Raw genomic sequence first — 72,089 nt, 5'->3', positions numbered from 1 at the left:
GCTGAAACCATTTTTCCTATTACTAATAGTTGAATCCATGCACGTCTCAGCAGTTTTCTTATCATTTGACCAAACTGTTTGCTACTGCGTATTGGCCGTTTCTTTCCTGTTATGGTCTTCCGTTTGTCATGTTTTATATTTGTTTTGAGGTTGGCTGAAATAATAATTAAAAAAAAGCTTACTAATTTGCCATAATAATCTTATTTTCATAAAAGGCCTAACTAGGAAAATAAAAGGAGACTTATTTAGTCAGAAGAGGTTATAGATAAGAGTAGGAGTTACTGGGAAGATCTTCATTTTCTTAAGAGACTGTTAAATTATTTGACACCATCTCCCACAGCATCCTTGCAGCTAAACTGAGGAAGTTTGGTCAGGATGATCAGGGAGTGAGCTGGGTTATGACCTGATTGAAGGAAAGAAGTCAGAGAGTTGTAGCCAGTGGGACAGAATCTAGTTAGAGGTCTGTACCTAGTGGAGTCCCTCAGGGGTCAGTGGAACCAGTACTATTCAATATATTCATCAACGACCTGGACGAGGGAACAGAGTGCACTGTCAGCAAGGCTGCTGATGACACAAAACTGGGAGGAGTGGCTGGCACACCTGAAGGTTGTGCTGCTATTCAACAAGACCTGGGGAGTAATTTAACTAAATACAACAAGGTCAAGTGTGTAGGGTCTTGCATTTGGGAAAGAACAACCACGTGCACCACTTTGGGTTGGGGACTGACCTACTGGAGAGCAGCATAGGGGAGAGGGACCTGGGGGTCCTGGTGGACAGATGGATGACTATGAGCCAGCAATGTGCTCTTCTGGTTAAGAAGACCAATGATATATTAGAAGGGTTGTGGTTAGTAGGTCACAAGAGGGTTTCCTCCCCCTCTACTCTGCCCTTATGAGGCTGCATCTGGAATATTGTGTCCAGTTCTGGGCCTCTCAGTTCAAGGACAGGAAACTGCTTAAGAGTCCAGCCCAGAGCTACAAAGATGATTAAGGATGGAGCCAGGCTCTTCTTAGTGATGTTAATGATAGGACAAGGGGCAAGCTGAAGCATAGGAAGTTCCACATGAACAGAAGGAAAAACTTTGTGAGTGTGACAGAACGCTGGAACAGGCTTGCCAGGGAGGCTGTGGAGTCACCTTCTCTCGAGACATTCAAAACCTCCCTGCATGTGTTCCTGTGTAACCTACTCTAGGTGATTGTGCTCTGTCAGGTTGGTTGGACTAGATGATCCTTTGAGGTCCTTTCCAACCCCTAACACTCTGTGATTCTGTGATTGATGCATTGTGAAGAGGGAGGCACCAGGCTTCAAGTAGCTGCGGTCTGTTATGGTACAAGAACTGCTTTCCCACTAGATCTTTAAAGAGTGTAGCACATGGGTATTGAGCAATGACTTGCTGAAGTAACAGTTTCCACACTACAAATGGAGTGTGTGGCCCCTTGTGCACAGCTTCACTATTCGTTCTTCCACAAAGAGAACAATTTTGTAGTCATATCACTTTTGTTCAAATCAAGTTCTTATCAAAAAGACTTCCTCCTATGTATTAAATCACTAATGGAGATGTACCAAGAAATACTGCTGGGATCTAAATGGTGAAGCTGTGTTTTTTTCGTGATTCATTGGTATGATTCATTCTATGATATTATTGATGCCAATGTTACAAAATTATTTTCTGACAAAGATATATTGTTTCTGGCAATTTTCTGGCAGTTATTTGCTTCCTCCCAAAAATCCATGGCTCTGTGCTTACGGGTAGCAGAGAGCTGAATCAGTGAGTACAATCTGATACCACCAGGGAGGGCTGTAGTTTGTAATTGCTGTAAAATTGCTTGCATCAGTTTATTATTCCCCTCTTCCAAGCTCCACCCTGCATTCTTGTTTAGTTCACCTGTTATAGCTTACTTTTTGTACTGTAAGCTCTTGGTGAACACTTTGTCATTCACCTGTATTAGTAACATTTGTAGCACTTCAGCATCTTGTCTGGTTTGGCTTCTGGTCTCTATAGAAATAAGTAATAAATACTAGCCTTCGTTTTAGGCAGTTTTGTCTGAACATTTACTGCATTTCTAGCAAAGAAAAAACAGGAAAAAAAATCTGCTTTTGTTCAAAACCCAGCACTGCAAGTGAAATACAATTTCAAATATGCAACACTATGAATGAAAGAGAATAACAAATTTAAATTCACATTTTTGTGAGTTGTGTGACACTTGGAAGACCATGGATACCACCAAGAGCAAAATTAAGCCTTAAGAAATATAAGGCTTCAGTTTTGTTTCAGTATAGCTCAACAGGAAAAATGTCATGAGAATTCTCAAGTGTGGTAAACTTCTGTGAGGGACATAGTACCTTCTAGTCCTTGTGATTTTCTTGTGTAGCTGAAACACCCTGTAGTGCCTGGAGCAGAAGTTTGTTCGCTGTGGACTTTGGAATCACACAATTGTTTTTACACTAGAGCTATGGTGGTGCCCTTTACAGAAATAGATTTGGAGTTAAGAGGCTGCTTACACTGACTATAGACAAATGAAATTGCTACAATTGAATTTGTCCATGAGGCATCAAATGCTGTAACTACAGCTTGTAATTACAAGGGTGTTTTACCATTGTCACTATGTCAAAGTACAGGACATATGTAGATTTTCTATATAGAGTTACCTGGTATATTAATTTATCTTTGCAGTAGTATTCTAAAATACTGATGTTCATGGATTACTTTTTCAGGACATGTAGCAATGTCAGTCAGTACTAATTAATTCCATTTTACCAAACAAAACAGGGAAATCCCAACAGTTTGCAACAACATTGAACTAGCAGTTGTTTGGTCATAGAGGTGATTTTATGACTTTATGAGACAGTAATATATATTTCCCACTGGCTGCAGCTGACAAACTAATTTGCAGAAGTGGAATATCTGAGATTTCTCTTTAGAACTACAAAATGCAATAACTTAAAGAGTTTCTACCATCAGATAAGAAACCCAAGTATTTTAATGTATTCATAGAGATACTGTGGATGTATGAGAACACACTTGGATTAATTCTTATGTTTTTTTCTACTTATAGATGTTTAATTCTTTGGTTTAGTAATCTTTAAATGGGGATCGTTTATGTAAAGAAGAGCTTTTTTAAAAAAACATCCTAATACAAGACAAGAACATAGACTGTAACATGTATTCTGCCCCAGTTGTTTTGTAGCTTTCACTGAGCATCCTAACCTATGAAAAAGTTCCTCTCAAGGCACAGTCTCAATTTCCAGTCTTGGCATTCTTCTAATCGCTGCATTTTTCATAGTCTGTAAATTTGTGATGCAGAAAAGAAGTGCCTACAGGTTGAATTTACTTTTATGATCATAATTCCTATTTTAACTTTATCAGAACAGTGATAGCACTTGCTGGTCTTGATCAGTACCAGGACTTGATTCATAAAAGTAGCTCTCTAAGACTTAACGCTATGTCTCTTTAGCAATTGCTGACATAATAATACAATGTAAACCTGATGACATGACCTCTAACAAGATACTAATTCCCTTAACCTGAAATTTTATGTAGAAGAAAGAAAAAGCACTGTATTTCTGCTCAATAGCAGAAGACGTAACTTGCTTCATAGTCTTAGTTCTTTTTGGTGATACTGGTAAAATATTATTGCCTTAATAATTTAATTTGGATTGGAAAGTTTGTTCCTTGGATTATTTCAGTGTGTGTTCAAAGTCCCTGAAAGAGAAATTTTCACTTTTCTTTGGGATATAAAGTGTGCCAGGATTATCTCTTTAAATTAGTTCCTTAGAATTTTCCAGATGACATTTTGCATCGTGTTACATCTGTTACAGTCTTTATGTACTAACAAAGCTCTGTAATAGAACTCAAAAATTAAATATTCTGAAGATAGATTTTAGTGCTAGTTACTACTGATAAGATCTGACAGACAGATAAATCCTCTCTGCCACAAAAAAAAAGAAGTAGTTGGTCTTGTGATAAAAATCTTGAGGATTCTTAGAGAAGTATCACCATTAACTGAAGCAAGTATAATTATATTTATTTTCTCCCTCAATGAGAAGAATGGAATATGCAAGAAACCAGACTCTTGATTATTTTCCTAATGAAAAAGTTCTCTTTTCAGATGGAAGATCAGATCTTAAATAGCCAGTGTGTGTACTGAATGAAGTTAAAGATGTTTCTTTCATGATTTTATAAAATTATTATTTACTTTTTTGAAGAATCATCAGTACTAGCTGCAGAGACAAAAGATCCTTTATATCACATAAATGATATTTTGACTTAAGCACTCTTGGTTGATTCTAGCTGTAGAATTTCTCTGCATACAAAGTGATTATGAAGAGCTGCTTAATGAAACCACTACTTTTCAGCTTTCCATCTTAACTCTTTGGCCACATTGTAGATAAGTAAATTTTCATGCTTTCATCCTACATACATATTTACCAAAATTCGCTAAGTGTTTTCTGTGGACAGTGGTCACAGAATACAGATGGAAATAATGGCGACAGTTAGAGCCTCACCCAGGGAAGTGTTTAAAATCTAATAGTGATTTGTAACTTTTATGTATTCCTTGCTGAAAACCTAGAACGTGAATTTACATGGGGCTAGTCTGCAATCCCAAATTTCTATTAATGGCGGAGTAGCTTTTCCAGTTAATTCAGTGTGAAGTTGGATGAAACCAGTGACAAACTTGTAACAGAGGAGCTCCTCTATAACGTTTGCTAGCTCTTATTACATCAACTAATACAACAGGGAAATAACACAAAATATTGGACATTCATGTCTCGAACAATAGCAGGAAAACCTGAACCAAAGGTGTGGTTTCAGAAGACGTTTACAAGCACTGCTCTAGACTGAAGGAAATGCTGCCACTGTCTCTTATGCTACCTGATGCCTGGCAGTCATTGAACCCCTAAATAGATTAACTAACCCAGCAAGAAACTAATAATGAGTTTTCTGCTGATCTAGTGTGTTAAATGGACTTCCAGATGGATCAACATGCTCCAGAGTGGTGCTTCCTTTTTTTTAGTATAACTGGTCAATTAGATCAGCTGTGCTGTTCAGTTAACTGTAGATTTTTGACATGTTAAGAATAGTCACTTTGAGTTTATTGCAGTTGCGGTAATCAGATAGCTAATTTGAGGGAGAAGTGTGATTATCACCTGTAAAACAAAAGGGATAGTAGTACAGGGAGAAATTGTATGACAGTGCTCCATCATGGGCAGAAAGAAAATGGGTCATTGCCACCAGAACAGTGAAGACTTTATCTGGAGTGTCATCATGTGGTAGTGGCCATATCTCCACTAAGCCTATCATTTTTGATATCTAGGAGATCTATGAATCCTCTTTTTCAGGTTTAACTTTGTAATCAGTACTGAGAAGTGAAAAATGGAATTTTCTGATGAAAAACATTCTCATGGAATTCATTCTGGCACTTAGAGATCTTGCTGATATGTGTGTACTTATATTGACAGAACAGCATAAATAGAAGCATAAAAAAAAAAAGTAGTTCTTGAGTATTTTTTTAAAGTAGTCACTAGTCTTTAGTTCTTGGATACTTACTAGGCTGCTGCACTAGAAGTATGTTTGGGTGACATGGACATGAGTTGCTGGAGCGAGTTTGATATTCTCTGGTTTGGAACTACTAAGTGCAAAATCTACATCTGACTTCCTTCATGCCAGTGAAGGCCCTCACTACTTCCCACATCTAGCTGTCCTATACCTAGATTTCTCAAACACCTTTGTTATATAAAGAATATTTGCAACATTGGGCCTTTGGATTTCCGTCTTTTTTTTGGATGTGTAATATGTGATAACATTGACAAGTAATGTGCCAACTGAAAAGAAATTTCCAGTATTTCTGACCAGTGATAGTTGTTTACCATGTAATTTTTACTGTATGCTTTCAGAGGAAGTTTCTTGGGTCTCATGAATCCAAGGTAGAATCCATACTACCACAAGTAATTTAGAACTTTAGCCTCAGCTGATGAAAAGTGATGTAACTAAAGCTTCAGATGATCCTTTTCACTTTTTGCCGATACTGAATATGCCTGTAGATAGAGGTAAGCCTAACCACAAGTGCTGTCTGTACTTACCATAGCTAAGTTACCACATTGCTTTTAAAATTGCCAGTTATTAAATAATTCCAAGAACAAGATTAAGGAAAAGTTGTTATTTTGCCCAGTTAAACAAGTTTTTGTACCCTTTTTGTTAAATTAGGGCTTAAGATTTGCCTTAATTATGCCCTTGTATTGTGAATGTATTTTTCCTGTTCTTGTGAAAATAGAGCAGTGTTCAATCTAACTACAAGCCTTTGGAAAAAAACCCTAAATTTGTATATGTTCTTAGAAGAGACTGATGAGGGTTTGCCAGTGACATTTTGTAAAGACAGCATCTGCTGCCAAGTAGTTGAGCAGAACTTTCCCTGTCATTGTTCCTTCTTGATTCCCAGTGTGGACTGTTGTACAAGTATTACAAAGGAGGACATTAGCTCTGCTTTGACTGTTAGAGGAGCAGACATCATGAAGGAGAAAGAAGTGACTGCTCTGCAGAGGAGTGAGAATTGCAAATGGCTTCTGTTTTGCAAGTATCAGAGGGTGAAGGAAGTCAGGAAAACATTAGGATGGTATACGCCCAAGGACATGTGGAGATGGAAGTTGAGTGATCTGGAAGGGACCCCTGCTCAGAGGATGGTAGGGTGTCTAGAACCAATACAGACCATACTTCCCAAGCTGTCTCTTTTCTCTGCTATCAGCTCTGCTAGAGAGCGCAACAGGTGAAGAACTTCCCTTCAGTGCTTTCGGGTTTGGTATTGATTTAGTTTATTCATACGTGTGAGGCCTGTTTAGCAGGTGCAGAAGTCAAGCTGCTTACAAAATCACAGAATTATTGAAGCTGGAAAAGACCTCTGAGATCATGAATTCCAGCCTATGACCTAACACCACAACATCAGCTAAACCATGCCACCAAGTTCCATGTTCAATCTTTTTTTACAGACCTTCAGTGATGGCAACTCCACCACCTCCCTGGGCAGTCCATTCCAGTGCCTAATCAGCCTTTCTGTGAGAAAGTGCTTCCTAATATCTAACCTAAACCTCCCCTGGCGCAGCTTCATACCATGCCCTCTTGTCCCATCACTAGCTGCCTGGAGAAGAGCCTGACCCCGACCTGACTACAACTTCCTTTTAGGTAGTTGTAGAGAGTGATAAAGTCTCCTCTCAGTCTCCTCTTCTCTAGGCTGAACAACCCCAGCTCTCTCAGCCTTTCCTTATACGACATTCCCCCCAGCCCGCTCACCAGTCTCATCGCTCTCCTCTGGACCCGCTCCAGCACCTCAATATAACTCGGAGTGCATGGCAGTCATACTGATGCTGCAGTAGAATTGCTGTATTGTGGCCATGGTTAAGTATAAAAATTAGACTGATCTAATAATGCTATTTTAAGGCCAAAGGGCTAAAATGTTAGGACATTTCTTATTTTAGGCTGTTGCTGTGATGGTAATTTATGCATTGTAGTGCTCTTCGATTGTGTTCTTAGAAGGCTTTCCCTCCAGCACCCCTTTTATTCACTCCACAGTTGTAAAGTGTTAGGGGATTTATCAGTAGGAGCTGTCTGCAGTAGAGTCTAGAATGGATGCAGAGGAATGCAAGAAGACAAAGAATGGCCTTAGCTTAGGGAAGTTGAGTGCTGCCTTGGAGGACCTAGTTTCTGTCCACTTTGGATGCTAAATGACTGTTTTATGCTGGGCAGGTAATACAAGTCAGGGGTTTACAGTTGGTCATTTGTTTTTTAACATTTGTGCAACACATGTAGCCAAATTTGCCAGTCTTCTGACATCACCAGTACAGCTAAATTCATGTAAAACTGAGCTATATACTGTTAAGAGTCAAGAGTGTCCTGAAAAATTGAATCTTGAAACTTATCTTGGGTGTATGGAACTGAAGAGTACTTGGGACAGTTTGGACCTAGAATTCTATGCCACCTGTTTCTCTCTGTAAATTATGGCTAACAGTCTTGTCCTGTTGGGGTGTATTGAAATACTAGTGAGTAGATGAGTGTGATATCAAACACCTGGGCATAAAATTTAAAAAGTTCGTAACTGTCTTTTATATTAGGCTGTTTGTTTGGTAGGAAATATTTGTTCAGAGTATTAAAAATGGTGTTAACAGCTCACATATGCAAAGACACAGATCTTTTTCTTCAGCTCTTTTGCAGTCTGTAATTTTTACTGAACTGCTGCTAAACTATAATAACTTTTCTATGTATCTTGTGGGCTGCACGGATTTAAATAGTGGCTTTAAAAGTCTGATAGTCCATCACTGCTCGTTTTATCATGAGCAACACTTGCTTGGAAGTCAACAGCTCTTCATGCATCAGTCCCTGGACCTATACTGACTATAGGAAAGCAATGATTCCATAGAGGCTTTATAGTTAAACAGGGCAGGGAAATCTGACCACTGACTGTGCAGTTGCTGCACTTGTCTCACCACGTACCAAAACTAATTAGTGGAGCATACCCAGAAACAGTATAGAGTAGAAGATCCAGAACTTTTTAAAGTGCTACTAACATAGAAAACTCTATGATGGAATAGTTGCTTTAGAAGCTTGTAATTTTGTTTTACTTTTATTTTCTTGATTATCCATAGGTGCAGGAGGAGACATTTAGGCTGTATTCCTTCTCTAGAGGAAAGGCACTAGATCAGATCTTTGTGAGATACCAGTTTGAAGTACATTCTTAGTTAGGACGTCCCTGCAGGAATGAACTGTATTGCAATAACCAGCCCAAGAGACTATTTGACTTAATGACTAAGAGTCTTTTCCAAAGTTGTCCTGTGAGAAAGTAGATGCCAAATATTTTCAGTTGTGATTTCCCTACAGTAGATATTTGATTCAGATTTTAGACTAGAATACAGCTTAACTGTGAATCAAAACAGCATCACAAAGGAGATGGAAGCCAAAGAATACGTATAGGGGGGCTAGACATTCATGTTCTACCAATTCTTTCCTCACTTGAAATAGCCAAGCTGAATATGCAATGTTTAGGTGTTCATGAGCGAAACAGCAGAAGATGACCCATGGGGCAATTCTAAAATTGATATATTCCATATGCATGTACTTAAAGTCTCTAACATCAGGTGAGTTCAAATAGAAATTGCATACACTCCTGTGGGCATATTCCAGATCTCTCAAAGATCTGAGATAATAAAAAGGAATAGGGTAAATAGCAAAAGAAATCACTATGTAGAGACTATTTGTAGGTTCTATTTACAGAGTGCCTTAGTCTTCCCTCACAAAACACAAACTTCTAAAAGAGTTTTGAAGTGTCATGGTATAATCAGCTGGCAGTGTCAAAGGGAGACAAAAGAATGAAGGTAGTCTTGGATGAATGGGCAAGGTGAATATCAAGCAGCTGTTAGATTACTTTGCTTCTGTGGTTGTTAATGCTGTGATCACTACTTAAATACTGAACTTGGTTCTGGCCACTGCACTTCAAGGAGAATTAAAAAAAAATGGAAAGGGTACATAGAAAACCTAAAAGACCAATATGAACTTGGGACACATGGTTTATCATGAAAGACTGGAGGTGCAGTTTAGGAAAAATTAAGATGGCACTTCTAGCCAGTAATCAAGCCATCCCTTAATATTGTCTTTGGGAAACTAAATTGAAACATTTCAGATAAAGTAACTGGTATTCAAAACCAGATTGTTCAGTCTTGCAGATTAAAAGAAAATCAAATAACTGTATCTTAATAAACTGATTCAGACTACAATTAAGGATTTTTTATTTTTTTTTTAACTTTTTTCGTACTAACTGGAACTGCTAATGAGTGCTGTAGATTCTTCAGTGCTGGTAGTTTTGCAAATTTAAAAGGATGATTCAGTCAAAGTAATCTGTTGAACTTCAGATGGGAATTAATACAAGTAAATCCTATGGCTTGTGTGGATTTTTAATGCAGCTCAGACTAGATCATCACAGTGGTCTTTTTTTGACTCAAATATGTCTTACAATAAAGATTGTGCAGTCAGTCTTTACTGTAACATTTGGATGTTTCATTATACACAAGCATTCTCTGGCAGACAATGTTCTGCATGCAATCGTGAAATTCTCAAGAGTTCAGATTGCTATTTCAGTTAAAGCAGAATAGGGGGACATGTATATTGAGAAGGCAGTAGGATGCTGTTAGACAGATGAGACATTTTCAAGAACAGCATATCTAGTGAAGCTTGGCATTACTCTATAAAGGCATTACAGGGTCTCTTGTGAACTACTTGGCTATTTAAATGACCTTTAATCTTCCTTTGTGGTGGGTTGTATGCAAAAAAGTATAGATAGCCCTATAGGTCTGCAAAGGTAGTTCTTGTATACAAGACAGAGCTAGGTACTGTATGTACATGGTGATCTCAAAGTGGGTTAGATACCTGCTTGGTCATTTGGTTTTCTGTAAAAATACTGTTCCCTATTTGTTGTCTATTAAGCCCTTATCAATTTATAAATAAAGGTATAAAAGACATTATTTTAACAATTGATAAAAGCAAACTAGCTAAGGTGTAGAACAGTCATAGAACCACAGAATGTTAAGGCTTGGAAGGGACCTCAAAAGATCATTTAGTCTTACCCCCCTGACAGAGCAGGATCACCTAGAGTGGGTCACACAGGAATGCATCCATGTGAGTTTTGAATGCTGCCAGAGACTCTGCAACCTCTTGGAGCAGCCTATTACAATGTTCTGTCACACTCACACTGAAAAAGTTTTTCCTTATGTTCACAAGGAACCTCCTGTGCTCCACCTTGCACCCATTGCTCCTTCTCCTATCATTGGACATTACTGAGAAAACCCTGGCTCTGTCTTCCACTCACCCTTCACATATTCATAAACATGAATGAGGTCACCCCTCATTCTCCTCCAAGCTAAAGAGACCCAACTCCCTCAGCCTTTCCTCAGAAGGTAGATGTTCCACTTCCTTAATCAAGAAAACTTGAGGCTCAAAATAAAACATTGTTTAGCAAGTGAAGGATAAGTGGAAGATGAGAGAAAGGAAAGAAAATCAAAACAAGTGAGGCAAAGGCAATCGCTCTACACCTCCCACAGGCATAATAATGCCTTGTGAGTTCCTAAGCAAAAGACAGCTAACTTCCCTAAACTCCCCTGTTTTCCCTTTTTATGATTGAGCATGATATTATGGCATGGAATGTCAATTTGGTTAGTTGAGGTTATCTGCCTGGTTGTGTCCTCTTCTAATCTGTTGTGCATCCCCTGATCTTACTGCAATGGGTAGTGAGGAAGAAAGAGGGCTTGATGCTTTGCAAAGACTTTTCAGCAATAACTGGAACTTTAGTGTATTATCAGCATCGTTCTGGTCACAAATCTAAATCACAGCACCATATGAGCTGCTACGAAAAAGTTAACTCTATCCTAGCCAGGCTCAGTACAGTTACTTGGCAGAACAACCTAGGAAGCCTTTGAGGCTCAAACTATGAAAAGCTATAGATAGCATCTGAATAACAAAATGTTTGTCAGGAAGGAAGATGATAGTCTTTTATAGATGTCCTTAGTGCTTTTTAACACATTTTATAGTTCTGGTGGGAGAGATGATGACTATTTCGAACTCAGACTGGAATCCACACATCAAAGATATTCAAGGTGCGTATTTAAGCAGTGTGTCCACTGACGTTGCTCAAGACTTCAATGAAAAACAAGAATTAAGGTTTGTCTCAGACACAAATTTGTATTTAATTAGCAAGTGTTCTGTTTCATACCATTTACTGCAGAAAACAGACTATACAGTTGTGTGCTGTTGTATAATGCTTGAGCTTCTCAAACTAGAGTATTTATTTTCTTGTGCAGGAGTCTTTTGGATGTTTTGCCTAAATGTCTTATGTTTCCACCTACTCCTGTCTAACATAATGCATTCCTTTTATAGGGAGATGAGAACTGTAAGATCATACTTGGCATTAGTCTCCACTGAAACTGAAATTTTTGCTGGAGAGTTTTGCAGGTTTACTAGCAGTGCTGTTTTGGGAACAGGGCAAAAAGGTTGCTGTTATTTTTGTTGACATGGAGTCTGTAGGGAAGCAAGTAGTCTAGCATTCTTCATGTGAGCAGTTTCCTTTTCATAAAAATGTTTAAATACTGCCTGAAAAACCTTATTTTTCTTCATCTCTGCTCACATATGATATGTGAAATGAGTCACTGACTCCACTCTGAAGTAGCATTCACTCCAAAACTTATCAAGTATGGAAGTACTTTAGACAGAGTAGAAGGTAGTTATGCCATCCTGGGTTTGGGAAGCATGAGGAAGGGACTAGAAAAAAGACTGAAAATCATGCATTTTCATAGAAGCAGTTTCTGCCTGTGCAGTGGTTCTCAGAACCTAACCAAAGATAACAAAATATTCATGGGATTATAATGCGATCTTTGTGGCTTTAAGACTATGAGGTGTAATAGAATAGTGGACCTCTTTAGTTCTTTAAGTGTCCACATGCTTCCAGCACTTTTTTTACTAAATGATGTAGTTCTGGAATTTTCTCACACAGGAATGCTTACAGGAGTTAGAAGAAGTGACACTTTGTTCTTCCAGAGTTACCAATGCACCATGGACAGCAGTGGTATCCTCTATTTGACATCTTTGTTCCTAGTTTTTGGGAGATTGTGGTAGTTTTACATGTGTGGAATAAGAGAAGTTTACAAGTACCTTTCTAACCATGCTACAAAGAGTGCAATGTCTGAGATGTTATCTTTAATCCTCTTGCAGATTATAATGTGTGTGTACACTTGAATCTGTAATAACATTCTTTTATTTGCAACCAAAAATACTTTCAGTTAATTGCAAATGTGAAGTGAGACAGTATTTCTCTTTTAGCAATTGTTAATATTAACTGCTGCTTTGGAAATGAGAATAACTGTGCATTTTTATTTCATTTTGAATAATGAATGTGTAGCTGTAGAACTCTCCATCAGTATTAGATGTGTATTAACCAACAACCTCTTCACAGCAGAGGCAAAAATACATTTAATTACATCATAGAGACATAAAAATAACTTGTTTCATGGAAGTATTGCATGGGATTAGGCTGTGTAAATGGTGATATTTACATTCACAAAATGTTTCTTAATATGAAAAACAAAAATGAGTTGATGGATCTGATTCTTTGTCTTCTGAAGTGGTCATTTACTCTCACTTAAAACTGAATGAAAAAAATGCAATTAAAAAACAATGTTCTGTTTTGCTCTCATTTTGAAATTGTATAAAATTGTATATCTATAAATATACACATACTATATAAGGTATGAACTTCTGAAGAATCCAGCTTTTTATCAAATATTGCAGCTTGCAAAATGTTATACTTGCCTCCATATGCTGAAAATTGGGGACCTTTTAATTCTTTACCAATCCTGTTCTAAAACTAACTGCAGATATCTTATTTGTAGGAGGTAGTATCAATAGCAATATGAGGCAATATGTAGATTGTGTTCAATATGGCTATTTTTTTTTCAAATCAAAATGTCTCACCTCAGGTGTCTGGTTTACATGGATATCAAATGAACATTCAGAGGAAGAATGTTGTGATTAACACAGCATACTGGAATTTGAGAGTTGGAAGTTTAATTCCTAGGTAGTTATGTCTCTCTTTGTGGCTGACATCAGAGATTTATTAGAAAACCAACTAAAAAAAATTTACTCCTTTTCTTCACACAGTTTAGACTGGAGACTCTTTAGACCAGATGGGACTCTCAAAGTGTGTTTCCACTGCAGGTGAAGATGTATTAGCTGAATGGATATTTTTTGCATTAAGTGTAATCTAGCCAGCTTTGTTAAATGGCAATAAAAATAGTGTCAAGTGTTTCAGTGAATGGGATCCAGGTTGCCCTGAACCCTTGCGTGGCTAGGTTATGCTGATATACATTCTATATGTTCATTTTTCTCATTACTGGAGTTAGATAAATTAAAGAGTAGACTGCTCTTCCCTTTCAAAAAAAGTGTGTTTTATTTTGATAAGTTTTTTGCTTACTCCTTTACAGAATTCTACAGTCAACCTTTAGATTTTCTTCTGATCTACTGTCTGTCTTCCCTTGGCCCTCCCTGTCCCATAACGCACAGATTCTTCCCTTACCCACAGAACACCAGAAGGCATGCTTCTGTGGCTGCTTTGCTCAACAAGGCTGTTTTGCTGCTGAATAGTAGTTAACAGTTGCCCCAGCATTCCCAAGACATATGATTGCGTTGGTACTTAAAAAAAAGGCCAGAAATAAACATCATTAAAGCTTGAGTCAATACAGATTTGCACAGATTTCCCTAGGGCTGGATAATGGTAATACACAGACCACACCTTAAATGTAGTTACTCTCATTCTCATCCTGAACCACCTCTAAGAGAGACCCCATTTCCCGAATGAATTGCCCACTTTTGAAATGATATTCTCTGTGACAACTGAGCTATAGGTGTTACATAGCATAGGACTGCAACTAGTGAGCATATTCAAATCCTATTGAGAAATTTGGGTTAGTGTTTCACAGAATCACAGTCACTGAGGTCATTTGATCTCTGGAGGTTATTTTTTCCACTACTTCTGCTTAAAGCAGGGGCAGCTAGAGCAGGTTGCTCAGGACCTCATCCAGTTTCCAAGGATGAAGACTTAACCTCTTTGGGTTAAACAGTTCCAGTGTTCAACCAACCTCACAGTAAAAATTAATTTTTTAAATTTTTGTTTTCTGATGCTTAAATACGATTTCCCATGTTTAAATATGCGTCCATTGACGTTCCTCCTTTCACTGGATACTACTGAGAAGACTCCTGCTCAGTGTTCTTTACTCTTCCCTCCATCCTCCACCAAGGATTTATAGACATTGACAAAATCTTCCCATAGCCTTCTTTCCTGCAGGCTAAACACTCACAGCTCTCAAACTGACCTTACATGATAGATGTCAATCCCCCAATCATCTCTGTAGCCCTTCACTAAACTCACTCCAACATGTCCATGCGTGGACACAACATTCCAAAAGTGTCTCACCACCTCTTGATCTGCTGGTACTACTCTTCATAATGCAGCCCATGTGGCTGTTGGCCTTTTTTACTGTACAACAGATTTAAAATATATCACATGAAAGTGTAAATTGGCAGCCTATGTTTGACGGTAGCCCTTTTTGATGTATTTTGTTACAATTGTTTCATGATTTTGCTAAGTTGCTGCTTAGTGGAAGACATAGCCCTGACATAGATATTTTAGGTCCTGACTGATTGGGGGTTATGATGGTACTAGTGTTTCTGAGAAGTTTTAAAGACATAAGGATAAAAAAACATAGACAGCATTCCACATTTCTCAGCAGGGAAATGTAAATCTTCTTAATTTTATTCCTACTGAGCTGTGGCACCTAAGGTCTTGTATTTAAATGTGAATTATTAAACAGACAGCACAATGATGATTAGAGCAGGCTATGTGTTATATGTATCAACAAGTTCTCATAAGCCTCAAATACCTTGTCAAAAATCATATTCCGATCTAAGCATTGGTCATGAAGACAAGTAATTTTAAAATATCATGCAGTTTATTCTTAAAAGCCTAACATGGATATTAGATTAGGGAACGGAGTGAGATTTGCCATGTACATTGATAGGTGAAACCTTCTAGCTTTAAGTCTCTAAAACCTTATCAGAGCACTGAAGGAAATAGACATATCTGAAAAAACTGAGCAAAGTGTCTACAGGTTGTAGTAATAGAGAAAGGTCAGATATTGTATAGTATCTTTAGCACAGAGAAAGGTCAGGTGTTGTATCTTTAGCACAGTTGTATCATTTACTTTTTGAAATTTACTTAACAGACAGCTCAGTTCATTACCAATTGTGAAATGTTTTGAAAGTGGAAGGGTTTGGAGTTTGGGTTGGTTGATTTTTTTGGTGGTGGTGGTGGCAGTTGGTTGTTTTGAGTTTGATTTGTGTGTGTGTGTTTTCTTGTTTGTTTGTGGGGTTTTGTTTGGGATTTTTTTAATGTGTTTATCCTGTAATGAAAAAAAGGCAGCTGGCAACCTCAAGTTGAAGTATTGTATCTGAGATAAATCTCATCTCTTAGAATTGCTTAGTCTTTGATCGTGGTGATAGGATTTGGAACTCCTGTGATACAGATTAGAAAGAGCAGCAAGGTATGAAACAATAGTAAAGAAAGATGCATGCTCTCTGCTAATTTTATACACCTTTATAAAATACAGGAAGGTGACGTGTACACTGCTGCATGGACTTACAAATTAGGCTTGTGCAAGTGAGTAGTCACCCAGTGTAATAAGCTGGACTGTACACTTGCATAGAATAAGGGCTGCACAGAAAAGCATGAATATGAAATAGAAACAAAGTTCACTTGCCATTTCAAAATAGATAGCCTTGCAGGAGAATGTAGTGGCCAACTTTTGTAGAGGAAATGAGAGATCTGTTTTTCTAAATACAAAGCTATCAGGCAGAGGCACCACTTATGCAGACTTTTCTAATTTACTGCAGCCATGGGACTAAAGATGGGAAACCACCACTGTCAACTTTCTAAGCGAATGTAACTGCAGAACTGGCATATGATGCCAAGTTATGGGCTGAGGAATGATTGTTCACTTGAGAATAGCTTCTGGCTAGAATCCTGAGCTTGCCTATCCCTAAAACTGGTGTATTATTCAAATGAATCAATTAAAAGTAGCAATTTTGCTTAATCTTTTTCCATTAGTATATTGGATAAAAATATTAATAATTTCAAGATAATACTTTCAGTAAAATGTTGTTTGGAGTGACTCTTGTTTTTTAATGTGAACTGTTACAAATGTCCAAAATATGTAAAGAACTTCTTTTTTATTTTTGCTTACTCTTTGGGAAAGAGTGGGATCTCTTATCTAACTCAGTAGGCCAAATTCTGCTGTGACTATGGTCATATGACTGGATGGAGATGATCACATGGAATGTGTTGCTGCACAGACTTTGACTATGTATGTTAAATTGCTGTCAAAAAATATCATATGAGGATGCGAAGCTGACTGGAGTATCTTGTTATCCAGAAAAAAACCCAAAACGTTTACAAGTTTGAAATTAAATTCACAAGTATTATAAGGTCTCCATCAATGAAGCCTACTGTTTTAATTGGAAGACAAAGTAACAGTTCCCATGAATAAATTTTCCCATGCAGTTCAAATGAAATGGAGTCCATCCAACATTGTGTGCTTAAGTTAAAGATTTTATTCTTGAGAGAGCTGGAAAGAGAACTCTTGATGAAAATCTTTTGAAGGAGGGTAGTTAACTCCCTAAGACACTGTGAAAGTCTTTAATTTGTTTTGAAAAGATGAGGCAATTTAGTTGCTACTTTTCTATTTCTTTTCAAGCCTTTTTTGTGTGCTGGGTCTGCAGTCATAATGGGCATCAGTAGATTTCTTGAGGACTGCTTTTACTGAGTTTATTGGAGTTTTAAGTTTGTTTTCACTTAAGGTCTAGTAGCAAGTCTTGGTTTTAATTTGCAGTGCAAGTTGATTGCATAATTGTGAAGCTGTTGACATGTGTGATACAATTTGATTTGCAGTCTTGCCAGTTTTCAACTGTAAGAAACAAAATCTGTTAGTAACAATTTTAGTGGGAGTCATTGAAGGGTTCTTACACTTTTGTTTTCCATTTCCCAGAGACTGAAAGATGAAACTCATAAAACTGTTTGAACACTTCACGTTATTATTTAGCTGAGCTGTATATGTTGACAAAATGGCTTTGATATTTTCAAAGAAAATTAAAAAAAAAAGTGAACTGCAGTATAGAAGGGGAAAAGCAATATAATGCTCACAGAAACAAAGATTTTTTTATAAAAACTAGGAGTAAGTATTTAAAGATCTTTGTTGCACTCCTTTCTTCTGATAAGGAAATGAGAGCTGCCTCTATGCTGCTTCTCCTTTTTACATTATCTTTATGCTGTGGTCCTAAAAGGTACTGCATGCCTCAACTTTCATCATGTTCAGTGAGAGTTACGGGCACTCAACATCTCCTAAATACAATTCCCTACCAGCAGGACTGAGTTTCTACATTGTGGAAAGTTGAGGCAAGAATTTGTCATGTGCTTGGCATTGGACTGGTAGTTCTTACAAGAAAGACTTCAGTATGGATTCTAGGAATCTGTACCAGTTGTATATGTTTTGCAAGTATTACAACTGCTGTGCAATTACTCCTGTGTGGGATACACAGTATAATAAATGATGTAACTCTGTGTCTTAAATGTGCTCAAATAGAACATTGTGTATCCATTATTGTGTAAACAGGAGCCTAGCTGATAAATTTGTTTGGAAAATGTTTTGTTGTGGTTTTTGTTTTCCAATAGGGACACTTGATAAATTATGCCTTAAAACCTCACATAGAATCCAGTTTATTTTAAAGACAAATTTACCAGACAGAGTAATTTTGAAACAGCCAGGAGAACATTAGCAGTTGCTTGTTTTAAATGCTTGTATATACATTCAAATTCAAAGATATGTATACTCTATGTTGTCTACTTTTTCTGTTAAGAGTTTAGCATTCTTTAACTCAACAGTGTCTATAATGGTATGTGGTATAATTATGCAACAATAGTTACCAATAGAAGGCCAAAACCATTAGAACACAATTTTTTCTTAAATTGAAAGATTCTTAGTGTTAGAAAGTTTTGTTCCTATCATGGAGAAACAATCTCATATAAGATGAACATTTTATCAGGAAAAAACTATGCATATTCTATTGAAATACTGCATACGAGGTTTATGATGCATTTACCACTGCACTGTAATTTTAAGTTTTTAATGCACTGGACTCAGCCTGGCAATTGAATTGCTGTAAGTGGAGATCTACTGTAAGGTGAACATTGCAGAACTAGAAATAGATGGCAGAAGCAGGCCTAAGATATTAAAGCCTTCTGCTGCTTCTTGCAGCTATGGCCAAGGATGAAAGGGAGGCAGCATTTCAAATGCAGAATGGAAAAGCAGAGACATAGCAGTCAGTCACAAGTATTGTGATGGTACTGCAGCTGATCTAGGAAATACCTCCTTTTATTTGTGATATTACCGTTAAGAGTGTAGAAGAAGTTTTCTAGAAAGAGTGCGATTGAAAAATACCATTAAGGCAGCTTAGTTCGTGGATCAGTTCCTGGCAGTATGGTGCGTTTCTGTGAATGAGGAGTAACCCAGATGCGTGGAACCACGGAGACAGCTTTCACTGGAGCTTAGTTTTCTCCGGCTAGCTGGTGCTGGTTAGAGAAAGCACATGTATAACATGTCTAACTGTTAATAGGATTTGGGCCTAACTTAGTCCAGTGGTTTAGGATCTCCCAGGAAGGATGGAAAAAAATCAGTTTAAGTCTCACCTTTCCACGAGCAGAAGCTGAAGTTATTTTCAGAGCATCGTTGATAAGGGCCGAACCGGCCGTTCCTGCGCTTACCTGTGGCCAGAGGCACCTCTGCTCCGCTCTCCTCCCGCTCCCACCCGCCTTTAGTCCCCTACGCCTGCCCCGGTGCCCGGGCGGCGGGGCCGCAGAAGGGGCTCCCCGTGGCTCCCGCCCCGGAGCGGCGCTGCGGGCGGTGGCGCAGCAGGGCTCGACCAGGGAGCAGCGCCTGCGCGCCCGTCCCGCCCGCCTGGGACCGGCCGCGGCAGCCTGGCGGGGAGGGAACGAGGGAGGGTTCGGAGGGGGTGGGAGGCGCACGCCGTTTCCCTTTCTCTTTCGCTGGGCGGTTGCCCGCCCGTCCGAGGCCGCTGTGCTACGCCAGGTACGGTGGGGGGCCGAGGTGGGGGCGGGAGGCGCCGCAGGTGCGGGGGGAAGGGACTGCAGTCGGGCGAGTGTGAGGGAGAGAGAACCTCCCGCCCGCTGCCCTCTCCTGCCGGCGGGCTTCCGCGGCGCTGGGGCGGGCGGGGAGGACTCCTCCCCACGGGGCCCTCCGAGGCCTGCGGACAGCTGCGCGCGTCGGCGGACGTTGTACCAGGCGGGCCGAGGACCCCGCCGGAGCCGGCCAGCGGCCCCTGCACCTGTCACCCCTGCTCCGCGGCGCCCGACAACTTGTCCCGCTGACGGCGGCAGCATGGTGGGGGCAGGGGCGCGGCCTTGGACCGCGGCTGCCGAGCACACAGCTGCTGTTATGTAAATAAGAACTCGAGTGCCCCGACCAAGTTCATGGCGACACTTGCCCTCCGGGGCGTCTTCACTGTGCTGCCAGCCTTACATACCTCTCTCTTTCTACATGCGTTACAGGTAGGAAAATGACTTACTTGGTACAGGCGCAGGAGTTATGAGCTATGATGTCCCTGTAAGACCTCTGGGATTAAGAGCAAATGCCTGGAGAAGTCCAGCTGCACAGAGCAGCGCTGCAGCTCTTGTGAACCGTGGGCATCGTCACCTCTCAGACTTGCTCGTCTGGCCCCAAGCACTCTGTCAGCATTTCCTACCCCACGAATGGCTACTCAGAGGAAGCACTTGGTGAAAGATTTCAATCCTCATATCACCTGCTATATCTGTAAAGGCTATCTCATCAAGCCAACTACAGTAACTGAGTGCCTCCATACCTGTAAGTAGTACTTCGCAAAATGTTCCCTCCTTCACAAGTGATATTTCCTTCAAGTGTTGTTATATGTTTAATATGATCTCTATGCCAATTTTTGTTAACTTCTGAAGCACTGGAGATTTCTGTCCAGCCACCTGGATGATCTTGACGACTTGTCTGCTCTGCTGATCACCTTGCAGTGTGAAGATACACCTTTTCTTCCCCTTAGACTAGTGGTGGTTGTGCTGGCTCTGGCACCAAGCATATATTGCTGTGTCCTGGCAGATCACATGTAAGATCATTAGGTTGGCTGTGGTATTTTTATAATACAGCTATGCTTTTGAAAGTTAAGCCAGTGTACCTGTTGGCAGCATGCACAACAGATGCACCAGTTTGGTCAGTACTGGCCCACATCTCTGTAATGTGTACCATGCCATGATGCATAGGAGTTCTTGAAAGTCAGCAAAAACATTTATTTAAGAACTAAACCTCTTTGAATGAAACTGTCTCCAAAAAAAAAAAAAAATTGAGGTTTTATGCTCCTAATACTTCTAAAACACTAGTGTGTATGAATTACATTGGATGTGTGAATGGTAGTATCAAACTTGGGTCATCTTACTTTCACAAGCTAAATTACTTAGATGCTTGATTTCTTTACATTTGTTGCTGAATAGAGGAGTTTGCTTGGACCTTCTTGAGAATTTGGGATCTTTCCAAATAAAATCTGAATTATTCTAAAAGAAGAGTAAGAGAACCTATATGTTTTCTAGTAGATTTCCCATTTTAAAACTCTTAATAAGTATAAGTTAAAAGTCTTGTCTGAGCATTTCTTGTCATTTCTGTGCACTGTTCTTGTAGCTGTTAAATGGTTTCACTGTTAATTTTTACATTGTAGTGTTCCTTCTCTAGTATTTCAGGTGAATAGGGAATTAAAACATAATTCTAACACGTTCATAGTAGAAAGATATTGTTTACCATTATTACAATGTGATTTTTAGTTTAGTTTTGGAGAAAAAAGTAATGTTGAACTGACTCCTTGCAAGTCTAATGTCAGGTAAAGATTATGATGTGTTTTGGGATATTAGTCTTCTCATTTGTATTACTTGGTAAAGGAATTTAAGTTCAGGAGGAACAAAGTTAAGCAAAATGTCCTTATAAGAATTTGGAATTAAACTGGAGGGAGAAAAAGATATATTAGCCATTATTAAGTTATCTTTCCCTTTAAAACAAATGGAAGGTTTCCAGTATTAGCTACGTTTTTTAATGGTTGAAGTTTTGTGAACAGTAGTTACTTTCAAAAGGTTGTGGTGAGGGGAGCAAAGTTGCATCAGAAATCAGCTCAGAAAAAGAATATTGTTTTTGTTATGGTATCTTTCTGTTTAGATAATTTATTTATTTACTTTTGCTCTCGTTACAAAACAATAATGGCAGAAGGAGCACTGTCTTTCTCTGCGGCATCTGTTTCTTTTGTTCACTTGTAAATTCTTTTGTTCACTTGTAAATTGTGAGCTCTTCTAGTGACTATTACTGCCTAGTCACTGTAGTCCTATAGTCACACAGGTCTCCTCTCAAAAAAGCTGCCATGTGTTTGGGTCATGAACTAAAACTGCAGGGAAGAAGGTGGTATTTCTTTAAAGCAAAGTTTAGTTGCCAGAATATAAAGCTTACAGCGATGAGTTAAAACCTTCAATTGGTGATATGGAAGTCTTATGTCTCTAAAGGAAAAGATGATCTGTGGCACAATTCGGGAAGATGCTGTAAGAAATGATTTTGCATTTTGGCTATTAGAAAATATTTAAACTTTTTAATGGTTTGGGTTGGGTTTTTTTTGGTGTGTGTGGGGTTTGTTTTGGTTTGGTTTTGTTTTGGTTTTGTTAGGTTTTTAAGTATAGGTGTTGTTCTTCAGTCCTATTCCAATAGTTACCAATGATTTTAACTATCCTTTCATATTTGTCCTGTAGTACTAGTTGCCATGATTAAAAACAGTCTTGCAGAAATGATCAAAATCTGCAGATATTAATGTCTTAAGAAACAGCATAAATTCGTTAGATACCGAGAGTACCATGTATTACTCTGGAGAAAGTAAGAAACATGTATTGACAAAGATGTTCTCCTGTGATCATATGTTGTGGAAAAAAAAGTAGTAAAGTTCTGCTCTGAGACCTTTTTAATGGTCTCTTACACAGCTGTCCTGAGTGCTGAAGAACTTCTGGTTGAAGCAAGCTTAGATGTGAGCTCAAAGGTGTATCCCATCATCTGTCTCCTGAGTAGTACAGTATGCACTTACAAAAGTTGGAAAATAAACTTTCCTTGGGAACATTCTTTAGAGTCATAAAAATTAATAGGCTGTTTACACAATCATAGAAATGTTGGTTAGAAGGGACCTCTGGAGTTGTCCTGACCATCTTCAGATCAGTTAGTTGCCAACCAGGCCAGCCATGGCTCTTCATATTTGAGTTATGAATTTCCAAGCATGAAAGTCTCCATAGCCTCTCTAATTAGCCATTTCCAGTGCTATACTACTTACTTAATGAAGAAATTTTCATGAATGTCCTACCAAAACAACAACCTGTGACCATTGCTCCTTGTGATACTATTTACCACTACTGAGAAGAGCTAGGCTCTGCACCTCTGTAACTGCTATTCAAAGGGTATAGAATGTTTTTATATCGCCTACTAGCTTCAACCATGATTCTCTTTTGGTAAATTTGTATTGCCTATTCCTCATTGCAGTTTGTCCCGCATGCAGCTGGAAATCTAGTTCAAAGGATAGGATTTGATCTAGTATTTTTTCAGGGAGCTAGGGGAGACTCTGTAGCTACAGTTAGTTACCTGGCTTATCCTTCCTTTCTTAAACATGAGCATAACACACTGCTCTTTTCCAGTCATCAGGAACCTCCCAATAGTCACCATGATGGTGGTGATAAGCGTTCAGCTGGCCTGTGAATTTGAATACATCTGTACATTTCTCAGTGGACCATAACCTGTTGCTTCCTGGCTGCTGGTTGTCCATCTCCTTCCCAAGTCATGCTGATGTGCGTGGAGATCTGGGATCAGGCTTTGCCTGTGAAGACCAAGGCAAAAGAGGAATTGTGGGCTTCAGACCTTTCTACAGGATCTATTTATAAGGTGTTTCCCTCATTCATTTACAGACCCACATTTCGTCTGAATTTCCTTCAGCCTACTAGCCTATTTGCAGAATTCTCAGCAGTTTTAGCTATGGCTGGGCTTTGGTCTTCCTAATTTTGTTTCCCATTCTTGTTTCCACTTCTAATATGCTCTATTTTTTGATATTAATTAGGAAGCTCGTGCACCAAGCAGGTTTTGTGTACTAAGCAATTCTTCTGACAAAATTCCCTTTACAATGGGCTGGTTAGCTCTTGAGGGCTAAATACGTTTTCTGGGAAAAACAAAAAACCAAAATGAAACAAAACAAGCCAGCTCTCCTAAGTACCTTACTTTCTAATGATAGCCTCCTTGGGACTAGCAATTGCTTAAATAAGCTAAAATCCCATCTGCTAAAATTTAGAATTCCTAACTCTGCCATTTAATTTTGTATCCTTCCTCAAGATCTGGAACTTGGTCATCCGGTGGTCACTGCAGGGCAGGTTGCCATCTGTGGCTGTGTTCATCACCAGATTTTCCCTGTTTATGGACAGCAGATCAAGTGGTTGTTACTCCTAGTTGGCCTCTGTAGTATTTGCCTTAAGAAATTGTCAAGCAGTGCAGTCTAGGAATTTTCAGAAATGTCCTTGCATGCAGAAAAAATAACCAGAGATGTAATTTTTCAGTATCAAACCAATAATCTTGCAAACAGTGTTTTTCAGATTTTGCTGAAAACTTATGCCATCACCAGAAGATACCAAAAGAACTTTACTGCAGCAAAATTTCTCACCTTCAGACATATGAGCTGAGCTGCTTTTGTACTCCTGATGCAGTCCTTCAGTCAATGGCATGTAGCAGGTCTTAAAGGCTAGTAGATCTGACTTCTGAAATAGGAGATTTCAACCCAAAAAGTCTTTCTTGATTGTCAAGTACTGAAATTCTCTCTCCCTTTTAACTGAAGTGAATCCAGTCTGATTGTGCCTGGTAATTGTAGTTTACAGTGGAGCAGTCTCACATGTGCAGTTTCTGAGAAGGGTGGTTAGGTATACTAAAGTTTTTTGTCTTGTTTTATGCACCATCCCTAAAAGTAAGTGGTTTTACAGCAGTTTTAAGATAGCTAATTAAATACTTCATTAAACACACTAAATGACTTGTTACATCTGTGTGCTATCCCTGAGATGGGCTTGATGTTCCCATAGCTGTGCATATCCTATGCCTCCTCTTTGCTCACTGGATCAAAGAATGATTGACTTTGAGAGGAGATCCTTGGAAAAAACCAAAATGATGAGTTCTAACAAAGAATTTGTCCTGCAAGTAATTAATTAAACTTTCTATTGTAGAATATTTATTTAAAAAATGCAGTATGGAGTTTTATTTAGGTACCTTGTTAGCATTTAAAAAAAATGTAGGAAGAGTCTCCTCATTGCACAGTGTGTGTATGGATATGCATAAAACATGTACTTCTGCTGTTGGCATAAGGTGCCATTCAGCACAGTCCTGACACTTGTATTTGTATACTTCAGATGATTACAAAGATCTGAAAGCATGTGAACCAGGTATCTTTGTACTGGCATTGTGTAGTATGTTATGGTTGCCAGCCAATTAGCATATGTCACACAAGTACTTTTATTTGCTGTAGTAAATCATCTTATGTGAGTTGAACTTTTATTGTGTCTCATCTAAAGTGTCATAATGCAACCATGAAACTTAGGTCCTTGTTTCAATGGTCTGTGTAGCACATGCTTCAAAATCTTGCAAACTGTGTACATTTTGGTTAAGCTGTTTTTTGGTTTGGGTTTGTTTTTTCCCATTTGCTGCCACACCATGACCTACAGTAAAGCAAGCTGACCTATGTTGTTTTGTTAATTTATACCACTGGTAGCATTGACAGTTTTTGGGGTTTTGTTTTGGTGGGTTTTTACCCTGAAGTGGTGAATTAAATAGATCTGTAATATAATTGTTTTTAAAGATTCCCCTTTTACCTATCCTTTTTACCCAGTACTTAAGACTTAATCCCTAATCCCATTCTCTGAAATTCAGTGATAGCCTTTAAAAAATGTTCAGTGTTTTATGTGGAGAATAACAAAAAATTATTATATCTGTCATATCTGAAAATGCTGGTTGATGATCCTACTCCTACTAGGAATATCATGTATCAGTTCATTATTCTTGAGTGCTAGAATTTATGTGTGTTTTTTTACTTTTACATTGCTATAAATAAATCACATTTTGTTCTGATAGGCAAATCCCCATAGCACCATAGCTTTACAGGAGAAAAAGCAAAAGCTGTTTTAGATTCCTACAGTACTGCTTTACAGTTTCAAGGGGTTTTTAATGGTATGAGATGAGCTTGTGATTTGAACTGGCTGCACAAAGACTTGATCCCAGATCTATATGTTCGTTGGAGTAGGGAATATAGGGCATATAGGACTGGCTTAATACTCTTGGTTCCTGATGGTTTGTCTGTATACTTCTCAAAGACCTCTTTCACCCTGGAGATTAAGCTCTTCATTAATTATTAGTCCCTTTCTTGGACCATTCATGGCTTCCAAGGGTGCCATCTGTCCAAAAAATGTTTCAATAGAGTGCATAAATATATTCAGACTGAGGAGTTTATATTATAAATATCTCTTCAAGTTATGTTAATGAGTATTTGGGAGGTTTTGGGGAGTTAGCCATCTGACTTTGAATAAATTTTGGGTCCTTCACTACAAGAAGGATATTGAATTGCTGGAACATTTCCAGAGAAGGGCCACAAAGCTGGTGAAAGGTCTGGAGAACAAGTCTTAAAAAGAGCAGCTGAGGGAACTGGGATTGTTTGGTCTGGAGAAGAGGAGGCTGAGAGGAGGCCTTATTGTTCTATTCAACTACCTAAAAGGAGGTTGTAGTAAGGTGATGTTGGTCTCCTCTTCCTAGCAGCAAGTGATAGGATGAGGGGAAACGGCCTCAAGTTGCACCAGGGGAGGTTTAGATTGGATATTAGGAAAAATTTCTTAACTGTAAGAATGGTCAGGTATTGGAGCAGGCTGCTCAGGGAGATGGTGGAGTCACCATCCCTGGAAGTATTCAAAAAATGTACAGGGATGGCACTTTGGGACATGTTTTAGTGGGTGGTGTTATGTTGATCGTTGAACTTGATAATCTTAAAGGTGTTTTCCAACCAAAACAATTCTATGATTCTAAGTGTGTTAGTTATCTATCCTGTGGAACAGATTTCTCTAAACAGTAGTAATCTCAAATTTCTTCTACGTGTAAGTGAAAGCTATAGCTCAGATAGGTTCTATTTGTCTTTAGTTTGGAAAGCAAACAAAAATCCTAGCAATGCCAAGTTTAAAATACCTTTACAAGACAAATCAACGAATCTTTTTAAAGCAGTCAGATCAGTGTAATCTCATCACAGGCTTCAAGAACTCCTCTTGAGTGCAGATCCCGAGAACAAGAGGAAATTCAGTTCTCTTCAAAGAATTTCAGTCATGTCTTTTTAAAACGCAAGGAAGTGCTTTCTGGAGGGGGATAGTACTAATTGTTTGCAGGGGAAAAAAAGAAACCACTCTGGTATTGATATGAAGCCACTGGCAGTCTTTTTTGAAGAACTGTGTTAATCTTAGAGTCTTCATTGATAAAACTTTCCCAAATAAGGGAAGGTTAGGCTTATCAGTTCCAAAATTAATATTTATCAATACCCAGTACACATTTTTTTTTTTATTCTTTATCAATCATTTAAAGTTGATGTCACTTTAGAAAGATTGACTCCATTGAGATGCTGCTGTTTCTACTGTTTCAAGAGGCTTACAACAAAAACATCAAAGACCATCCTATTCCTTTATTATAGCAGTTAGGAGAAGAGCAACTCCATCTGACAGTTCTCCACTGAAAAAGAATTCCCTAAGCTCAGATTCTGTCAAGTCAGGTTAGAAAAGGTCTAGAGTAAACCAAACCCTTACAACACTTACCTCAGTGACTTTCAGGTGAATTTCCACATGGATATTATTCACAACTGTTGGGCTTTTCCATGTCATCATTTTGTCAAATTGAGGTTCTCCAACAAATGGAGTTTCTGAGACAGCAGATGATTCCTAACTTCACAACTCTGGTTGGTATTGTCATCATCACACTTTCTTTGGGTAGAAATAGTGTGTCATCTCCACTTTCAGCACAATATAGATACCAAGATTATGAGGTACCAGGTACTGCAGTTGGAAAGCTCAATTGACAGTAGCATGTTTCACGGATTCCTTTGGAATCTTGGGCAGAATATGTTTATTTTCATTTTCATTGAAGTCATCCAAGAAGTGCTTGCTCTACAACTCTCATTTTAGACTTTTACTATAGATCACATCATATTTAATAGGTTAGTCCTATTTAGTCCTTCCTTTGGTTTACTTCATGCAGACCTAGTATCTCTACATTTGATTGCTTTTATGCTCTCTGAGACAATGATACAGAAAAACCATGCTCAAAAATTGTCCTTTTAAAATTTATTTATTTTTAAAAAATAAATAGAAGACATTTCCTTCGTTAATAAATGGGGAAGATAAGATTTTCTAAGATGTTAACCATTTCCATTTATGGCAGTTTTTCCTTTTCTAGGCTACTCTTTCTAAAAATCTCTGGCTTACTTAAATAAAGTTAAATGCAGTTTAGCTACTATGTCTCCAAATGATCTTCTGTTTGAAATATTTTTAATTTTTTACAGTTATTCCAATACATATTGCTGTCAGTTAAAGAGCCTTCTACCTCATGGGTTTGTGTTACATTGTTTCCTGTTTTGATTTTCCTGTGATGTTTGGAATAGGACCACCTTATGATTGGCTCGTTTTTCACTTCTCAGGAGGAGCAAGATAAATGAATGATGCAATATAAGGGTGGCCTATTTCAAATAGCAAATCTCACTTCATTGGGGCCTTCTCATGGACATTGTATCAAAATTTCAAATTGGTTTTTATTTGCTGTTAGTTTTTTTTCAATTCAAATGTCATGGCATGCTTGTGATTTAGCCAGCACAATTTGGTACAATATTCAGGACTATTGGTAGTATCAAAAAAAAGTAAAGATACAGTAATTAGAGTTTGAAGATAACCGGGAGTATGTTTGGACAATATTACATGCTGCTGTTTGGCCAGCTAATCAGATTCTACCTGTGCATTTGCATGACATTGGTGGGTGCTTGCAAGTAATTCAGGTCTGGACACCTGGGAGGTTTCTGTCCCTTAGTACATCTTTTTATAGAGCATTATGTCTTATAGCAACACCTGTTCAAAAAAGTTGGGAAAGTGATGCTGCTGCTTCTTTTGTGGAAGCCCTGTTGTTACTATACAACAACCCTTCACCTCCAGGCTGGTGTGCCTGAAATGAGAGTACACTCTGTTACCTTTGAAGGTGCTGATAGTTGTGCTTAGAATAAGGATATTTGTTTAAAGGGAGCACTGCAGAGCAGGTTCGTTACACGTTTGGTGAGCAGTCATGTTCTTTCCTTTTTATTCTTAAAGCTTAAAAAATTAAACCATTTTAAGCTGAAGTGGAAAACATGTGAAATAAATTGTGATATCTAAAGCAAACAACACAGTTTAAAATGTCTGTAATAGATGTAGGGGAAGAAATTAAAAAATCCCACACCTATTTAATCTTGGCATAGCTAGTTGAATTCAGGAAGCTCTAGCTCTCATCCATCAAGTGTTTTAATAAAAGAGAACAGAGATTTATATTCTTGGAAAGGTGCTTTTAAAATATATTTTACTGTCTGTACCTCTTCCCTGTTACATGATTGTGTATGTGTGGCTGGGTTTTGATTAGTGAAGAAACTGAACTATGCTTTCAGTTGCTCCCTGTGCTTCTTTGTATTTCAGCTGGGTGACAGAAGGAAACATAGTTGAGATAGTTGCAGGAGCTGGAATGGCTGAAGAACTACTGATCAGCTAAAGAATTCCACCTTCTGTTGATTGTCCCTGGGTTGAACACAAACAGACACTAAATCTTAAGGAAAAACCTTTGAGCTCAGATCTTTCCAGTTTCAAGGATAACTTCGGTTATTTCCAGTCATAGAGGAGATTCTGAGTCTTATTAAAGACTCACAGGTTTCCTGACCTCATTTTACCAGATCAATAGAAACCCACCCTGCATCTGGCACTGCTGTAGCTATTTAGCTTGAGGAGAGTGTCAAGAGACAGCCAGAGCTCTGAAGTCTGTCCATCAGACTTAAAGGGGAAAGTTCATTGTAATTTCAACCAAAGTTATAAAGTTAATGTCCTTAAGTTAGTGTTTTAAATCAACTGGGTAAAACATGGTGCTTTAAATGGGTGTACATTATCAGCATCAGTTGATTTGTAGTAACTCTTTTATGCGTGGTAAGGCAAAGATAAATGTAGGCTTTTCTTTTTGGCATTTGTTAATGTTTGACATTTGTTAAAGGAATTTCAAGATTCCTTAAAGATTTTCATATAATTTGGATTTACCCAGCTTGTTTTAGAGGTACTCAGTTGTTTAGGTAATTGATGAAAGAAATTAGTGTTTCAGCAGAAAGCATATTGCAATTGCAACAGTCCATTATTTTTTCAGTCCATTTAGTGATGGATTTGCAGTTCTCCTTTCAGTTTAGGTGAAGTAATAATAAACAGAGGATAGAGTTTATCTCCATCCAGAATGTTGTAACAGGGTAATAATAGCAAAGATATTTATTCTCATCAGCATGGCTTCCATTTTCTTATTAATAGCAGTGAGATCTACAGTCTGCAATTAATCACTGGGAAGTAACAGTAGTGTAGCACCTCGTTTAGTTTAATTTCAGTTTATTGGATTTTAAATTTACGCTGTTGTTTTTGTGCTTGTTTACACCTGCCATGGTCGTGATCCCAATTTTTCATTTTAAGATTCAAGTATTCAATGTTTTCTCTTATGTTCTGTCATTGCTTTTGAAGGCACTATGTCAAAAAGGAAATGTAGTCTCTTTGAACCTGTGTACAGTTTCTGGGAACTTTGCTCTTGCAGTAAGTATTTTGGACAGTATTTTCAGTTGCCAGCAACACTGTTAGAAATAAATTAATATGTATAAATCATTTTCAGATCATCTAAAGTGATGATTGACTCTGCTGGGCTAGAGCTTTCCAGTATGCACATTCTCAGAACCTACTCTTTACATGTGCTACATGGTATGAATTTTGCATTTTATGTTGCTGGGAGAATTCTAAGTAGTAGGAATGTTGCATACTTTAAAGCAATGCTTGGCTAACCTGTGCTGCTGAACTCAGTGTCTTTGCAGAACAGAACTAGCTATGGCTTTGAGGAATAGTAAGTGGATAAGATCCATTATAATTATTTGCTTTAAAAAAATACTCTTTTATCTTTGATGCATGAAGTAGTTAGCTGGTTCATTAGGTCATGTTCAGGCAATATTATTTAGATACTAGTCTAAGTTGGGTTTTTGTTTTTTGTTTCTGTTTTTGTTTTTTTCCTTGTCTCTCAGTTTGTAAGACTTGTATTGTTCAACACTTTGAAGACAGCAATGACTGTCCCAGGTGTGGCAACCAAGTGCATGAGACCAATCCACTAGAAATGTTAAGGTAAGGTGACGGATGCACAACATTTGCTGAAATGGAAGAACAAAAAATAATTTTATCCTGAAAGCGAACTAACTTTATGGCTTATTTGTGTAATACCTATGTTGACTGTTCTAGGCCATAGATTCTTTCAGTTTCTCATCTCCCAATAAATTGTAAATTTAGTTTCTTCAGATATAACAAAAGGAGGAAAAATAAGGGAAAGATGCAGAAAGACTGGGTGTAGTGTACTAATTAAAATAAATAATTTATTAAATAAATGAGCCAGATACATGTTATTGTTTACATGAAATTAAATTCTAGAGTTCCTTTTCTCAAAGCCTCTTTTTTTCAGATGATTTAGGGCAATCCAAACTGCATGCAACTTTTCTTTTCTTCTTAGAGGAATGTAGACAATGAATCATGCAAATAACTGAATGTTTTCCAGAGTGTAGATCTACCAATGTGAAATGAAATCTGCGGTCAGATTCATGAAAAGACACTCATGAAAGAAAGTTTTGACTCTAAAAATACCCTTTCTTGTGAGTTTGCATTTTTTTTATATCACAATAAGACATCCTTTTTTTTAAAACAAATATTTTTCTTGAAATTCTGGATTCTCTTGTAGTGATATTATATTGAAACACAGGTGCTAGCCGTCCGACAAGCATAGTACAGAGAAAGCAAGAAATGTCATCATAGGTGGAAGAAGCTCATGTTTTCCTAAAGTGATGGAGCCACAATCTGCCCTCACGCCTAAGACTCCATCTACCCCTGATACTAGTAGTTTATAATACTGTTGTAAACTTAGGAAGAAATATTTTCACATCAATGTTAAAATAAATATTTACATCTGAAATTTACTAGGCTTGGTGCTGTTTCCTAAGATCATTCTGTTTCCTACGATTTGTCATACTGTGCTGTGACTTTTGATTGATATGTGCATGTACATGTAGCAATCCCCATGCTTCAGTTTTATACCAAGATAGGGGAGAGCAACTTGAAATGGACTTAACAGCTTGTCTTAATAACCTGAATTTTTGGAAGAATAGAGCTAAAAGGGTTTATGTAGATATTTACTGCAAGTATTTTTCTGATTTCCTGTCGATGTCTGAGGCCCTCTTAGCCATAACAGGCAATGCTATACACAATGCATAAGGCTACTATTAAGATGAAAACAAAAGCATTTTAAAAATACTTTTTACTCTGACAGGACCATTCCATAGGAGCTGAAAAATGCATTTTTTTGAAACCTCTATTATATGTTTAGTAATTTAATATTGTGTTTTAGGCAGGAAACGGTAGAAGGGTGAAAAAAGTTGAGACCACATACCAGAAATGTGTGAAGAGCTATTGTCCTCAAACTCATTTTAGAGATGTTGGATTTATTTGCCAACAAACTTCATATAGCTAGCAGTTTCCTTCTTCTATTTTATGAAACAGTTTTAAACCTTTGCTAAACTGCTACATCAGAAGAGCACGTGAGCAGTATAATGGAGTAAATTTTTGGATGTTGCCTGCATAACTCAATGCCTGTCTTATACTCTGATTGTAGAGACCAGCTATATCATTGCTCATCTGACAAATGACATCAAACGCTTTAGATAGAATTTTTAATTGAGGTATTTAATATATACTTCATAAACTACTTTATAAGCTCAGTTCCTAATAACTTCCCAGCTATGCAAGTTTTTTAGATGTATCATTTAGTTGGTAGCCCCTAGGGTCTGTTGAAACTATAAGCCTGAGTCTGAAATTCAACACTGAGTGTTAAGTTGTAGAAGTCATTTTCTTGATTTAGCAGAATTCTGCATCATCAGTATTCAATAGTGGGAATTTTCAAGAATAAATATAGAAAAACCAGCATGTATTGTACCATCCTAAGTAATGGTCAGTGGGATTTTGAATTAAGATAGTGATACTTTCTTTTGAACTCATTATTTCTTTTCTGTTAATGAATAAGTTATGAAGATTGGAGCTTTCTTACAACATGAAATGAATTCCATTTCCAAGATAGATTCTCAAGTTCCCAGTGCTCAGTGGTGGGAACTTCATAGCAAGGAGTACCATCTAGTTGCATTAGATATTTATAAGAGAGGCTAGAAGAAATAACATACCATTTGGAAAGGTAGACCTATGTTGTCATCTATCAGAAGCAAAGTACTCGCACTTGGTATCCTTCTTATCTATGAGAAAGTACTCTCTATGCTGCTTTGGCTCAGGGGAAGTCTCTTTCACTTGCTGAAGATTTAATTGGGTTTTTTTTCTCCTCATAAGAAGAGGCAATTAAAAAATGGGTTGTAGTTGTACCTTAAACATGAATTTCCTTAGAGTATGACTGTCTACACGAACTTATGGATAACACAGGAAATGACTCTCAGAACAAGATGACTGGGTAATAGATCTAATTATAAACTTTCTATTACAAATTCTGTAAAGAAGAGAACTTGAAATGCTCTTGTATTGATTATAAGAAGATAATCATTATATATTAAAATGGCTTTTAGACATTATTCAACAATAAATCATTCAGTCTTCCTACTTTGCCACTGCTAGTGAATACAAGATAGAGAACAGTCATGTTTTATAAGAGGTCTATAGTGTGTTATTAGTAGCATGTACACATACTTGTGTGTATATGCAAATACATGTACATAGCTAGATACGTATCACTATTTAGATGCAAATTTAAAGCAATTAAAAATACAACGAAGACAATGGCTTCTGACTGAATCACAAGTTACTTAATTTCTCTGGCCCTATTACTTACTACTTTATGTGATGAGTTTTTGTTCAGGTTGTGGGCAGTGCGAGTTACTGTTCACAAAAGATGTAGAGGGCAGAGAAGAGAGGAAAAAGAGAGGTAGCTGAAAGGGATATGAAACAGTGAGAGGAAGTGGAACTAGAGAGTGGAGGATAGATAGGAGAGTAGGTAATATTCAGAGAAATGGGAAAAAATATTTTTACTTCAGGAACAAAGCCCTCTGGAAAGGACTGTAATAGCCATTTCTGGTTTTAATGTCTGAATGTCAGAGGACATGCCTGTGCTGCATACTGTCATCTGGTAGACAAACTCATGGCTGATTTAAATAGTTTAAATGAATTATGTTGGGTGCTGAGAATTGTCTAGCCAGAGCAGCATGGATGCTCTGTGGTCTTCCTTATCCTGCCAAGACTGGTTTGTCTGTGTTGTAATGGGTAGAGAATAGTCTGTTCAGTTTTTTTTAACCATATTACTAAAGCACTCGAACGCTTATTATGATAATGGAATTTATAACTTTTATGCTTGCTACTCATGACATAGACCTTAAAAATGGATAGCACTTCTGAAGTTCATTCCTTTTAGTACTACAGTTGTTTGTATGTAACACAAACTAAAACAATGAACGTTTCAGAATATTGCTGGTTTTTCTGCTTTGCTTCCCTTTTGTCTTTATACAGTAAAAAATTCCTTGATTATTTATAAAAGAAATTCATTCAAGAGGTGGCTGAGATAAGCTTTAATGCATGTTGTCTCTCAAGCTAAAATAGTTTCTTTACCAGAAATGTGGAATTCATTTTGTTATTTAAAAGTATTTGTTAAAGAAAGGCTAAAAAAAATATAAAATGCTAGTTTCTACTTAACATGAAATATATTTTTTCCATTTGAAAGGCTGGATAACACCTTAGAGGAAATTATATTTAAGCTGGTGCCTGGACTTCGAGAACGTAAGTTTCTTATTTGGTTTTGGGTACCTGTTTGAGTGGATGGAGGGAATGTGGCTCTTTCTAACGCTACAGCTGTGGTATTGATTTGAAAATTCACATTACTTTTTTTTGATGTTAACTAGAGGAACTGCAGCGAGAGATTGAATTTTGGAAGAAAAACAAACCTCAAGAAAATGGACAAGGTGATGATTTTTTTTCCTCTCTCATTAGGCCCTGTTTCTTCAAAGACTTAGGCATATACATTGTTTTTACTGAGTTTAATGATACTACAGAAACTTGTAACACATCTGGAGACCTTCGCATACTGCTGCTGTTAACCAGTTGTTTTACAGACACTGTTTTACCATTGTTTATATCTTCACTTCCCTAAGCTCTCATTTGTAACGCTCATGCTATTTTCTACCTGAATTCTTAGTTTTCTTAACACAGCAAGATGCAGAACTATGAGAGCTTTTATAGATTATTATCTGTTACTGAATTTGACCAGTTGTTAAACAGGAGGTTGTCAAGAATTAGGCAGACAAGTAGTAAAACAGTTTTCCAGGCATGCTAAACAATTGGTTTATATAGATTCCAAAATGTTGTTTGGTTTGGTTTTTTTTTTTTCTTTCTCTCACTTTTTTTTTTTTTTTGGTAGGTTTTTTGGGGGTTTGTGGTGGTGGGTTTTCTTTTGTTTTTAATTTTTATAGTTGACCTATGGACTTTGAGAGCTCAGTATAGAGGTGTTAAGCAAGGACTACATCCAGCTGTTTTTATGCCCTTTTAGTCTGACATCAAGGTTTTGCATCCATAACTTGGTTGATTTGGGCAGTCCTAAGAAGTTTTTAAGGTTCTGCTAAGCTAAAGAAATAGGATCACTGTCAAGGAATCCTCTTGCAATACTCTCCTGAACTCAATTGTTAATAATATATCCATTTCAACTTCAAACTATTTAATTTTCTTTCTCACTAGTTTGGTTGATTTGTATTTGGCATCCATTATAAAGGACAGGATTCTTTTCTCTCTTATATAATTAAATGAAGAACTGCTAGGAGAGCTTAAATGAAATTATATTCGTTTACTGCAACATGTTGTATAGTGTTGTAGTAAAAACCTATTTAAAACCTATTCACTTTTAAAAGTACCTAGGAAATAATTGTAATGAAATACAGACATTTGCTAGCTATTTAGAAAATAATTTTCTGCTACATACAGAGATAGAAAAGAGTAACATATAATTTGCAAAACGTAGAATGTGACTTACTTTTAACCAATTTATTCTTCTGGTTCTTACCTTCATCCTGAATTCACTAGCAGATCTAATGGAGATCAGTTACTAAGTGTAAAGAGTGCCTGCATTGTTTTGTGAATCAGAGGAAGACTCTAACTCTCAAAATAAACTTTTAAGTAGCTACAGATGTATCCAACTCTGCCAGTGACGGTATCCTTGCACTATGAAAATTTGGCTGTTCGAAAGTCGTGACAGTTTGTTGAGACAAATTGTGAGCATTTAAACTATTTTTTTGCCGTAAACAAGCATTTATAATCTCACCTGAGAATAAATTATTTGGTGAGAATAATTTTTGCAAGAAGGGTTGCTGATACCATGCCTTGCTGTCACACAGAGTAGTTTAAAAGCATGTCAGTTACATCCTGTACCACAGGGCACAGAGTTCCCACCTTAGCATCTAAGATTCTGTAAAAAAATCACAGAACTTGCAATTTTCATATATCAGAAAGAAAAAAAAAAAAAAGGAAAGAAAAAACCAAACAAAGCATATCTCTGGCATTGGTGACTCCACTAGGGGAGTGGCTACTAGACATAATTGGTGATGCTGTGGTACAGAGAAAAAAAAAAATCTTTGTTGGTCCTTTCTGAACTCGATAAGGAAGACGGCAAACAGCTTCACATCAATTCACTCTCTGGTGATAATTTTTATATCAAATATCTGAGAAAAGCACATAATTCACAAGGTTTAGAAAAAAAAGTTGAGGAAATAAAATGAGACACCAGTTTATGCCTTAATGAAAAAGGGCTGGAGGTGGATGTGGTGTTGGTTTGTTTTTCCTGTCTTCTGGTCTTGGCTTGCTGATTTTTACTTGGTGAACGCAGAGTCCATTTTGACAAGATTAAAATTCCTTTGTTTTGTTTGTCCTTTTTTCTCTTTTTTTTTTTTTTAACTTCTATCATACTGAACTTAAGATGCCTCTGATGAACCATCACATTGATTTCTGGAGGCTGCCTGTACAAACATCATTAATTCTAATATCTATAAGGATTTATTAGTAGATATTCTAGTGCTATTTACATAGAGGAGTGTTTGAATTTCTGTGAGAATACCTTGAAAAATGCTACCTTTTTGTGAGTGTGTGCCTGTTTCTGGAATGACAAATTTGCTAATTTCCCTAATTCTGTAGTTGGTTTGCCTTTCAAGACTTATCAAACTGCATAACTAAGTCTAAGAATCTGTGAATCATAGGCAGGTTCCTTAGACAAATGCATGTGACAGGTAGATTGCAGCTGCTTGATTAAAACAGTTTGCTTCCTGGACTTTCACCCTCAGAAAAAATAAAATATCTGTAATTTGACACTTTAAGTTGTGTTCATAGCAAGATGATAGAGCCAAAGTGTTTGTATGATGCACATTCAACTAAATGTATCAACATCTAATAGGGACTTGTGGACAAATCTTTTATAATTATAAAATGCTTCAAAGTTGTAAGAAAAAAGTAGTTCATGTAGCTTAAATTTCATCTTGGCTATGTAAATAAAATGAAATTAATTACTGTGTCTAGAAACTTAGGCATAATTTGATATTTGTTAAAGTTTTCATTCTGTTTTCTTGTCTTAACTCTTCTAAATTACTTCAAAAGTTTGTGGTGAGTATAGAAAAAGAGCAGAATTTGATCTGAAAATTTTTCAGGAAACGCAAAATATCTTACTGAAGTTACTTGTGGTAATATTTTATTTCAACATAAAGCAGCTTTTGTTTTAAATCAAAAGAAGTGAATTGAGAATCCAGTGGAAAAAGAAGTATGTAATAGGCTTATTGTATAGTGTATTCCAAATCTGTAAAAAATTACTCCATTTTATGGTGCATTTTATGGTTATTTACATACATTGCAGCCTTATCTAGATCTACGTGCTAGTCTTAGTATTCTTGCATTCAACTGTGCTAAACCTTTGAAAACTACAGGAGATGGTTAGATTTTTAAACCAGGAATCAATAGAAACATAACAGCATCAGTGAAGAGAGATAAATGGGATATGTGATTGTATGGGATATATGTGCTCTGCCAAAAAATAAAGGAGCCGTTCTTCTTTGCTTACGTTTTTCTTTTTTAAAGGTGAATAAGCATATGGCTGTTTACTTGTAAAGTCCCATTTGTAAAAAATGGAGTTTTTTACAATGGCATTACTTTAGATCAGTTCAAAAGTAGATGAAAGTTAAGTTTTATCTTCCATTAGTTTATTTCATAACATTTCAGGAACTTGTCTCTACTAGGCTATTGCAGCAGTTAATATGAAATGATTACCCATGTGTCTTTGATACACAAGTGTTGAGATTAGTGGTTCCACTGTTTATTTAAAAGCAGTGTTTTATTGACAGTGAACTACCACATCACAGAGTAGGTTTACATGGTTTAGTGATCTTGATGCATGTGCAGTTGAGAAGTTTTGATTGCTGGTTACAAACAGAACTGGATGGTCATAACTATAAGTAATCCATCAGTCTAATTATTTTCTGTCACACAGAAATCTGTTGTTTGTACATTATATTAAAATTTCAATAGTAAAAATTTGTTTTCAGAGTTTCATAAATTGATCAACTTAAGAATGCACTGAATTAAATTGGTGTAAAGTTAATTTGAAGAAAAAATCTGCCCTTGAAAATTATTACTTTAAACATGTATTTGTTGCTACTGTGACTTTTAATTATTTTACACTTAAATAATATCATCCTCATGTTTTATAGATGAAAGCCCAAAAGCTGATAAACCCAAAGGAGATGAGGAGTATGATGAAAATGAAGAGGATAAAGATTATCACAGGAGTGACCCACAGATTGCTATCTGCCTCGACTGTTTACGCAACAATGGGCAGTCAGGAGATAATGTAGTCAGAGTGAGTAGTAAAGATAATCTGTGCTGGTTTTCTTGTTGGCAGAATAGCATCTTACAGGAACCAAATCATTTTGTGACAGTTACCAATAAATTTTAATGTGATGAGCTGTCTCCACTTCCACACTTACTTGCTCCTTTTGTTTGAGGCATTTCTATGCATCTTGGAATTTTGTTTAAAACAAAAAAACAAACTACATTTTCATACAGAAATCCAGGTTTTTTTACAGCTTTGTAGTCTACAGCCTTGATGGTATCTAACTGTATTACATATCAGTTTACCACAAAGGTACTTCAGAAGCTAGCTGTAGGTGAGATGCCTCACACTTTCAGGATTGCTGTTTCACCATACCAGCATGAAGCTGTTTTTCAGATACGCTGTGCACCTGATGACTGGAGTCCAGGTCTTTAGAGTTGTTAACCTGATTCTGACATTGACGTGTCGTTTGTGGCCTTGGCCAGGTCACTTTCATCTCTAAAAGTGTAGAGTAATACCTGCTAACTGCTGTATTAAGAATTAGAGATACTTGGTTTCTATTCCTGAAGGGAAGATTACCTAATGGTAATCTAATCCTTCGGCGTTTACCAAAAGGTATTTAGAAATCCTCTTAGATTTTAATAGTGTTTTATTAAATTACAAAGACAAGAATTAGAAAAAAAAATGTGTAATAGAACACTGCTTATACATTCTATGTGCTGTGATACAAGTGCAGTTTCAGAAGTTTTTCTACTGTAAGAAAGTTTTGATTCATCAAGGAAAAAAACCCTGTGCTAAGATTAAGAAATCTGTGTCTCCCTCACCATGTTGTAGTCTCAGATTTCCAGCTTTCCTGTTGAATCAATACTACTAAGTTCTGGGTCACAGAGTCTGTAGTAGTAGATGTGTCTCAGGTTTATAGCTTCCCTGTATTTTACCTTAATTATTTGAGAATGTTTTACTTCCTTTTTCTCTCAAGGACTGAAGAAATTCTAAGAAATGTAACTCTATTTGGCCCTCAACGTTACTAACACAGACACTTAGGTTAAGTTCTTCTGGGGCTTTTTATGGTTTTGTTGGGGTTTTGTTTCTTTTTTTTCTTTTCTCCCTGCTATGTCTTTTCCAAATTTCTTTAAAAGCAAAGATGGGTCAAATAAGTTTGCTTGTCATCTTGTCAATTTTGAAAAAAAGGGGAACAAAAATAAACTTAGAGTGCTACAATGATTTAGAAGAGAGCGCAGTAAAATGGGTTACTGGTTGAAAAAAATACCAGTTACAGCTCTTCTTGCACTAAAGCTGGCTTGCATGCTTCAGAATTTCTGACATGTTTTTTCTGTTTTGTTGCTGGTGCTTTAGGGTTTAATGAAGAAATTTATCCGCTGCTCTACTCGAGTGACTGTGGGAACTATAAAGAAGTTTCTCAGTTTAAAATTAAAACTTCCAAGTTCTTATGAGGTACATTTGAAAGAACGATGCCTGTATTTTTATTTCTCTGCAAAATATTTTTTTTAATGAAATGTAATCATATTTGGACTTGAGGAATAATTTTTTTAGCCCAGTCACAAAGTATTTGTTCAGTATTTGAAGTCATAGTTTATGCAATCATTTTGTCACCATGACTAAAGGTGCTATTTGAGGAACTCATACCATTGTAGTAACTTCAGTTGCTCACCTGTGAAGGAGCAGATACATTAGGTTTTGATATTTTTATGTAAAAATGAATGTTTTCTCTTTCCGTGTGGCTAATAAAAGGTCAGTTAATGGAGTTTTGGGCTAGCAGCTACTGGTGAAAAGGAGAGCTCAACTAGACATACACTAAATTACTCTGCAGTTTCATTTTCTTTAGATGTAAGAAACTATCCAGTAATGATGAAGAAATGAGGAGCAATACCGTTTGAATTTTTGAAAATGCTGATACTGTTTTTGCACCTTCTCTGGAATTAGATGAGATTTGATGTAGAGAGGGTCTTTACTGCATGAATGATTTGTTCTTTTCCAAGGCTAAATTTATTCTTTTCCAAATCTCTGGAGGGATTTCTTAACGCTGAGTTATGATGCGGGGTGGCACAGGGAAGTGTGAGACTCCTGCCTCTCTTTCCCTTTTCCCAGGGACACAAGAATTTTGACCTCAGCACAGACTATTTCCTTAGCCAATTCTCTTACATGGGTCAGTGACTCCACAAACTGCAGGCTGGCTTTAGCACAAATGACACCATCCCAGCTTTAGTCTAAGGTTGGGTATAGGTTAACTTAGGCACAGGGCTGAGTTGATATAAGCAGGTTATTGCAGAGGTAACTGCAGGCATTTGTCATGGTATCATGACATGCTGACCAGCATTTTGATTTCATTATATTATGTTAATTATAATTTAATATGTTCTTGGCACCTTAATGGCTTGCGTTACATAGTATCTGCTTACTTCAAATTTTTGACATTTTTTCCTCTGAAAACCAGAAAAGCATTACGGCTATAGTATTGTAGTACTTGTCAAACATTTTCAGTGGAGGGTAGAAGATAGTGTAATGCAGTTTAAATAAGTCATTTGTCATTTTCTTTTACCTTCAGTTAATGAAGTTAATGAAGTGTTTTTATAGTCAGAAGTACATTTTCCTTGTAATTTACAGTTTAATTTTTAAACAAATTTTCTTAAGTTACTTTATAATTTCTTTTAAAAAAAAAAAGACAATGCTTCTGTTTTGTATCTTTGGGTTTGAAAGAGCATTGACATAGCAAGGAGGCCTCCAAACAACAGGCTTTCTCTTCAAACAATTACTGTGTAGTGTTGATAAATACAGGGGGTGTTTATCTCTCTATATGTAGTGATTTCCTGCCTAGTTTAGTGAGCTTTCTTCTGTCTACACCTTAACTGAAAGCACAAAAGTGAAAAAAATAAAGCAGAATTCTAGTGCCCAGAATAGCATATTGTCAGCATACTGTATTCATCCAGGCTTCATATATGTCCAATGAAGTTACTGTCTAATGACAGGAGTCATAATCCTAGGAGTCTAGGATTAACGCCTAGAGATTCACTTCAGAGTTCATATAGACATTAGAATTTTGCATCCCTTTGTCTTAACTGTTTGTTCTGTTATATTTTAAGCTGGATGTACTATGCAATGGAGAAATCATGGGGAAGGACCATACGATGGAATTCATCTATATGACAAGATGGAGACTAAGAGGCGAAAATGTAAATGCTGTTACATTATTAATAAGTGATATTTTGCTGTATTTTTTTATAGGGAGCATACATGCTTTCACAACTTGGACCAAGATATATCCTGTGTCTTTTCAAAAACCTCTGATTTAAAAGTGCATTTTGCCTATTTTCTGGATTTCTTACGCTCCTATGAGTAAAACTTTGCAGCATGTATGTTGTGTGGATTCTGATACTTAAAAACAGCAGGTATACAAAGTTTACATGCAAATTCTGCTCTGAGTTTTAATTCCAGTATCTGAAAAGCCAAGTACTTGTTCTTTTCTCTGCAAATTCACTTTTAATGACACCATGAGTTACAGTGGTTGGGGTATTTGCATCCAGCAGTTTTTTATTAAGAATCTATTCTATTCAGACAGCTGAAAGTGATGCTGAAATCTAATTGTTTGGGTTAATATTACAGCCATTGTTTTTCTAGATACGATGTATAACACTAACATCTATATTAACAGCTAAATGCGTTTTCCTCACTGCATATGGATATGGAGTTACAATATCAAATTATTAAAAGGCATTTCTTTCAGGTCTGACAGTTTGATTTAGTAACCCTTATATTTTCTTGAGTATTTAATTTTTTTTGTTAGAAGTCATATCCCCTATTTCTTCTCTTACACATTTGTTTGTGTGTGGCTGTTGATTTTTCTTCACTTTTCATTCCTTTGGAGTTTAATCAGATTTGCAGTCTCTGACTACTTGTGGAGGTATATACTGATTGGTAGAATATTCCAAACTTTCTGTACTCTCTTTTTAAGCTTCTTAGTATTCAAAATAAAAAGCACTGAAGCATGGATAGAGAAGACAGATGATTAAGCACACTGCGGAGTTAATTCATAACTTTCTTAAAATTTTATCTTAATCTGAAGGGGGAGAGAGAAGGATAGGTTATGATTAAAAATTAGGGATTTGAATGTATATAGGCAAATGCTCATAAATGTGATGGTTGCTTGAACTTAAATATTTCACCAATAAGGGAGCTTTATGAAGTGTTATTTCCTAAACTACCTTGAAATCAGTGTTTGTTTGGCTTGCCATCTTATATATTTGTTAGCATTGGCTGTGTATTAGGAAGGGTTGGGGCAACAACTTCTGTGATAATAGAACACTTTCATGAAATTTAATCCCTCCATCCTTACCTGGAAAAAGACTTTTGCCAGTTGTATTGGTTTGGAAGCAACAGTAACTATCATCTTGACAAAACAAAATGAAACAGGCAAAAAAAACCAAACAAAACCCCAAACAAACAGAAAACCAAACCAACATTATTTGTACTGGTTAGATTTTTTTAAAAATCTCAGAACTATATTTTTTAACATCAAGTGATGAATATAAGAACAACTCCTGACTGAATTTGTTGGTTGTGCTTACATACAGATAGCATAAGCAGGTATGTGTTCATCTTTTTCTTTATGTAGTTTTAAATCACTCTCCTGAAGTGAGAGACGAGAAGCGCTAAAACCTGTAAAAATTGCATTGTGCTGGTAATAAATCCAGTAACATCTGGGCTTCTATGATTTTGTCTTCCTTAACTCTGTGTAGTCTTGTAATATAAAAGCAAGCTGTAGTAGTAACTAATTAGCAATCTCTTCTTTGGGATGAAGATCAAGTAAATCCTGTGTCTCCATGAGCTTTTACTGGCAAACCTTTGGACCTTACAAGAGGTGGAGTAGTAAAGGGGAAATACCTGTTTATTCATAGAGGAGTCTTTCCTGGTTTAAAGAAGTACATTAATTTTAAACCTTACATTTGAGAATTGAAAATTAAACCATCAAATGGTGGATGTGTATGTCCAGCTGTGGATGCCTCTTATCTGATCAGAACATCATCTCCTTCGCAGTTTCGGTGTCAGAACTGCTCATCTTCGCAAGTCTGCCCACAGGATGGCACTTTTTATCAGGTAAGAGGCACTCACAACTGTACATACTACAGTTACTAAGGTCCTGTCAGCACTTCAATCATAGTCCAAGTTTTGGAGTTTTCATAATTCCTTGCTACGAAGTGCTAAAACTGTGAGTAAGGCCTGAACATTTTCATTCCTTCAGAAAAAAAGCTTTAACAAATGAATAAATAGAATCCATTCAAAAGGTTTGGGGGTTTCTTTTACTTCACATTAGGCCATTTATTTATTTGTAAGAGAAATATTCTGTGGGTTGATAGCTGCATTGGTCCGGAAGGATTAGCTACCTGATCCTATCTCATCCTTCTAATGGGTAGCATTGGGCAGTCACTGGCAAGGGATCAGAACTGGAGTGTGTGAATCAAAAGAGTCTACGTTAGTTTCATCTGTTTAAGGCAATTCATATGCTTTTTTTAATGGAGTAAAGAAAATGTTAGATTTTTCTAGTGCTGTACTCCCTTCCAAATCTTTTAAGATTACAAATGGAATAATGCCTTATCTCTAGAATTTAACAAACCAAAACCTTTGATTCCTGAATGTCATTGATTAATCTGGTTCATACACATATGAAACAATGTTTCAGTTTCCTCATTGATTTGAATTAATTTCTAAAAGTTACGTTGGAAGTTTGAAATAATATTTTTGCTTGAGCAAAAATTAGTGAAGAATCACAGAATGGATGGGAGGGTTGGAAGGGACCTTTGAAGATCATCTATTCCAGCCCCCTTGCTAGCGCAGGATCACCAGAGTAAATCATAATGATAGAAGGTCACTTCCCACTATGGATAGGAGTTATCTACTGCAGCCATGGCTGCTTCAGTAATTAGAATTATTTCGGTGTAGTGTATTTCTTTTGTACAATTGCTTTGTAATTTTGATTTGCAAAACCAGTGAGCTTCTCTGGTTTGCATGGCAATTGCAGTGAAGTGACTGCTCTCTGTCTCTGCCTGTGTGCACTTCCAAGTTGAGTATTTCTAGAGATAAATTATGTAAGCAAAGTGAAAAAACCTGTGAAATACCATTAAAATGGTGTAGTGGTCATATCCTATGCAAAAAAACCCCAAAAGAGTAATTTATTATAACACATATATGTTAATTGCATGTGCAGACTGCACATGGTGCTCCCTGTCTTCTCTCCTAAATGCTCCTCCTGCTGTAGAATACTTGTGGGTTTATGTTGTGATTTCTCTGCTCTCCAGTTTGTAAATCCTCAGCACATGTGTGCATTTAGTTCGGTGATCATTTCACTGCCATGGCATGAAAGGTTTGTTGACCTGTATAGGTCTCTGCACTGATATCTTTGCTTTTTGTCACTGAAGCTCATCTGTATTGCATTGGAAGGATGTAGTGAAATATTCCTGAGTGTAATGATAGCTTCTTTGAAAAGTCTTTGTTTTCAGATTTGCAAATTAACTATGTTCCTCTGCCTTGTGGCAGAGAGGTAATTTAGCCCATATTGCTGCTGATACAATAAGGTTTTCCTGAGTTGTGGCTACAGAAAGTGTCAGAGGAGAACATCAGACCTAAATGAAAAGCTGACAGACTGAAAAAACAAGATAACTAGAAAAAAGCACTTCCAGCAGTTAAATTGCAGGGGGATTTTTTGTTGGTTTGGTTATTTTGGGTTGTGGGGTTTTTTTATTCATTTGTTTGGGTTTTTTTACCTTTTCATTCTTTTTAATACCAGAGTAGTTCTGGCTGCTACTATAGCAATGGAACCTCCATATATATATATATAAATCAAACAAAGAACATCATCTGTAAATAGACTTTGCTTTAGAAAGTATAAAATTTCAAAATTGTTTTTTCTCAAACACAGCAACAGCAGTAAGAGGAGTTGTTTCAGCACTCAGAAGTATATACATCTCCTAGAACATAAATCATGAAATATATAAAAGTAGATATATTGGGATTTTATATTAATGATAAATAATTACAAGTAACTGACTTAGGGATTAAATACAGATCTGAAGTACAGGTATGGATTTAACTGTTGAAACTTATAGAATTATTTCTTGTAAATAAAACTGATTGTCATGTGTCTTAGGGATAAACTCTAGTTATTCTTAAGGAAATCTTTAATTGCATTTTCCTTGTATTTGTTATGAAAGATGTCTCCATATTTTCTTGTCTGTTTTTGTTGTTGTTTTTTTCTTGCTTTTGTTTCAGTCTTACCCTATGGTACTTCAGTATCGACCTAGAATTGACTTCGGTTAGACCAAAGGGCCAGATCCCACTGAGATGAATCCTGCACTATTTGTTTACCCATCGACAGATTGCACAATGAATGGATGTGCCTGGATTAGGGGGACACAACCAGATTTTCAGCATGCACATAAGGACATTGTCTTTCTGAAAACTGTCAGTTACATCTCTGTTGTTTCTATTAGAGCAAGCCAAGTGCCATTCTGCTACTGAAATGTGCATAAGGTAATTGTGTATCTTACAAGTGTGCTGCAAATCATAGCCAAAATCATGAAGTGTACAGTCAAGATTCAAAACTATGGAATATTTCTGCTTGCGTGTTAGAAAACTTCTCTGGTCCTAACATTGATTACACTAGCAAAATGGCAGAGTGCGCATTCCATGTGTGGTGTTGCAGTTTCACACACTTACTATTTTACTGAATATTGTTGTTTAAATCATAGAGTACTGTACAAAGAACTAAGGATTATACATTGAAAATATTTTGTATAGAAAGTATATTTAGAAAAGTGGTGATTGGGCCACTACTGGGTTTTTTTCTTGATAAGCTTCTCATGGGTCCAGGTATAGCTCACTCATGAGTGTGCAACAGTCCTTTTGCAGTGAATGAAGATTAATTATCCATAACAACAGACATAGAACATGGCAATTCAAACCAGTATTTTTAAATCTTCTAAGCAAATTCTTCTAATACTGCTTAAAGGCATTGCAGCCTTTGTGATTGCACTTTTCTATGGTTTCCCCAAAGATTGGAATTTGGGATACTAGCTGGTTTTGGAAGAAGGTTTCTGGTCAGATTACATTTCTTCTAATAAATCCTCCATAGAAATGAAGTTTAAAATAATGTAAATGTCTATGGAACAAACTTTAGACCGAGGCAAAATTTTCCATAATCATTACTTTTCAGAGTAAGCATTTCCTTCTAAGACAGGTTGGAGGTATAAAACATACTAAGACAAAACTGACATACAGCTTTAATTACATTGTATATCTCTTGTATATCTGTTTGGAGTTTAGAATTCATCACAGAAATTTTCATTAGTTCAAGTCACATCATAAACCTATTTCCATAAAATTAGAAGTAATGCAATACTGAAGATAAGCAATCTGACCAAAATAATTGTTCCAGTCATTTTATTTTTTTTTTCCTAAGACATGGTAGTGCTGGATAAAGAGTGATTGTTGCCTTAGGTATTGCAAACGTAATGGATCTAGTGTAGAAGGTTTACTAGGGTTGCTGATAATGTTGCAGGGAGCATAGTAATGCATGTTTTCTGTAGTCTTCCGTTGTCTTTGCTCTGCTTAAAAGTCAGTTGTTTTTCACTTCAGATTCTTTTGAGATACTTACAGTGCAGTAACTTTAAATTATTTCTACTAATACACACCTGCTAGTATTGTAGATAACTATGGTTTTATGCCTTTTGCATACAGCAAAAAGGAACCAAATACATTTTTTTCAGAAGCTACTAATGCTTGGATGAGACAAGGTGAAAATTCTATCTTTGGATCAAGTATAAAAGATAGCTGCAATGCTGTAACTCCTTTGTAAATTTATGTTCATGTGCATCACTATGTTTCTGTATGAGATAAAAGCATGCTATGGATTAAATCTGGCCCCTTTAATGTTAGTAGGAGTTCTAATATTGGTGACTTGAGGAGTCTGTGTAGAGTTGAATTCCAACATTGCACTCCAAAGCCCATATGACATGCAGAAATATGCTGTCAGTAGCAGTCTGTTTAGGAAACCTGCCATTGCAGGTCAAGGTTGCACATATTGTGCAGATGCCAGTGAACTTGGGGAAGCAAAATGTTTAGGAAGCTTCTGCTTCTTTCTCCAGGTGTAGTGTGCTGATATAGGCACTGGTTTGCTCACACTGTAGATAGGAAGGGATACACATGCTGGCTGCAGGAAGTGGTCATCTTTTTGCCCACTCAGTCTATAATGTGCTACTTGACAGAAATAAGGAGATGCTCCATGTAAGAAGAGGCCTTCCCTGCAGAATCTCTGGGGAAAAACAGATTCTTTGTGTATATAGAGGTCCTCCTTATGGAGCAGCTTGGAAGAGCAGAGCATGTACTCTGATTGCAAATCATTCTTCTCTTTAGTATATACAGTTGTTTTGTATGGTAGAGATAGAATATTATTTGTAAATATTTACATACACATACAAATGACAGCTTACAGTTTTTATATATTTCACATTTTTATACCAGAATTTTCACTGTAGATTTCCTTGACACAAAATGCCTGGTTCGGTTTATCACAAAACTAATGGTAGTATGCTTTTAAGTATAATTCCTGCTTGGTTCAGGGGGCAATTTTGTTCTCACCATTTGTGCTTACCATTTTGGCAAAATTGAGCAGACTTGGTTTTAAAAAAGGAGAACACATTATCCATTTAAGCTCCCTTACAGAGAAGTTTGCATCCATGTAATACAGGCCTTGAAACAGGACTTCCTTGTATAGGCTTCTGAATGGCAACTAATAGATTTGACTGTTTAATGATTTTGTGTATTCACAATTCAGAGAACCACCAATTCTCTTGATCATAATTGGGCATAGGTTTAATTCATGGTATTTTCTTGATGCAACTTGAAGTTAGATTAGAGGAGGGAGCATGGAAAATACTGACAGACATGATTTAATGTTCCCAGCTGAGAATCGTGGCATTAAATGCATATGATCTAGCCACCTACACTTTATGCATTTCTAATTTGGTGGCACGGTGCCTGAGCGCTGTTGTAGTTTAATAGTTTTTGTAGCAGTGAAGTGCCACTGAAATACATATCTTAACTGGGCAGCTTACATATCAAAGGCATTGCCTTCTTTACAGGAAATTTCTCTCCTGTGTAGTATGTATGTGCTATGTGCCTACAGACAGCATATTTAATTCATTTGTGCCAATTAAGAATATCTGAGCAGCATAGGAATTCGAGAATGCATGTACAGGTTTCCCTGTGCCAAAGATGGGATATAGTGAAATGAACACCTAAGCATTCCATTGTAAGGGCACCCTATGCCATCATAGAGCAGAGGACTGTATGCAGTCACATTTTCATGACAAAGTGTCACCACTGCATGTTTGTAAAGAATAGGAAGATAAACTAAGTGTTACTGCCACCGTGTTTCTATGGCTTTCCTATATCAGCAGTTCGTAGTTGCAGAGAAGTAAGACCTACAAAATTCCATACTGCTACCTAACCTTCACATCTCTTATTCAGCACACTTGGTGATTGTTATTTCTTTTAATTTTTTTTCCTTCCTAAAAGTTGAAAACTAGTGTCTGCTTTTAACTCTGGGGTAGCTCATTATTGAAAATCATAGGCAGCTTTTTGTTGAAAATAGCTGTATGCTGTATTTGTCTAGTAACAAACTTTAAGCTAAGATTAACAAACTGACTCCTCTAATAATCAATGTGGAATTAGATGATTAATCAAGAAATGTGTCTTCCATCATGCATTACTACACTGCTCATAGCTAAGGGCCTAGTCCTTTAAACATATTTTTATTTGGATGAAATGCCAAATAAGATTGCTACCATAATCCAAGTGACTCATCCCTGTAGTAGGTACTGTTCACATAAAAGCGTCTGGATTTGGGGTCCTAGAAGTATGCACACTAATTAATATTGTGCATACTCAGCTACTTGCAGTTATTATGCAAAAAAAAAATTATAGAAAGTACTATTTTAACTTTACTGAAATGTTACATAAAGCAAAGTGCCTGATTATTAATACAGAATACCTTTCAAGCCTATTATTCATATTAGGTAGGGTAATAGTGACTTCTGTGTTTTACCTGTGGTCTTAATGTTTTCAGCAAGAAGAAGCTTTCTTCGTAGGAAACAAGCAGGAAAAGAAAGTGTTCTGTTAGGTGATTTAAAATTGAAAAACCTTATCCCAGTAGAAACTATATGAAAATACTTTTATATTTAAATTATTTAATTTTCTGCATTAGAAACCCTTGAATTCTGGACATTGATCTTTCTTCATAAATTCCAACATTTTGACATGACTTTTCTCTTCTGCAGTTGTTGAAAACAATTCCAGGGTATCTGCAGGAGAGAAAGATTCATCACATTACCTTTATATATAAGCTAGGCTCTTTTTCTCTGCTGCAGACAAAGTAATGGTCCAGAGTTTCATCATCTTTCCCATGTATAATTGTTACACATGATTTTGTGAGAGAACTAAACAAGTTTTCCTTCTCTGCTGTTTTCTAAAGTAGCAAAATAAGCTAGAGTTTAGCCTTTTAATCAAACTTGTCACTGAGTTGTATTGTTCCATTTGTGTTTTGTTTTGGTTTTTGTGGTTTTTTTTTTTTTATTTTCATATCACTGAAGACACCAAGAGGTATTCTTTCCCCAGAAAAAATATTCTTTGGAGAGCTTGCAGAAAAATGAATAGCATGCAGCTCAGCCAGATACTGTGTCTGGTAGAAATACTAGAGAAACAGGTCAAAGTCTGTCTTAAGTCCCAAAATAAACAGATTTGGCTTTGTTTATAGAGGAGCTACATAAAATACTGGTCAACTACATGGACTGATCAAACTCATTTTTATCCTGGGAAAGACCAAAGGCAATTAAGACTTGGATGACTATCCACAGCAAATATATAAAGAGAGATGCTTAAATCAAGAGCTTGTTTCATCACTTAACCTAGAGAGATTGAAGGCATCCCTTTGCTTCTATCAAAAATGCAGATATATATCACAGAGGCTATTCCTCTCTCATTTTGTTTCATGCTACATTATTTTGTTGTTTATCTCAGCTAAAATGTCTATTCAGGCACACTCTGTCCTGTAAGTAATTCTAGGTTCTTATATATGTTTTGCTCATTCCCATACTCTTTCACCCCCATCCATTTCATGCCCAAAAAGCATAAACATTGAAGAGTCATAAAGAGAGATTGCACTTGAGGAATCAGCACATAGGTTTTGTTTGTCAGGCAACTCAAGGATTTCAGCAGAGTTTTCACAATTCTCTATTTTTAATTAATTTTATCCAGTTTGGACCAGGTAATGCTTCCACAAGATGTTCAGCTAAAAAACACTTGTTTTAGGAAGAATTGTACTCTACTGGAGCATGTTTGAGCATGAATTCCAAGACACAAGTGGATTGACTGGCCCTAAATGAAACTGCTCAGTTGCAACTAGTTTTATCACGTTGGTAGCTTGGCCTTCAGACCTTGGCTGAAACATTTTTCTGTAGGAATGTCCTCCAAAAGATGGTCTTACGGTAGTAAAATATGTTTCTTCATAAGTAGATCTACCTGTTCGTTTTTTTTTTTTTTAACTACTGTCTACACTGCCTGTCAATCAGACTAAAACATCAGGAAACTGATTAATCAATGAATTGCTGTCCTATTCTTACATCCAGGGTACGTGCCATAAACATTCTGATTTCAGGTAGCTTGCTAAAACAGTTGAGTAAGCACATAGGTTTATTTTCCAGTAAGGAACTGAGTGTGGGTGGTGGTGAAAGAGAGGAGCTCTATGGATGGGTGAAAATGTGTAGGCTATTTTTTTGTACTTGCAGAAGGAGACCTAGTTCTGTAGGCCCAGAATGGAGGAAACATTCTAGAAAGAAAGGGTGGAGGGTTTTGTCGTTGCATTGATTCGAACCAAAGAGAGGCTTTAGTTTGACTTTGCGTGCTTATCTGAACCATTAGATGTACTTTTCTTTGAAGTAACTTTTTTGTGTATTTTTAGCAAAGGCTTCTACCAGGGTTAACAGTGTGACAGCTGACAGGATGAGGTGAGCAGAAGTAGTTACTGTGTGTTTTCCTTTCTCCTCATTATAGTGAGGATAAAGCAAAGTAGGAGTTGAGAGTAGGTTGCAATAATATACAAAATTGTTGCAACAGTAGAATGTTTGTGCTGCTAGTTAACATACTGAGGTTTGTATAACAAATTAAGTTGTAATAAGATGTTTACTATCAAAGTGTGAGGCATATTTTTATGATGGTATTCTGCTCCTGAAATTCTGTTTTGTATTATACTGGGTATAGTAGACATCGTTGCTGTTGTCTCACAAATTTTGATGCAGAAAATCAAAACATTCTTCCCTTTTTACTGAGAAATACCACTTATTCTTTGCTGTCATATATTTAGTGTGTTCATTAACAACAACAAAAAAAGGGGTTAAAATTATTTTTATGGATAATCTGAATGCATAATAGTTTAGAGGGACCTATTTAGTACCAAAGGTAAGGCCACCCAGAAACTGACTTGGAATAAAGCATTGACACTGTTGTGGAGTGGTCAAGGGTTACACCTGGAACCGGTCGAGCAGACCCTAACTGGTGGTAGCTGTCTCTATCACCAGGCTGAAGGGTTAGGCGTTTCCAAGACAGGATAGAAAACGAAAAGACAAACAAGAGAAGCATAAAGGTGGAGTTAACAGACCTAGAGTAGCTCTCTGAGTGATAGCTCATGTTCCTGAAGAAAAGCACAAAGGCTTGCATTACTGATGTGTCTGCTATACCTGACCTGTGAACTGATAACAAACGTAGTCTGCTGTCAATCCTGTAAACCTTCCAAAGAACAAAATAGTCACCAAGCTACTTTTGGGTTTTCTAGTTATAGTCAGTGATATTTTGGAGGGTGGAAAGGATAGACTTGGAGGATAATGAGAAAATATTAAATATGTTTCACAGATTTTTATAGATATTTTTTTAGCAAATGGCATTGCTATCTTTAACATGAAACCATTGATTAGCAAGGATTCGAATATTTTACTTGTGCAGTATAAGATAGAAAGAATAAAGAAATCCAAATATCCTGATTACCTTTCTAGGATAGTGATTAACTAAACTGGAAAGTAGTAGGACAGTTTGATTATATAGCTGACTGAAATACTTAATTCTAAAAACTGATCATATTTTCCTTTCTCAAATACAAGATTCTTAGAATAAACATGAAGCAATGCATCATCTTTCCCCTTACTGCAGACTTAACTGTTGAAAGGAAAATATTTTGCATTTTTCTAAAATCAATGCGAAGCCTGAATTGTTGAATGTTCCAGGCTACTGAATAGAAGATATAATTACTCTCAATGGATTTTTTTTGGGATGGGGGCCTAAGTGTCCTTACATAAGCTGTGATCCAAGTTACGATAAGAAAGGAGCCTACGGTGAGCAGTAATAATGTTCTAATGCTTCCTTGCGTTTGATCAGTAGTTACCAGTTTTCAATGTAACAGCCCTCACAGTACTTAGGAGCTCATAGAACATAGTGTGATATTATGTCGCTAATTTGTTTTAAAATACAAAATGTTTTAAGCTTTTTGTCAAAAGTGATAACATCGTATTACAAATAAACCTTTTTGTGGTTGTAAAATTTAGCTTATAAATCATTCAAATTGAAGTGAAAAAAAAACACAGGTCATTGTTAATGACAGTCTATCCTACTATTAAGAATATATGTATTTTTGTAAAGGAAAAGCACTTGTAGATATTTAATCAGTCCAATATCTATCTATGTTAATGTTTTGGGGGAAAAAAAAAAAAAAGAAAACAAAATGCTGCTTAGAGAATCACTTTTTTTTTTTTCTTCTTTCTTCTCTTAAATGCATTTTGCATTGATTTATGGAATGTTTGTTCTGTGTGAAGCTGTATAGTTAGTACAGCTGGGCTAAATGCATTTCTTACCTTAATCAATTGTATCTGACTATGATAATACATTTTCTGTCTGATTAGAAAGCTGATTGCAAAACAACTGGTGGTGCTGTTTTTCATCTTTGATATTAGCTGCATCCTGCCTTGTAACATTTCTACTTCAAAATAATAATTATTAAAAATGCTAGCCATTTTTTAATATTTGTGTTTTAATGGATGTTTTAGGGTATATTTGGTTATTTATTTGCATTGTACCTAGAAACATTTTTACAAACTGGTGACAAAATTATACATAGAGTGTTTAAAAAACATCTTCCCAGACCAGAAAAGTATGCCAGGTTAGAGAAGTTTAATACTTACTTCCTTCCAAAGGAAATTACTGCTGGGTACATGCGTGGAACATGATTGCATCAGTGAAGTTTCTGAGCATTTGTACAAATAGTTATTTTTCAATTCAGAATAACTCTTTTCTTGTAAGATTTTGCAACTACTTGAAACTTTAACTGTTTATAGTTAAGGTTTAATATAGTGGATTAACAGTTTCACTGGGGAAAAAAAACAGTACAGCAAATTTTATTGAAACACAGTAAAAAGAGGCAACCACATTTGTTTGTAGTTATTAGTGTGCATTCCAAAATCGGTTTACTTATGTTGGTGGGATTCTACAGGGGTCTGCTCCACAGACCTGATGCTGAGTAAAGCTCTTCAGCTTGACCTCAGTGGAGCTGCTTCTCTTTATTTATCCATGTATCTAACAGCTTGAAGTGACCCAGAGTTCCCACTTGCTCACTGCATTTCCTTTCATGGTTAGCTAATGTTGTTTAAATTTCACCTTATTTTATTACCTCCCCATAAGTAAATAAATTGTGCAACATCAAGTGTGTACTCTAGCAGTAGAATCCTGTGTTAAAAACTCAGCCAATTACTTGCATATCACCCTTGTAATGGCACTAATTAATATGCATGCTTCACAAAGATCTGCAAGTGATCAAGTTTTAGTCTGTTTTGTGATTTGAATACTGTCCATTTCTATAATTTTTGTTGAGCTAATTGCTGTGTGAATTCATTGGGGGTTAACATCTCAGGGTCCACAAAGTAGCAGTTTAAAACCTTAAATCCATTTGTGTTGTGAGTGCAATACCAGTATTGCAGTCTTATGTTATTTAAAGAACCAAATACATTGTGTTTTGAAGTACTCAAAAAAGCACTGTAAATTTCACCCAGTTCTACCAAAGCAGTGTTGTGTTGTTTTTTGTTTTTTTTTTTTTAATATGTGCTAAGATCCTTAGAATCCAAGTGTGGCCCTGGTAAAAATGAGATGCCTCTGAGTTAGCATTTGTGAGCAATTATGGTCCTAGGGGGGTTTTGGCAAAACCTGCCTCATGTTATAGAGTGAATTGTGCTTGTTCAAAGCTGAGTCTACATTTGTAAGGAAGATTATTTTGGAACAACTTGTGCAAACTCTGTAAGCAGATCTTTTTAGAATCTGGTGTATAAATCTACCTGATACATAGTGATCTTTCTCGTTATGTAACTACCTGTATGGCTCAGTACCTGTGATGTTGAAGTGTTTCACGCTAATGTCAAGAATGTTCACAGCACCTTTGTAACAGCTGATAGCAAATGACAATTTGGTTTGACCTGTATGCTGCAAGATGCCTCTAGCCCAGTTGGATTAATTTTATAAAAAAATCTAGATGAGCAAGAAGTATAACTAATCTGCTTACTAGCACTGAATTGCTCCTTTCTCAAAGCAATAAATATATTCATGTTGTAACATCTGTTGTGCAGCCTACAATACGAGTTGTTTTGTTGCATTGTTTCTATATAATTTATTTTGTGCAATAAAAAAAAAACTCTGGGTTTATCTGACTTCTCTCAAGTTTGTAATAATACCTGAATTAAAACATTTACTAGTGTTATTTCTTAATCATGCAATCATACTATCAGCTTGCGGGAATGCAAAGTAGATGTGGAATGCAGTAGTATTTTGCCTTATAGAAAACACAGAAGGTACGTATGTGGTCTACTTTTGTTCTTCTCCATGTCATATAGAGTGTTATCATTTCTTTTCATGGGTTCAAAGCGTGCCTAACACTAAAGTTGACTGGATTTGGCACCCTGTTTGTCAAGTACAACCAGGTGAGTTACACATTATGACAGTGTTTGAGGCTTTTTTAAAAAAGTATGTTTCAGTGCTTGACAATCCCATAGAGCTTCTGCCACTGGGGTTTTTTAAGCCTCATTTCTTTGCTTGATACCATGTCAGCTTTACTTTTTTCCTTTTTTTCTGTCCCTTTTTCTGAATTGGTATGATTTCAACCAGTATTTATTGTTGATGCGGTTTCAAGTAGTATTTCTTGTTCTGTGCATTTACCGTCTGGTCACCCTTTACTATGTCATTGGGATATTTTAAGTCTAAGGTAAGGTAAAATAAATGTGCATGCAAATTGGAAGCTAGATGATATCTGTATAAATGAGCCCTTGGTGTGAACTAATAATCTTCTTACTATATACTGAGTTACTGCAAAGAAAGGGTTGTTGATTAAATTACCCAAGACAAACAGCATTTTTCATTCTCTTGTAAAATCCTTCTAGATGTTAGCAAAAGGTAGCAGTTGGTTGTGAACACAAAATGTGAAGGTGTATATAGTAGATTGCAATTTGTACATACGAGTAAATACATTTTCTATGGGATTTACTACTAATGTAGTTTGCTGATACACAGGCCAAGAGCAGTCATGGCACACCCCTCCTCCCCCACTGCTTTGTAAGCTGTGCAGCAACATCAGTGCAGCTTCACTGGCTTTTTGAACCTTTTTCAAACTTCCATATTTGTCAAAGGTCAGAGATTAATGCTTTCCCTTCTTCTAATAGCGTTCCTGAGACTTAGGGTCACTCAGTGGAAAAAAAAAGCTTTACATAATGTTTGCACATTATGCTGCTACATTCTTTATGAAGTAGAAATAGAACCAAAGTGCAAAATTCTGCTCCCGCAAGGTTTCCTCAAGCAAGATTTCCATTAAAAATGTTGGTGATGATTTTAAAGAATTACTGTTTCAAGTAGCTAAAACCAGAATCATGCTGGCAAAAAACCCATGCATGGGACTAGCAACAAATGCCTGATCAGTCATAAACCCAGATTATTTTTTACTGAAGGAGCAAGGTAGGTAGTATACAGTTATTTACATCAAGGGCACAGCATATGAATTTCCCTGTTAGAACTGTCATTCAAATTGCTTTCTATCTTGATTACCTTTTCTCTTTTATTCTAGAGAAGAATATGCTATGGAACATCATTATAGGCAAGAGTAATGTTTTTCAGAAGAAAAGTGATTTAGTAATCTAGTTTCCATTAAAGAAACAGAAATTTGCTGGCAGTGTGTAATATGAACACCTCACTCCAGTGGCAGACTTCCAACATCTTCATTTGGAAAGAAGACTGCTGCATTCATAATTCATAAAAGCATTGGCACCTATCCCATTAAACTAACACAGGAAGAGAAAACATTCTTACAGTCAAAGGCATTCTCTCCATCTTTTCTAAGCTATTTATAGGTGTAATTCTGTCCTTTCCTGCAGTATGCAAATAATTACGTAAGTGCATTTATAGATATAGAAAATAATTACAGTAATTACCCGATTCTTTAGAAAAGCTGTACTTAATTCCAGCTTTGGAGACACTTTAAGTTCCTTGAATTTCATTTCATCCTTTGATGATTGAAGAAGTACAACTTCTATGTGTCAGTGCCCCTGCAGATTTCCAGTTCTGTTGCCAGTAGCCTCTTCCAGATTTTAATGTCCTAGTACGTCCATAGACCTGGCAGAACTTGTTACTAGCCACTGTTACTCTTTTGATTTTTCTGTCCATGTCTTTCTCAAGGTGGTATGATTTTGTCTTGACTACTTTTTAATAGGTGTTTTATTCCCATGCTTCTCCCTCTAAACTACTAAAAGTAATGGCAGACATAAAGAGATTTTTCTGTGTGCTCATTTTGTCCCTATGCAGCACCCAACATGAAGATTTCTGAAGATCTGGAAAAGCAGGCTCAGGAAGTTTGTTGCTGCCTCTGTGTTTTGTTAGTTCCTGATACTAAATTTGTAAACCACTTTATTACTTGTGAAGAACTCCCAGCAGAAAAATAGCTTTGCACAGTAGATCTAATGTCCTCTCATAATAAGATAATGAACAATGATTTAATATAATTAAGAATATAGGGATGTAAGAGGCTACTTGCCTAATTCACAAAATTCAACACAGTGAACTTGAAGCTGGTTCATGTGAACAGTTTGATTGTCACCAGCCTTGATGTGAAAGAATTTTGTAATTGCAGAATATGGTGCTTGTTCAAGCATACATCTAGGAAGAGCTAGAGTAGCTGAAAATAATGGATTTTGTACTGTTGAAAAAACCAAACAAATGAAACAAAAACCACAAAACAAACAACTGCTATATATCATTGTTTATTGATTATGTCTTAGGTTTTACTGCACATATTAATTCCAGAGATTTTTTACACTACAGCACCCAGAATTGACTGTCTGGATAATGTTCGTTTTCTCCAAATTGTGGAACACATTTGAATCCATTAGAAAGGAAGGGGATTTACTCACTATAGCCACCCCTTGGAAGCAAACAGCATCCAGAATAGGACCTGTACTTCTAAATACATTCTTTCTTCTCCAGTGTTAAACAGCAATTTCACAGACTTGTTCTAGACCTTTTTTTTTTTTTTCTGTTAATGTTCAGCTCTAGTTCTCTAGTAATGAAAATCACTGGAACAAGAAAAAGTTTAAAAAAAAAAATTATAGATCTGTACTGATAAATAGTTCTGTGACTTGGAGCAGTCAACCTACTTTTCTTATGTCTTGCTGATTGCCTGAATCCTTCTCAGTGTGAAGAGGTGCTTCCCAGAGTACCATGTAAAAGAATATTGCTAATCTGCTTCAGATAAGCAAAATGTAACTGGTGTTTCCATTTTTTAATAATTGATATTCTAGAGAGCTCTCTGGCTAATACTTTGAGAAGGTGAATGTGCATGTTCAGAGTGTTGCCCATCTAATTTGACCATTTATCCACAGGCATATCAGAAATGTTTTGTCATTGGGGCAGGCTACTGGCAATTTGTGTTAATACCATAATACATAAATAATGCTGTATCTTATTTAGAGAAGTTGTACAGTGAAGGATAAAATCTGCACTGTTGTTTTCAGACAAATCCTGCTTTAATTTACTTTTTATACTTGCTATGAAAACCACAAGGAATTGTGTTGCCTAATGAAAACAATCATGTTATGTGGATGATCCTGTAAAAGGCACCTGCTTAAATGGTATTCACCTGTGTACCATGCAACACGTACGTAGACAGGCTTTTAGTGATGCTGTGATGGAGAAACGAGGTGGCCTACTGGTAGCATGTTTTACAGACTGTATCCAAAACAAGAAAATCAGCTGGAAAATAGGTGCATACATGTCAAATGAATCCAAATTACTTTGTGGGTTATGTGTTTTAAACACAAATCAGGAGTTGCTTTGCCATGGCATGTTGGCAATATGTGAAAGTAGCAACTTATCACACCAGCGTAATTTAGCTACAACTGCAAAATAAGTTTTCAAGGTAACAGTAATGTGAAATCAGAATTCACTCCTAAAGCTATTCAGGTCTGTTTCCTGACTTTGGAGAAAAGCACACAGAAAATCCCTTTCATTGATGGCATGGGGTGACTGGCTTACCATCTGCCTTCAGCCTCAAAATGCTTTTTTTTTTTTTTTTTTGCCTGCAGCTCCTAACCAAGACCTACTGTATGTATTGTAAACAAATTCTCAGGTGTAAAAAAAAAAAATATCAGGAAACATGGAATTAAAACGTTTATTACTATGAGCCTTAATATAGGTACATTTCCCAACATGGAGAAGCTACAATAATTACTGCTTAAAGAAGCTGAATAGAATTTTTTTTTTTTAATTGCTCATACTATCTGCTGGATTTTGAGAAGAGGATGGATGTGATAGGAGAGGCTACTTGTGTTTCAAAGTGAGAAAGCTGTGTATTCTTTATTCTGCTGTCATCTACTCTTAGTCACAGGAGGAGACTGGTTAAAACTGAAGTTGAATAGTCTGTAAAAATTCATTCTTCAGCTCTTGTAGTTCTCAGTTTTCTCAAGTGCACGACAGCAGATGGGGCCACGAATTTCCAAAGATGTAGCATCACAGATAGCATCATCCAGGGGAATTTCCTCAGCATGCCAACGCAAGGGAATAACCAGGTGGCCACCACACCAGAGCAGCAGTGAGGCAATCAGTTCCCCTAGCTGCATTGATACAGCACCACTCAAGTTATTGGTAGCTCTGTGCAATGAGTGCAGAAACTGGCAGCAGAGTGGCAGTGGCTGTGGGTTTTCAGCCCAAGTACAAGCTCAGGTCATTGCTAACCAGGCTACCTTTACAGCATGGTTCAGTGTATAGAAGATGTTTGGAGTACATAGAAAAAAATTGTATTTTGAAGTATATTACCTTTCACCGATCAACACATTTTTAATACTGTCCATTTTTTAACTGCTGCCAAGTTACGCCTCAAGTTAAAATAGGTGACCAGCAGACACTTATGTTTTCTAAATGTTCTCATGTTTTATTACTAGGAAGCTTAGCTCTAGCTACTGTTTGCAGTCCAACGTTAAGAGTTACTAAAGAACTTGACCTTGGCAAACAGTTGAAGGGAATCTTAGAGCCTTACCATAGAATGACAGGTAGTAAGAGTATCCCAGCTATGACAAAAGAGAGGTGTGGTCATTGGCCTGAAACGGGCTCTGAAACCCAGTGCAAGACTTGCTCTGTGGATCCACAGGTTTCTTGTGCTAAATACTCTGGGAGCATAGGTCATGGGAAAGGAAGGCTGCCTGTGTTGAAACAGCTATACTGTCTGGTCTGCTTTTATTTGCCCACAAGCAACCACTGGAATAAGAATATTTATTTGGGAGTGGTCATAGTTGTGGAAAATAATGTGGTAATGAGTGCACAGTTGCTAATATAAATAAAACATTTCTGTGAGAAAGTAAGCACTAGGTAGTGCTTCATACTATTAATAACTTCTGAGAAAAGATACCACATCCCAAGAGCAAAGCATAGTGAGTTGTAGCCTGCTGCTAAGAGAACTTATCTGAATGTAGTCCCCACAGAGGCTGACAATCGTTTCCATTTAGGCTGTGAGTCAAGCATGTTTTCTTCCACTTCACTACAGGATCAATTATACACATCTCTAAAAGCCTACAGGTACAAGCACCTCTAATGAAACAGACCACAAGGTACATAGACATTTCTAACTCCAGGAGCTGAAGCTAAACTGGTTTTGTACCTCTTCATGCATCAGTAATACTTAGAAAAGGAGGAGAAAATTGAGCTTTGGTGTACTGATGACCTATGAAGGTTGAATTAAGAATGCTTGAAGTGGTGTAGATCCCTTCCAAGCAGCACTTCAGATGCTCCAATTGTGCTTCTACAGAATTCACAAAGAGGTGGCAAGAAGTTTTTTCTCTGACTATCAGCAGAGCAGTGTGGATATTTGCAAAGCCCAGGTTCCAGAGTGGGAACTGAAGCAGAGGCATCCATCCCAAGCAATGGGAGGAGAAGTTCCTCTGTGGCTCTTCAGAAGCAGATGGATTGAGGCTTGGTTAGCTTTCACCCACACCCAATGCTTTTGTCCATGGTGGAATGTATAAGGAGAGTTTGTGCTTTGCAGTCAAAGAAAAAAATATTTTTTAACAATTTCCCAAAAGCCCCAGGCATTTTTTTTATTAAGTTTAATGGTAAGACATGGTGCTGGAAGGCCAGAAGGCAAAGCTTATCCCTTAGCACTAAGAAACCTTCAGTATTATGAAGAGACTGAAAATGTGACAGCAGCAAAAGAAAGAGAACTCTGTAGATTGGAAAATCTCTTATTAAATATCAAAAAATTGCAGAACATATATTACCAAAAAAAAGGAGCTTGTTAATGGCTTTGTAGGTGTTTTTTGTGTTCATTAATATTTGGCCTTTTTTCCTGTTTAAAGACAATAGCTGAGCCCTAGACTGTTAGCATAGAATTGACTGCTCTTAGTGATCAGTCCAGAGCAGCCACTCCCTGAGTTTAGATGTTTCCAAGTCCAGATTTTGAACTGTAAATAGTACTTTTAGAGTGGTGAGTTAAAAACTGAGCTTAAGTGCAAAAGACACCTCCTGTAGATCAGCTGTGATAGCTGGGGAGGTGATGTAGAGTTATGTTAGGTTGGGAAACTCTCATCTGTGTGCAGTCTGTCATCAGCCCTGACTTCTAGGAGCTTGGTGTTGGTTAGAATGTGACTCCATGCCCAGGTAGTGTGAGACACCAAGTACCCCTTTGCAGCACTAGCTCTTCTGTGGTCAAGATTTGGGGTATTTTTTAAATCCTTCATTTCCAGGATCTATTATTTTCAGCAAGTCGTGCAGCTGGAGCTAAACTCTTCTGATAAGATTTGTGCTAGGTAGTTAGCTAGAAAAAATAACATAAATTGATCTGATACTTCTGCCCTGCAATAATCAGAACAAAGAGAGCAAGGCAGTGATCATATTCAGGAGCTGTTGGTCAGAGGGTGTTGGACCTCCATGCTTTAGGCTTATTGTCTATGATACATCCTAGCTATTTATTTACCTTGTGGAAGGATGTTGCTCACCATCTTTTGTTATCAGCTCAGTTCAAGCAGCCAATGGGCTTGTTAAGTCATGAGCTTTTGCCAGCAACACAGATAATTCCATTCACTCTTGTCACCAGAGGTTCCATATGAGAAGACAGCTGTATTGTGTTACTAGTTCCCATCATCACCTATCAAATCAGATGCTGACTTACCAGATCTTACAGAAGATTTTGCTCTGTTCATCATTAAGAAGTGTTTGTCCTTTTACAGCAACAGCTTTGCTTGAAATTACAGTTGTTAATTTCTTTGCACCCAGCTCTCCTGGTGCCAGCTGTGTCAGCAGGATGGAAATTGCTGCAGTCACAGGTATGTGCAGTTGCTATAGTCTGAATGCAAAGTTCTCTTAGACTTCTTCAACTGCTCTTTCCTTATAGCACAACACCAAAGCATGAGCTATTCCTCCCCTGCTAGCCCCTACACTGGAAAACTCCCATACCATCAGTGTGAGGTGGCACAAACCCATGGGGGTTCCTGGAACAGCTACAGCATCCCCCACCCAACCTCTGCCCTGACTCATGGAACCACTTAGTTGATTTGCTCCCCTCTGCCTTTCAGCTCAGAACACCCCCAGGAGATAAACCCCTCAGAGATAGGGCTAATTTTACCTCTGAAATGGCAGCACCTATAACATAAGTAGCACCCTGTAGTCCCTAGGGTACTGACACTCCTGATGCTGCAGACAGAAGAGTTATTTTAGGCATGTAAACAGATCTATTCTACAAGTGCCCTGGTTAGCCACTCAGTTAAGAATATCTTACTTCCCTTTTTATCCCAGTGAATAAATAGTCAGTAAGTAGATCAGTTTCTGCTTTCATTCTTTTTCCCCTGCTGTCATTATTCACAGTAGTTTTCCCCTGATTTTAGTTTCATGCCATAGCCTTGCAATTGACAGTCCCAGTTCTTTCATACCTTATGCTCTACATACTGCATGGATGGATATTCTACATTGGTACTGCACTTCTGAGTCATTTCATGATATTTGTTTTGCCTCTAAAATCCCCTTCTCCATAATTGACTGGTTTTTCCTTCCCCCCCACCCCGTGCTTCTTGTTTCTGTGGAGACTTGCTTCAGTTGTTAAGAATCTTTCTTGATATTATGCCTGATCACAACTGTAATTTTTCTTATTAAGCATTACCATTTAAACCTTCATTTTTCTATCTCTTTCAAAACTTTATCTAAGGCCAGCTAACACACTCACTCAGTCCTTCTGAAGGGTGTCAGTGCTCCTTACACCCAAGAGTATCTCCCAAGGAGTTTCAAACTGGGCCAAACTTCTGTGCTGCCTTTGACAAAATGTTAGGATCAGGGAGATTGCATGGGGCAAGAATTTGGACTAAGTAAGACCCTTCTGAAGGAGAACCTAATTCTAAGCTTTCTCAGTTTAAGTCTGGCTTACTCCATGAATACCATGTTCATGTAAAGCAGATTAGAGTAGATCCCAAAATGGGGTTCTTTGCTATGTGGTATTGAGCCTCATTTTTCTTATTGTAAGCAAAAGAGATGTAAAAAGTGTTGTGTGCTTTCCTCTTGTGACTAATGCTCTTGTACATTACTTGCCACAGGCTGCAGTTTGCAAAAACAGACTCAAGAGGTTTCAAGGGTCTCCTCAAGTGGCATCTATATATAAGCTGAAGTAATGATGCTGCAGGATTTCCTCAGGATCTCCAAGTAAGTCTTTTATCCTTTTCCAGTGAGCACCTCCACCTGGGATGAAACAAGACAGCAAGACTAGTTCTTCTTTCCTACTGGGCCACTTTCAGAAGCGTGGTAATTTGTGCTGTACACTGGGGCACCTACTTTTGAATTTGTTTCAACATGAAAACAATATAACATGGTAGAAGTGGATTGACTGTACACATAGTGTACAGACCAGAGCATATCACTATTGTTTATTAATCTTTCAGTTAGCTAATTAAAGCAACAGATCACAGTCTTGCTCTCTGCATTGCTTCCTAGTGGAGTTAAAGTATTCCTTTGAACCTTAGCTGCAGGAGGACACTGGCAAGAGATATTTGGATCTGAGTAGGCTTCTGGCTTTGTTTTAGTCTGTTTCTGAACATCTGCTGGGGTGGGTGGCTGCTTCAGGGGGGAGTGAAAATTAACTTTATTGATTGAGTAATTTCCTTTATGAAGGATCTGAAGGGGACGGCTGCCTGCAGAAATAATATTTGTTAGATGGCTGTATTTGGAAAATGAGTCAGTCAGAAAATAGCATGCAAATCCCCCAGCTTATCTCCAGCAGGGAAAGAACAGAGACATGGTGAAAAAGGGGCAGAGAGGCAAACTCAGAGATGCCAAGCTGAAATGACCCTAACAGGAATTTTGTTAACTTTTGAGCTGAAAAATCAATTCAGAAAACGTTTGAACTGGCTATTTCATAACTTTTTCCTAATGAAAAAAACTTGTACTGAAATAATTATCTGCCTGCAAAATATTTTTAAGTTTAGAAGTGTCCACTTAGTCAGGATATGTAAGATTTTGCTTGGTTTATCCTTTACCTACTTTAACCTACTTTTTCTAGGAAAAAAAAAAAAACACCTAATGGGGAACACAATGGTGCATTTATGGTGTGACTAATGAAAGTAACAGAAAAGAAATGTCTTTGTGTTTTATGACCTACATCAGCATAATACATAAGGCTGGCAAGGCCCCAAAAATAAAAATAAAATACCTCACAGACAAATCCTTGGGTTTCAGACAGCTAGGCAGCAGCCCATCTAATTAGCAGCAATGTCACCACTGACCTTTGTCATTTACTGTGAGTCTTTGTGGAGGATATTTTCTGTAGTCTTTTGTCCTGGCAGTGGCTCTTTAAAGCTAGAAGCAGAGTGCAATCGTTTTTGCCATCTACCAGTTCATGGGTGTCTTGGGTCTCACGTTCTCTTGTGTTCCTGAAGAGATGCCACAGCCTTGCCTGGCTTTGTGTTGATAAGGGCTTGGAGTGATGGCTAGGGAAGTGGTAATGCTTGTTATTTAAAAACCTTGGGAGAAGGGAGAGGTGGAAGAGGAGAGAAAACCAGCATCAGTCTTATCAGGAATAAGATAAGATTGAATCATTTTTTTCCTGGGACTGGGATGGGAAATGGTAAATGTAACAATACAAAACCTGATATTTACTAAGTAAGCTTTTAAAATTCATGCTTTAGAGAGAGATGCTCTAACAGAACAGAGCAGCTCTGCAGTGATGCAACTGAAATGTTCTCTGCCAGATTTAAAACCAAAACAGCTCATCACTGAAGAGAGATTTGCAGTAACATGCTGTGGGGTCAAGCAGCCACTCTGGAAGTGCTGTGGGGACTGCTTTGCTCTGGACTGCCATGTCCTGAAGGGCCCCTGAGGTTACACCTAACAGCTGGGAAATGCTTTGAGACCTTGGGCTGGAAAGTGTAAGAAGTTTACAGCAGGGTTACTTGTTTTCACTGCAAATCCCTCCCCATCTTATTGTGCAGTAAAGACATCTCTAACACGTAATACCCATCTCTTGAAAAAGCAAAGCAAGCCCACCATGTATCTGAGGCAGTATTGAAGTATAATGCTACAAAGGCAGCCACCAAAGGGAGAATTGCAAGGGCAGTAGTTCTGGCCACAGAGAGGTTTGACAACTTTTTAAAAGATGAACTTTCTAAGAACACTATTTAAACCCTCTATTTACAGTAAAGGTTGTGTTCTGGCCCTGGACTGCAGAGCATTGTTATCCTTGTTCTGTTTCCTTTAATAAAGATGAATGTATCACACTCATGTCCCAGTGAAATACAAATTAGGTTGTTTCCTTCTAGCTGAAGTTTCCTCTATGTCTTAATTTGATGTACTCTAATTCACCTTGTGAGGTTGGGGAAGAGAAACGTGCTGTGTAGAAAATCCTTCCTGGTCATGCAGGAAGTCTAATGAGTGAGCTGATGAGGTTGTTCCATCAGTTTCCTTGATCTGCCCCAGAGCCTCCATTTCAGTACCTAACAGCTTGCATAAGAGAAGAAAAAAAAAAAAAGCATTGCATAAAAAGTTTGCACAGTACTTACAGATGGATGAAGATCTGCTTCATTATTAGCTAGCTCCTGCAGTAGGGGTGTCTTAGGGAAGTCACTTCAGTTCTGTGTTCCAAATTGGCAAACCTTAATCCCCTTTGGCGTAGGATTTGGTGTAGAGGATCATGTTGGTTACACCTGTATGAAGAGCACCACCAGCAATGCTGGACTCACTGCATTTCCTGTAAGGACTTCAGCAGGGGTACAAATTACTCTTGTTGAGGTGACCACAACTGATTTTACAGGCAAGAAGCAAAATCCCACCTTTTTAAAAACAAACAAACGTCACTTTAATATCTTTCATATTGGACTCTGGTGTATTTGGCCTTACTTCCAGTAGGAAGACTAGTAGTGTTTGCTGATTATTTTTTAAACAAGTGCAATTATTGACAAATAGATTGATTCAGTGGTGAGCCATACCAATGTGGAACTGAGGAGAAGAGAGATAAAATAGAGGTTGGTTTATTTATCCTAGATCAGAAAGGGTTGGGAGGATCCAACTGCTACCAAAAATCATGTTAGAGAGTTAAAAGAGGTGATTTCTGTAAACAAAAAATTCCTTAAACACTGAAATTCTTTGTAGGCAGAAGAACGGGGACAGCCACTGAGATTTAAAAGTACTTGGAATTGGCATATGCTTGGGTACTGGCAATACCTGTTCATTACTAGAACAAAGCCAGCTTAAGTAATGTTCATCACATACTTCCTGCTTAAACTGTATCTGGGGCTTTCAGTATTTTTGTGATTTCTTCACATATGTTGTGCCCTTGGAGTCGCTGTCCTGACAGTGGGTGGGGAAAAAAAGAAAAAGCTTCAAGTCAGAAGCCTGTGTTTCAAGGGAATTGTAAATGTCTCAACAAATTTCAATGAATCTTTGAGCAAGTACAATGAGAGACTACTCCAATGCCTCTGTGTAATCCATTTCAACATTTTTAACTCAGACTATGAAACATGCAATGCTGAATTATTCACTCTGGGCCAAGAAGAAAAGTAAGGCAGCATATCTGACCATAGTATAAAGACAGCAATGGTATGTTGAGCTTCTAAAAATTCTGCTAGTGTAAATTAACTGAAAAGTTTAAAAAAAAAAAAAAATAACCGGCTTGGCTTTTGGACACATGCAATCTAACTTCATGATTTTTTTTTTTTAAATTCTGCTTTTCTCAAAGCACGGGAAAAGCTGAAGTGAAAATATGCATATTTGTTTATTGAATCAACATGACATGATGTAATAGCTGTTATTTCAGTTGCCTTTGATCTTTTGGATACAAGACAATAGGGCCTAAAGGTCCAAAAGGGTTAAAGCCTGAAGGACCTACATCAGACTCACAGCTTCTCCAGCCTCTACACCTTTGCTATGGATGCCTGAAGTGGTCATCATGTGACACTTTCACAGTAGCCTACAAAACTCAGCGTGTGATCTAAACCCAGCTTGTGAATATCTGTTGACATTTTTTCAGAAAGATCATGTCTGAGACAACTTTTTTGCAATTTGACTAACTCCAAGTAGTCCAGACCTAATACTAGCATTGCTTGAAAAGAAGTTGCAGGGGGGGGAAGCACTTTTTAGCCACAAAAGTAACTAATTCAGATATACAACCATTTCATCCAAACTGTAAAGTCAGTGTAGTGCTTGGATGTCGTGCCTCAATCTGAAAAGGATCTTACCAATTTTTAAACAAAATCACTGATTTTTTTTTTTCCCTAACATTTTAAATTAGCAGCCAGAACGCCTGAAGAAAGGGTCATGCAAAGTCTACATGCTCAGCAAGAAGTTCCTGGAGGGGTCACCCGAGTGAAATGTCCTACTACAGGATTTACACTTCAGGGAGAAGCCTTCCTGCAGCAGCCTGGTCCTGGCTTTGCCCTGGGGGTGGTACCAAGCACCATTCCTTCCAAGACCAGGCTATGGCTTGCCATGTGTGTCACCTTTCCTATAGCAATAGGTGGTTACAGCCCTTGCAGAGAAAGTGAGGGATTTACATTCAGTTCCCTTCTCAGCCTGAGAGAATTCAAATCCACTTGTCCTATTTTCAAGGCAGCCATTTTTTGGAATAAGAACACCCTTCCCCTCTCCTTTTGAATGTGTGCCACCAAACAAAACTTAATTAAAAGGAGACAAAGCACAAGTACAAAGAAACAAAAAAGCTGCAGGACTGTAAGCTAATGCTTAGAGCATGCATGAGGAAGAGGGCAGTTGTGAGCTGTGATTTCTTCCCCCAAGCTGAGTTGTGTTTGGTGCTTGAACAGTAATACATGCAAGTATTTCTGGCAGCAGGAAGAGTAACCAGAACTCCCTGCTTGCACTGGAGTGACCTGAGCATGGTGAGTGCTTCCTGAACAGTGTCACAGCTCGAGCTGGTGGGATGAGGCTATTATCTTGTGATAAAGACATCCTGCTCAGAAACACAGCTTTCTTGCCACAGGCAGAAGCAACTAAGCTTCAGGCTGATAATGAATTTAGAGGACCTCACCTCATCCTCTGTTCTACATGAAGACAAGAGATACTATGGTATCTGTCTGCATCTCCAAAACGTGGAAACCAGCTGCACCGTGACTGATTCCTGCCACCTGGCTGAGATAAAGCCCTGCCTCTGGGAGCAGAGCAGGCTGAAGCAGAGCTGAGTGCTGAGCTCCTCTGCTTAGCCTGAGCTGACAGTTCTGGATGTATAAAGTGAACTGTAGTTCAGGACACCAAGGCATTGCGAAGTGGATGAAGTAGATATCCTTCAAATGAGTTTTCTCTTCAGTGCTAGAATGTAACTACACAGAACTGGTTGGGATCAGGTACTTGCACCCTGCCTAAGTCTTTTTTTGGCATTGCCTTGTATGCTTTTTCATCACTTGGTTGTTGGTTGGTTGGTTGGTTAGTTAGTTTTTTCCCAGATCTGTTGATCCAAATTCCCTCATTGCAGAGACCTTAACAGGTTTCTGAAATGAGCATTTCAGGGGGATATGTATTATTAGTGCAATTAAGCACAAGGGATGTCCCCCAGGATAAGGAAAACTTAATTTTAAACCTGCTTCCAGTTTCTCCATTAATCTAAAAGTTGTCTGTTGACGAAGATTCTGATGACAGTGCTGTTCATTTTAGTACTTAGTGATACTAGCTGCTTTTGAGGATGTGTACATTGGCTGTAATGACTTTTTAGTCTGGACATGCTCAGCCAGAACATGTTACTGGAAGAGGGATCAGCATTGGCTCACTCCTGGTGCATTGGCAGGCATCCCCCCTCACTGCTGTCTGTTTTATTTGCCACTGGAGCCAAAGAGAGGAGGCTGAAAAGAAAGTTAGGACTGGCAAGGAATGAGTGAATCTCAGCATTCTCATCATAACTATTGTTATAATTAGTAATATGGCAAAGATAAAATATGCAGCATGCCTCAGGGACCTGTACTGCTACTCCTGGATTGCTATCTGACAAGTTAATTAACTATAACAATGTTGAAATACATACTCAGAATGATTGTTTGGGACTGGACACACCATCCTTTCATCATAGTGACATGGAAAGAGCAGAGAGAAGGGAGTAAAGAACACAGTGATATGACAGAACTATTTCTCAATCAGAATGAAGTTCAGTCTAGTAAACCTGCATTACAAGTGGTGTTAAAGATGAGTAAGCTCCCTTCTAACCACAGTCAGGACTCAGAGCATGCTTATAGAACTCAAGCAGCACAAATACTTTATTAGAGGAGCTGCTCACAGTAACCAGCAGCTTTGTGATGGAGACTCCTTTCTGCATATGAGTATCAGGACTACCTTCATTTCCTCAAAAATTAATAAGCATCCCTCCAAACTGAAAACTAATTGTAACCACACTTCAGGAAGCCCCAGTGATGATAAACAAAACCAAACTACCTGATTTAAAAAAAAAAAAAAAAAGTGAGTTGAGTAAGTTCATGCTTTCTTCTGCCCGGAGATAAATATCTCCATTTAAACAAAATCTTTTCAATTGCATGTTTTATTCATCTGAGAGCACCACAGCATGTTCTACCCTCACCATAGTTCCTTGTTCTCTTTCAAGCCACTAATAACCCATTCCAAAAATCTGGATGGAGGACATGGTGAGGAATTAGGAGGCCAGTAGAGTTGTGCTTGATTATTGCAGGCAAAAGTACAGTATGTCATTGTGATTTGGATAGATGTGTATATTACTGAGAAAAAAAAATGCTAAGATGTAGCTGAGTATTCGTTTGCATTTTAATATATTGGGTAATTCTAAGTGAATGAGAAAAGCCCACAATGCCCATAGACCAAAATGAAGTTTTGGCTCGAAACCCTCCTCTTGGAGACCTTAATCAAGCAAATCTCCTAATAATTCAGACAGAAATCTTGCTGCAAGAAGGATTATTTTTTGGCAACAAAATATAATAGCGACAGGAAAGCATGGATAGTTTTGACATGATTTATGTACTTTCTTCTTTGTAAAAGAATTTTTTCTTATTTGTACTTGTAACAAGAAATCTCCTCCTTCCTACACAGCCACAGAGCCTGCTTTAAAATCCAAAAATTATTTGCCAGTTTTCAGCTGCTGTTCTTGATGTCATTAGGGAGATCTGGCTGCCCCTGAAATGCAGTGAAGTAGTGGATATGAATGTTATATCAAGAAATAAAGACATTTCTTCAAATCAACTGAGCAGCAGCTCCTACCTCAGCAGAGAGCTTGCCACCTCTACTAACCAACAGACAGAGGCATGGCTGTTTGGATAGATGCCTTTCTTCTGAGCTGCTATCTTCTTTTCCAAAATACATCTGTTATTTCTAAAGAATTCTGTTGTCTCAAGTTAAATCTAAACAAAGGAAGGTCCTGACAAGTCAACCTAAGAAACAATATCGTTTTAATACAGAGTCAAAAACAAATTGAATTATTTGCTCTCATTTTATTCCCTGTGCAACAAGAATGCTTACTATTCAGGCAGGATGACTGTTTTGTTTCTTTTTTTCTTTTTCACTGCACTTTCATATTGAAGAAGATGCAGAGAGGGTAACCCGGGACATCGGTAAGTGGCTTTTCTTGTAACATGAGATTTTCATGTGGCACTCACTCACACAAGCAAGGCATTTGTGTGCAACTTGGCACAAATAATCCTGCAAAGATGTTGCTGCTTCGCTGTTGACGAGAAGATGATAGGGCTCCTGGGCTGCAGAGAGGCAGCTTTCCTGATGGTTTGCATTAGTTCATATAGAAGGCATCCAGACTATGTCGCTAGCAGACAGCTCTGCCTTATTAGGATGAGGCATTTTTCTTCTCAGAGTCTGTGCACAGAAGCCTGGTGAATGGGTTGATGTTACACCAATATGCCTCTCACTTTTTTCATGCCAAATTGATTATACTGTTTTGACATAAGCTGAAGTCCCTTTCCTTAAGCTATATGTTGGCATTTCTTTGAGCCTAAATAAGTAATTTTCTAGCTTTGGGAAGGCATAGATTGTGTTCCTTGCCATCTGTGGGTAAAAGCTGTATTCTTCACATCTTTAGGTCCACATAAAACGATAAAGATGCGTATGCAAGG

The 72,089-nt window shown here is 37.4% G+C and overlaps 1 protein-coding gene across 1 annotated transcript; it reads left to right on the top strand.

The window, feature by feature from the left end:
* Window positions 1-20,381: 20,381 nt before the first annotated feature.
* PCGF5 (polycomb group ring finger 5) lies at window positions 20,382-46,239 on the top strand. The gene is made up of 9 exons (XM_054382422.1): window positions 20,382-20,511; window positions 31,052-31,148; window positions 34,777-34,832; window positions 34,955-35,014; window positions 38,789-38,937; window positions 40,267-40,365; window positions 42,012-42,101; window positions 43,963-44,022; window positions 46,192-46,239. The coding sequence occupies exons 1-9, from the start codon at window positions 20,400-20,402 to the stop codon at window positions 46,237-46,239; spliced, it is 771 nt and encodes a 256-aa protein (XP_054238397.1). The 5' UTR covers window positions 20,382-20,399.
* The last annotated feature ends 25,850 nt before the right edge of the window (window positions 46,240-72,089 follow it).

Source organism: Indicator indicator, chromosome 7, assembly GCF_027791375.1.
Source record: "Indicator indicator isolate 239-I01 chromosome 7, UM_Iind_1.1, whole genome shotgun sequence".
Classification (NCBI taxonomy): domain Eukaryota; kingdom Metazoa; phylum Chordata; class Aves; order Piciformes; family Indicatoridae; genus Indicator; species Indicator indicator.
Note: the sequence above shows the minus strand (reverse complement) of the source record. Positions and strands in the feature narration are given on the sequence as shown.

Excerpts from the sequence above, each read along its gene's own strand:
- PCGF5 (XM_054382422.1), top strand. The coding sequence starts at position 20,400 with ATGGCTACTCAGAGGAAGCACTTGGTGAAAGATTTCAATCCTCATATC. Across the intron at positions 34,833-34,954 it reads GGTGCCTGGACTTCGAGAAC|AGGAACTGCAGCGAGAGATT; the intron begins GTAAGTTTCTTA and ends GATGTTAACTAG. Across the intron at positions 44,023-46,191 it reads AGGATGGCACTTTTTATCAG|TCTTACCCTATGGTACTTCA; the intron begins GTAAGAGGCACT and ends CTTTTGTTTCAG.